This window comes from Phocoena phocoena, chromosome 5 (genome assembly GCF_963924675.1).
Source record: "Phocoena phocoena chromosome 5, mPhoPho1.1, whole genome shotgun sequence".
NCBI lineage: Eukaryota > Metazoa > Chordata > Mammalia > Artiodactyla > Phocoenidae > Phocoena > Phocoena phocoena.
Genome location: NC_089223.1, coordinates 21,289,878 through 21,351,283, shown reverse-complemented (window position 1 = coordinate 21,351,283; position 61,406 = coordinate 21,289,878). Strand labels below are relative to the sequence as shown.

The 61,406-nt window shown below is 39.1% G+C and overlaps 1 protein-coding gene across 5 annotated transcripts; it reads right to left on the bottom strand.

Moving 5' to 3' along the window:
- Positions 1-2,836: 2,836 nt before the first annotated feature.
- Positions 2,837-40,593, bottom strand: SCOC (short coiled-coil protein). 5 transcript variants are annotated; one of them, XM_065877856.1, is made up of 4 exons: positions 12,721-12,901; positions 6,327-6,398; positions 5,873-5,956; positions 2,837-4,429 (listed from the first exon to the last, which is right to left on the bottom strand). In XM_065877856.1, exons 1-4 carry the CDS (start codon positions 12,899-12,901, stop codon positions 4,287-4,289), a joined length of 480 nt encoding a protein of 159 aa, XP_065733928.1. In that variant the 3' UTR covers positions 2,837-4,286. The 5 variants fall into 5 exon arrangements, with proteins under 5 accessions (XP_065733928.1, XP_065733931.1, XP_065733932.1 ...); XM_065877859.1 differs by lacking the exon at positions 12,721-12,901 and adding an exon at positions 40,524-40,593 and having other exon boundaries at positions 4,287-4,429; XM_065877860.1 differs by lacking the exon at positions 12,721-12,901 and adding an exon at positions 40,524-40,593 and having other exon boundaries at positions 4,287-4,429; positions 5,873-5,953.
- Positions 40,594-61,406: the final 20,813 nt, after the last annotated feature.

Sequence of the window (61,406 nt, the reverse complement as noted above, 5' to 3'; positions counted from 1 at the left end):
TATTTGATTCCAAGTACTGCCCCAAGCTGTACTGGTGTATGAGTCATAATACTTTATGAAATGAAAAATTCCAAATTCTGAAATAACTGGTCCCAAGAGTTCCAGATAAGGGATAGTGAGCTATATTAACTTGCTATAAGTCAAGTCCAAAGTGAATACAAAAAGGACAAATTTTGGATGGAATACTAGTGTTAGTATTGAGGGAAGTTCTACTGGGAGACCCTGAGGAAAAGCGGTCCCTGCCAGTCATCATTCCACCAGCATTTAGAGCTAGGAAGTATCACTATTAAAAATGTCTTCTGACACTGGTTAAAACAATAGGGAAGACTTTGTTTAGGACTATCGCAATAGGGCCAAGACGATCACCATAGGGGAGAGAGAATGGGCTTAACTCCAGATACAGTGAAGACAGCTGGGGATTTATAGTCGTTGAGCAGAGTGGGTCGGGGGAGGGCTGGTGGATGGAAAATTCCTAAGAGGAGACATCGAGGGTAGAAGGCTGCTTGCCATGCCGATTTAACAGGATTCTTGCTGAAGGCAGGCAGGGTGATCAGATTCACTTAGCAGGATTTTTACTAAAACTGGACTAGGCAGGCTGAAGACAGGGCCTAAGATGAGGCCTAGACAAAGAGGGCTCAGAAGAACCTGGTTAAAGTTTGGTCAAGGAGAGAGTCTTGATCAGAAGCTAGGCACAGTCCCTGTGCACACTGTTTACCACCTGTATTTCTAATATAGAAATGACATCCTGAAGATATTGCCATAATGAAAACAGAATATATAGCACTGGTTTACCATTCATATGACGAGCAGGTGGGGCATGACTTTCAGGTAACATTTTGTCACTTGAGTTAACAGCTGTAGGACAGCGGTTGGATAAGCCAAAATGTGAAATGAATTGGCTGTTCCTTGATGCTTTTAGCAAGGTATCGCAGGAAGGAACTTACCAGTGTCCAAGCAGAGATGGAAGGGAATAGAGAAGGATCACACATATTAGGTACCTCACAAGATTAGAAAAACTAATTGCTTCTGTACCCTGAATAGCAGAAAAAGTTCAAAATGGTTTTATTTTTGAGGTGTGGGAGGTAGAAGGGGAAGGCCAGTTAAGACTTCTCTTCCAAGTGTTAAGGCAATCAAAGGGACCCAGCCCTGCAGTGACACCTGGGTGTTGCAGTCCCAGTGCAGTCTTATTTTCAGTTGGTTTCAAAGTAGCCTCCATTAAAGAGAGGCAGGGTCCTGTGAGGAAGGAAAGTAAGCAAACTTTTGAGAATTTGGTCTAGAAAAGAGCTTGATTGTGATTCCTAGCCTATGGAACTGAAGCATATCGACAACAAGGTTGTTTTTGAGGGAACTGTACAGCCCAAGAAATGTGAGCTTGGCCTACAAACGATGGGCAGCAGACTCACACCAGCGCGAATTGGACTGCTTTCACAACTCCCATGAGGGGAATGGACAAGGAGTAACTTTCCAGTTGGGGGAAGCCATGGAGAGCAATGGGTAAGGGAAGTCCCTTGCCAGAGATTACAGTCAGGGTCTAATCAAGGCGCTTCGTCCACTATCAGAGACAGGATCTTCACAGGGTCTCTCTCCCAGGAGTATTCCACAACTGCTTTGATGTGTTTCCCTTTATTCCGTTGTCCAAATTTTGAGTTCTTATTTAGGTATCCTATCCCCACTACACCATTATAAATGGGCAGAGCAAATGTCATCAGTTTAGAGGCGGTCAGACTATTAGGAGTCACATCTACAACTGACAGACCTTGACAGAGATCCTAGATTTTGAGCCAAGTCAGTAAGTGGATGAGGAGAGGTTGAGTACGTTGCGTGTATGGGAAGAAGGCTGGGCACAGATACTTAATAGTGAGAGAAGAGGGCTGTGGCTGAAGCTGCTGCCACCCTCATCCTCTGTCGGCTTCCATAATAAAGTCGCAGCTGGAATATGGCTTCCAGCCAGCAACTACATTTCTCAGCCACTCTTGCATCTAAATCCCCACGCCCTTGGGAGTGTGAGAAGACATGAGCCATTTCCAGGCAGGCCCAACCCAAAAACCGTGCATGTGTACCCCATGCATTTTTCTGCAAATCAGAATGGTGATAACTAGTGTGACTTGGAAGCCACGGTTGAAAATGGCAGCGAAATCCTCAGCTCACAAAGCCTGTTAGTTTACAATGCTCACCTGAGAACCGTTAGTTGGAAGAGAAACTTGGTTTTTTTACCACTGCATCTCGTTACAAGAGCTTAGCCTAACCTAAAAAATACAACCACTTTTCTTCCCCTGGCAATCTTGGATCCTTTTCTTTGAATTCTTTGCTTTTATTTTTTAAATTAAGGTATAATATCCTATATTTGTTTTAATAAGAATAGTATCCCCGGACTTCCCTGGTGGCGCACTGGTTGAGAATCCACCTGCCAATGCAGGGGACATGAGTTCGAGCCCTGGTCCTGGAAGATCCCACATGCCGCGGAGAAACTAAGCCCATGCGCCACAGCTACAGAGCCTGCGCTCTAGAGCCTCTGAGCCACCACTACTGAAGCCTGCGCGCCTAGAGCCCGTGCTCCGCGACAAGAGAAGCCACCGCAATAAGCCCGCGCACCGCAATGAAGAGTAGCCCCCGCTCGCTGCTACTAGAGAAGGCCCACATGCAGCAACAAAGACCCAATGCAGCCAAAAATAATACAAATAAATTAGTTAAAAAAAATAGTATTCCCTTAAACATCCAGTAACTGGTACTTAAATAAGATATGCTACTTATCCTGTGGCTTTGAACAACCCCGATACACCACTGCACCACTGTATATATCCCAGTTACTTACGCAACAATATCAAAACACATGCAATTTTTGAAACAGCTTTTTATTAAACAGCAAAGCATAATGGCAATACAGTTTTAAATGTTTAAAAATTAGGTCACAAAGGGATGCAAAATGTTTGCAGTATGACTATTATATATTCATATAGCTAAAGTCATCAAATCTTAACACCAATACAAACATTAAGATTATTCCATGATTAGCCTAAATTTAATAACCATAAACTATATTAGTGGATCTCTTTTCCTATTTAATATTGTAACATTACTTCTGATACTGATTTCTTTACCACCAAATGGAATGTACAAACTAAATTTTAAAAAAGTGTTAAATGACTAAAACTCTGCAAACCAGTAGTTGGGTTTACAGAAAATTCTGGGAGAAGTAGTGAGATAAAATACTGAGAAAGCATCAATTAGTATACATGTAAAACTCTCTCATTTTATTCATGATTCTGATACTAATACACTTTTTAAGGGACTTTGCAAAGTTGATCATCTGGGTACTGCGAATAAACCTGAGACCAAATTTTATTCTCTTCTAGGTATGGTTTATATAAGGTTAGCCAAACTTAATCCATTTTCTTATATATTCCCCCCGGCCCAAATCTAATCTGTGCCAGAGATAACACAAATCTGGAGTAAAACTGTTTGGAGTTGGTTACAAGTACTTACCAAGTATTGAATACTTCTCCTACTCTATTTCTATTTTTCCTCAAAATTTTCTATTTCAAACACACACACAACCAGAGCTCATCTTTTCAGGTATCAAGTGGATTATTTTGTGCAAAGGAAGTTTTTAAAACCAAATCTTCCCAATACGATAATTCAGTTTCAAAGAAAAATCTTCATCTTTATAGCCCCCGTTTTCAATTGATTAAACAGAAACCAACTATCCTATCTTATTACTAAATATAACAAATAAGCCCTAAACTGAGAAAATATCTTATTTTGGTTAAGTTTCAACAGAGTTCGGGCTACTCTCTTAGATGATTAACTACTGAAATTACTTTTTACAAATGTGAAACCAATTTTTTCCTTAGGGGAAGGAAAATGGGAAGAAAGCAAATGGAGAAGAGGCACACGATGGTGGACAGGGTATATAAAGCTGTGCATTCAGTACGTGATTTTGGTCACTTTTTCACAACACGGTGGTTATTTTCTTGTATCTCTATGCCTATAATAAAAGACAATGCTAAACCTATAAATGATTTAACATTCATTTTCAAGTTTCATAAATATATGCATTTCTAATTATAAAGTCTCTACAATACCTTTGCACATTTTCATAGACTAACATAATACACAGACTCATGAAAGTCTTCTGTTATGCTCTTAATTTTGCTTAGGTCTGACATTATCTTCATAAATACTCAGTGAAGCCACAAACAAAAGTACTATAACTTTTGGAATCTATCCAAGTTTTAAAGAAAAAAAGATCAGCAGCAATTCCATAAGACATAAGGGATATCAATCCCTTATTTTCTTTTGCTTTTTGTGTCAGTTGTTTGAAAAACACTAGAAGCTGACATGAGGTTTTCTATATATTGTCCAAGAACTTGGTTTTCTGATTTTAGCTTCAGATTTTCTTCCTTAACTGCATCTACTCTTGCAGAGAGATCTATATGAAAAATAAAAAAGCGCATTGTCAATCAAATGATGGCAATGACTCCGTGTTATAAAATGCTTATTAAGATTCATTCTTAAAAGAAATACAATCCTTACATTTTCTGTTTTTAAACTCAGACTACTTTAGAAGTTAAGGTAAAGAAAGTAAACTGAGTGCAAATCAATAGCCAAAATTCCTAAAAAGAGATTTCATATTAGACTAAATGTTATTCTTTGTTATTCTTTAAACAGCATTTTTGTTAAGTAGTTAACTCTTAAAATGGTTATTTAAAAAAACACTGTTTTTAAAATGTGAATTTTGGTTCATATCATCATAAAACCATAATGTCTTTACTAGTAATATTTAAGACAGTGTAGTAGGTGAACATAACTGAATTCACATACTGGATATAGGCAGTCAGTTTCCAAGCAATTGATCGTTTTGTATTTTTACATTAGCAAGAAATTCAAAAGAGCAGGTCTTGATGATTAAAAAAAGAAGATACCACACCTCAGTCATTCAGCAACTAAGTTACTGAGGTGCCTTCTAAGAGACAGGCACTGTTCTAGAGGCAACAGTAACAAAAAAGGTCCCTGCCCTTAACCAGCTGACATTCTAATGGGGCTTAGGGTGGGTGGGGGTCAGGAGAAAAAGCAAGAAGGGTAAGGGTCACAGGAAGCCAAGGGCGGTTGTCCTGTGATACAGTATTGTCAGGGATAGCTATTTTGATTAAGGAAATTTTGCTAGAGACCTAAAGGAAGTAAGGGAATGAGCCACATGGATATGCAAATGACTAAGGGAAAAGATTCAAGCACAGGGGAACAGCAACTGCTAAGACCCTGAGGAGAAGCTTGCTGAAAGAACAGCAAGGAGGCTGAAGTGTCCCAGTCAGGGAATGTGACAGGACTGAAAGGTAAAAGGGAAGTGAGAGACTTACAGAGAGGAACCTGGCTTCCATTAACTGTGAAATGGGAAGCCACTGGAATGACATGATCTGCTCAACCTGTTTTCAGAAAAAACCAGCACCACCTCTTAATTTCGTTAAAAACCAAAAGATGTTTCACTGGTGGAATTAATTTTATGCAAGACATTTAGAAAATGGAAAAACTCAGATCAGTTCCCTTATAATCCCTGAGGCTAATACACTGATTTTACACTCAAATAAGCTTTATTAAAGTGGACTTAGTAACACAATGCAGGGACTTAAACGGGGCTCATTATGTTAGATCTTAAAGAGGGAAGCATAAGAACACTATTTGACTTCCTTATTGAAACGTATCTGTTCTTTGAAATTACCAGCCAAAGCTACAGGCAGGAGAGGAAAAAAACAAAGTAGACTTTGAAATTTATACTTTTAAAAACTGAACAGTAACAAACAAAATTTAGCAATTTGCTTACAATTACAATTTCAATTACCTGGATGTTAGTCAAGAAAAATACAAAATGCAAGCTAACCTTCAAGGGTGTGTTGGAGTTCCAACACTTGATTAATAAGTCGTGTTTTCTCCTCCAGTTCCACCTGATTTTCAGCATCAACTGCTGTAATGAAAAGGTTCAGATTTACTATTAATATTAGCTACCATTTGTGTAGTATAGCACTTAAAAGATCTGCAAAATGGTTTATATTCATTCTTACTTGACTTATACAAGAGCCCTGTAAAATAAAAGGTTATATCCCACATGGCAGATGAGGACACCAAGGTGAAGGTAAAATGTTTTGCCAACATCTCATAGTTAAAGAATGGAAGTTGCCTTAAATCTTTTCTAGAACTAGATGGGATTATAAATAAGTACACTGGCCCAGATCAAAGCCTTCTAAGTATTGATTCTCTGATCTTTCTATTGCTTAATAAAGCAATGTATGTGCCACAAAACCAGGAACATACAAAAAGGAAAACGAAGAACATACCATCCATGTCAGCATTCATCATCTTCGGTAACAAACTTTTGGGCCTTGGATACAAAATTCTTGATGAATGGTCTGCAAAGAGAAAAAGTTAGAAACACAGACATATAGAGTAATGAAATATAAGCTTGTTTTTCAAAAGAAAATTAAGTGACCCAGTAGGACTCTTTTCACATGCTTTACTAAGAATACCCAGTGGGGAAATAAGCAAAGAATATTTACAGTTTACAAAGAGAAGTATTAAGTAAATAAGAGAAAATGTTGAGTTTCTTGGTACGCAAAGAAATGCATAATAAAATACCACTGTATATTTCGTAAAATATTTTTCTAAAACAAGATAATGATCAATGCTAGTGAAGTTATGGAAAAACTAACACAAAATATTGGACACAAATTTTAAACGTAATATTTTTGAAAAGCAGTACAGTAATAAACAAGATTCATAAAAACATTTAAATATTTTTTACAAAGTAATTTTACTCTTGGAAATTTAGCCTAAGGAAAATTAAGAAGGAAAAAAATTACATCTATAAAAATCTACTTCAACCTTATTTATAACCCAGTAAACTGGAAACAACATAAACTGTCCATTCAGAGCCTGGCTGTTTATAGTTGCCATTTCTAATGAAGTGGCTACTAAAAATAATTATGACTATAATAACATGAAAGAATGTTTATGCCATTGTATATTCACTGATGTAAATTATGTGAAAAATCTTCAGTATGGATAAAGAACGCACAGCAAATTGAAAAAGCTCTTACATTAAGGATAATGGCAGCAAGGAAGACAAATCTCTCTAAAAATATTCTTCATTATTAAAACATTGTTTCATATATACCAATTAACACTTTTTAAACATAAAATTCAAAAGAAAAATACTCGTTATCTGAAACACTAATATGGGTTAAATGAAAAATATGTACTTGTCACCTCCTGGTTATAGTTAAAATAGATTAATTAGGATGTAAATGAGTAAATAAATATTAACATTTTCTTGTGTCCATAAAAGGCTCCAAAATATTAGAGCACTAAATCCTTGTGAAACATGTTCTGCTCTATTGCTAACATTCATTTCACATGCAATGTACTCAAAATTTATTAAATAATGTACCAGATTATTACTGAAAACAGATTTGTTAACCAATCTAATTTACTCAGTGAAGCAACTTAGATCTTAGTCAATGTTGTTACTCTTTCTTCAAGTATTTATTGAGCACCTACTATACCCAAGGCGTTGTTATGCCTCCATATGCTGAACAGTAGAACCCAAACCTACTGAACAAGGATGTCTACATACCAGAACTAGAATCACAATCAAAACAGTGATCAGTGTATTGTATATTCCCTCATGACACTTCAGATGCTGGCATGAACATGGCAATAGAATGCTCACTGTACACATGTATAAACTACCTCTCAAGTAAGATATCACTCAGTCTAAAAAGAAAGATATTAAACCTCCTTTACACATAGCTTTATTAAAGAAGTAACACTAAAAATAATGCTTAATACATCTACCCCAAGTCTTCCCACTTATACAGAATTAGCGCTACTCTCCCTGTTTTTTTTTTTTTTTTTTTTCGGTACGCGGGCCTCTCACTGTCGTGGTCTCTCCCGGTTGCGGAGCACAGGCCCCGGACGCGCAGGCTCAGCGGCCATGGCTCATGGGCCCAGCCACTCCGCGATATCTGGGACCTTCCCGGATCAGGGCGCGAACCCATGTCCCCTGCATCGGCAGGCGGACCCTCAACCACTGCGCCACCAGGGAAGCCCCTCCCTCACTGGTTTTAATTATCAGGTTCTTTGTACTTCAGAAAAAGTTTTAAGATAGATAGGTAGATATAGTTGCGTACACACACACACACACACATAGATGACCCTTGAACAAGGGTTAGAACTATGCGGGTCCACTTACATTCAAATTTTTTTCAATAAATACTACTACAGAACTACACGACCTACAGTTGGTTCAATCTGGAGATGCGGAATTGCGTATATGGCAGGCTGGCTGTAAAGTTATATGTGGATTTTCAATCGTGCAGAGGGTCGGCACCCCTAACCATCGTTGTTCAAGGGTCAACTGTATAAATATGTGTGTATATGCGCATATATATGTCTATACACACACACACACATAAATCCAGATTATGAAATTTTTTTCAAAAAGTCTTTAAGTCATTAAATGCTTTGTATAATAGTATTCGAAGACCACACTTCAAAAATTATTCTTCTCCATTCAATCAATGTGTCTTCATAATTGAAGAGGAAGAGTGCTAGCAGTGAAAACTTTATTTGGCCCTTCCCCGAGAGAAGAGCACTTTCATACCACTTCAACTATTGATACTTGTCTGGGAGGGATGACAGAGGTAACAGCCAAAAGCAAAAGTAAGTGATCTTGGGAATACTCAGCAACAGCAGACTTCCACTTGGCTATCTTCCCTGCTACATGAGAGAAGTATTCCCCATTTTTTAAAAGTTTGCTTTATGCCACTTCACTTGTATAAAAGGCCTACATTAGTACCTGTTTTGCTGAACAAAAGAAATCTGATGAGGATTTTCACTTTTGTGAAAAAAGGCAAAAAACAAAAATAGCATTCAGCATGTTTTGCAGCAAGGTGTTACAGAGGCAGCACTCACTCTGAACAGTGACACCAAGCTCCTTCCCTGAGAACTACACTCAGCATCTCAGCCTCAAGCCACCACAGCTTTGACCTGTGTCTGTGAGCATCCGTGTTCTATTTATTTTGTGCATCTGTTAGCAAGATGTGTCCTAAGATAATTGCTTCATCACTTTACGCCATTTCAGCTTACAAAAGGTAGGAATGCTCTACTTTCAGATAGTAGGGGGAAACCTGTATATTAAATCCTCCATATTTCTAATATCCAGTCTTTTTAAGAATATACCTGAAACAGAATTCTCATGACAGCTGAGAAGAGTGATATGATACACAAGTCAAAGCAACAGATAATCACAAAATCAATGCACTCAACTTTGAAATCAGATCTAGTATAGGGATGGGTTATACTTCTTTTGCCCGTATTTTAGTCTAATACTAAAATTAAACCCAGAAGTCTTCCATAAATGCAAAGTGTTCCAGGCTGACCAATGTAGTAGGTAAGGAAAAAGAAGCCAGTTTCTGAAATTTTGGCCACATATAACCCAAACAATAGAAAATTACTCTTAGAAAAACACATCCAGATTGGGGTGGAAGCAAGAGCACAAAAGCAGGGCGCAAGGATGGTGCTATAGGATATACCACATAACCCAAGACAGCACTACTCACATCATAGCCCATGTAAGATTGCCCTGAGGGCTGAACAGTGCAAAACCTGCCCAACTGTATATGGCAGCCGTATGCAACACCAGAGTATCACCGGCTGCCTCTGCATGACAACAACAAAAAAACACAAGTAGCAATTTTTTCTTATTGTGATGTGATCAAATAGACCAGTCTCAAAACGCTACTCCTGTATATATTCTAAGTCTGTCAGGACATCCAGAGTTATAAACAGATTTATTTTATATATGGGATCAAAAGGTTTCTTGAGCTCTTTAAGTCAAAGTATTTTAGCCATGGATTTTACTTCAAAATAGGGTCAATCCTCAAACTTTGCAATGCCTACATTAGCACAGTACTACATCATAATATGTACTCAACACAAGATTGAATTTTTCAACTATAAAATTCTTCTTCTCAATCTATAGTTGCTATCATATCAATCCAATGCTGTGTCAGATGTGCTCTTAGGAGTTCATTTTCAACTCCTTCTGCTCCTACACATAAATCCAAACCTGACATTAAAAGAGAGAGAACCCAGGGGCTTCCTTGGTGGCGCAGTGGTTGAGAGTCCGCCTGCCGATGCAGGGGACACGGGTTCGTGCCCCGGTCCGGGAAGATCCCACGTGCCTTGGAGTGGCTGGGCCCGTGAGCTATGGCCGCTGAGCCTGTGCATCCGGAGCCTGTGCTCCGCAACGGGAGAGGCCACAACAGTGAGAGGCCCGCGTACCGCAAAAAAAAAAAAAAAAAAAAGAGAGAGAGAGAGAGAACCCAGACAAAAGTATCTCAAGTGTGGGAACACCGAAATAAATGTGGGGTGCTAAAGCTGATCTGTTTATCCAAAATCTGCCTTAGCTCTCCGCAATGGATATGACTGTCTGGGATTCCTCAACTCTGACCTAAGCCGAGGTCAGATCTCATAAAACTTTTCTCAAAAATCACAGTAAATTTTAGTGCCTATCTTCATCTAGCCTTGGTCAGTGGAAGAGAATCTAGAGTTATTCTGATAACTTAAGTCCAGGGAACAAAAGTATGGAAAGAACAAGGATACAGAAATGTGGCAAGCATTAGTAAAACTTTTCTCAAAAATCACAGTAAATTTTAGTGCCTATCTTTATCTAGCCTTGGTCAGTGGAAGAGAATCTAGAGTTATTCTGATAACTTAAGTCCAGGGAGCAAAAGTATGGAAAGACAAGGATACAGAAATGTGGCAAGCATTAGTATCGACCCATTTTCCATGCCCTCAGTCAACTGTGACCAAAGGCTATCATCTTACCAAGTACACCTCTACCTTCTTTTCTAGTATGCCCAACAGTACCATGACATGCTCTTCATAAAAGGCAGTTTAGCACAGTGATTAAGAACATGGATTTAGGTTACCTGGATTCAAATGCTAGCTCTCCTATTTATAAGCTCTGGAACCTTAGGTAAGATTAACATCTCAGCCTCAGTTTCCTCATCTGTAAAATGAGGTTAATAACAGTATGTACCTCATATTTTTGTTGTGAGAACATTATGAGTTGATATATATAATGTGATTGCAACAATACACAGTAGTTATTCAATAATGTTAGCTATTATCTTTTCTACCTTTTAGCTGTACTTCAGGCCACAAGAAGAATTTTAAAAAATTACCTGGTCCACTTGCCTCATTTTTACAACTAAGCCAAGGCCAAGATGGTAATGGCCTACCTAAGACCACAGTAATACTTACATAGACAGAGCCAAGACTACATACAGTCAATGTCCCAGTCTAGTGTTTTCCACCACTCCACCACAGTATGCTCACAACGGAGACCTGAGATTTTGAGACTTTTCTGATATCTACCCAACCTAAACCTCTCAACTTTTCTGCATCTAAAACTGATTTTCATCATCTGTCATCTACTTACTAAAGGAACTAGCAAGACTACTAAACGTCACTGTACATTAATATACTAAATTCTTTACATATATTAGCTCATCAAATCAACAGGACATGGCACTTTACAAACGTGGACCCTGTATCTCAGAAAGGCTACATATCCTGCCTTAGAGTTCACAGCCGAAGTCTGTACCAAGAATCTGAACTCAAATCTAACTATAAAGTCCCTGCTTTTTCCATTATGCAATGGAAGACACTTTAATATGACCCTAATCTAAATTTGCAAAACATTTTGCAACCCCTGATGTCAAATTTCTTTGCTATTTATACTATCTAAAAAACTGAAGGTAAATTTCATTCACTGCAAGCTGCAACGACTTTCAACATGGCTTGTTCAAGTCCCTTCAAATTCTGACTTGTTCTGGTTAAGTCCAATTTTAAATTCCACAAAATTAAGGGACTGTTTGGCCAAATATTTGATCAGAAATGAGATCCCCAGAGTGGCTAGCTATATTGAGTTTAATCAATGAATGAGTACAGGCACGGAATATATAGGCAGAGCTTTGGATTCTCAGGTACAGTGTTGGGAACAGAGCACACCATCAGTCCTTAATATTATTACGTCATAGTACTGGAATCGATACACAACGAAAATCCTGTCTTTCAGGAATGTCTGTTTCTCCTTTCCAACAATCCTAAGTCCCCAAACTTGTCCAGCAGGACCCCTGAAAGATGCCCATTGAGAAACTAACCCGGGAGCTACTTTCAGAGCCTGAAAAGATGTCGCGAGCCCTGGTTTCACCGCTCACTCGGCTCTCTCCCCGCCCCCGCGTCCTCTCCCCGCCCCCGTCTCCGAGTTCTCCGCCGAGAAGCCGCGGGCTAGTCCAGGCGTGCCAGGTCCCAACCCACCCGAACGCCCCTCCCGCAGTCCCACTTCAAGGCGGACAGAGGCCTTAGCCTCAGGATCCGCGGGGAGAACGCGGCAGGAAGTCCGCGCCACGGACCGCGGGCAGCCCTCCACAAAGGAACCTCTGCGCCCAACAACGAGAGGATGAGAAAAGAGGCTGCGCAGGGGTTCTGCGGGGAGCCAGGCCTCGGCCGCCCACCTAACGCCCAGGCCTTAGTACGCTCTTCCCGGGTCGCCGTACGCCGAGCCGCGTACATCCCGCCCCTCCCTCCAGGCTCTCGTCAGTACCGAGGCCGCAACTCCAGTCGCTCGGGGGCAGGCCCTCCGCGACCCACGACCGCCCTCACCTGCCGTTTGAGGCGCCGGCAGGAGGAGGGACCAGGAGGATACCTCAGGCCTGGACACTCGGACCAACTGCCACCGGCAACCCCGCCCTCTCCGCCCACAGAGCGTGCGCCGAGGCTGGAGTCCCGCCCCGGCCCGGCCCGTCGCCAGCCAATCCCCACTCAAGAAGGGACGCCTGCGCATTAGCTACACGACGCCCCAATCGTCCTACCCCAAACCCTCGGGATCCACCTTTTGCCATAACAAAAGGGCACTGGAATCCAATCAGGGTTGAGGTCGTTGTGGGCGGGTCCGGGAAGAGCAACAGCCAATGACAGTACAGAAGCTAAGCTGAGCGTGCGAAAGCCAGTCCGAGCGAGGCAGTTCCTCAGTCTCAGCCGGTCCGTGAAAATGGGGTCAAGAAATCCAGTGTGGAAAATTGTGGAAAATTCTGACAGCTGTCAGGAAGGAGGTTGGTAAAACCTGGAGGTTGGTAAAACCTAACACTGGGCGAGAGAGAAATCATTCAAATTCAAGAAAAGGACGTGTGTGGACATAACAGAGAAAGTACCCTGGTTCTTCAGTTCTAAAAGCAGACTTTTCCATATTTTTAATTTCCCAAATCGGAAATCTCTTAAGTGTACGTCTAACGGACTGTTCCTCTCCGCATCTTCCCCAAACTAAATTAAAATCCATAATGCGCCGGACCATTTAATAATATTTTAGAACTGAGAAAATACCTTAATACTACTTTAGTGTATAGCACTTTTGCTCACTTTATCCCATTTGATCCTCACAGCAACCCACAGAAAGAAGCTTAAGAGTAAATAAATTTCCTGCTCAAGGTCATAGACGCAGTGTGAAATGCTGTGTGCCAGGCTTTGGGATGTAATGTGATCAGGCTGGGTACCATTCACAGGTACCTAGCACTTGACACAAAGCAGCATGCTGGCTTTGAATATTTGTTATTGTTTCGGCTTTGGCACATTCTCCTGAGTTGTAGAAACGAGTCACATGTCCACCTGTCTCTTGACTTTTACTTCTAGCACAGTTTGCCAACATAGAGCCTTACTTTTTTTAAGGAATAGATAAGAATTTTTTCCGTTCAGTGTTTGAGATCTATACATTTGACTAGAACTAAGATACACACTATGAGGAAAATTTACTAGAATGCAATGCAGGAGCTAAATACATGAGAAATAAGAAAGATTGAACATAAATCTAACAGGAGTGTCAAAAAGAGAGACTAGAGAGAATGGGTGTGGTCGGTATTTAAAGAGTAATAACTAAGAATTTTTCAGGGTTGTGGAATATTTGAATTAGATTCAAGAAGCACTTGAGCAGGATTAAAATAAGGAATTCTATACCTGGACACATCGTGGTGAAACTGCAGAACACCAAAGACTAAGAGAACTATTACATGCAGATTTTTTTTTTCTAGAAGAACAGGTTTTTGGGGGGTTGTTTTTTCCTGTTAGTTTTAAATAGGGTAAAATATACATAAAAGACTTACCATTTAAATAACCATTTTAAAGTGTGTGGTTCAGTAGTGTTAGGTATATTCTCACTGTTGTGCAGCCAATCCCCAGAACTCTTTTCATCTTGCAGAACTGAAATTTTATACCCATTAAACAACTCCCCGTTCACCTCTACTGCCAGTCCCTGGCAACCACAACTCTTTCTGCTCTATCGATTTGACTATTTGAGGCACCTCATGTAAGTGGAATCGTACAGTATTTGTCTTTTGTGACTAACTTAGCATAACATCCTCAAGGTTCATCCGTGTTGTAGCATGTGTTAGAATTTCTTCTTATTTAAGGCTGAATATTATTCCATTGTAAGTATATACCACATTTGGTTTATCTATTCATCCTTCAGTGGACACTTGAGTTGTGTTTAGCTATTATGAATGCAGCTATGAACGTGCTATGTGCAAATATCTCTGTGAGACTGCTTTCAGTTCTTTTGGGTATATATCCAGAATTGGAATTGCTAGATCATATGGTAATTCTGTTTTAAAAGCAACTTTTAAAAATGCGATATTAACACAAGAATAGACAAAAAGAAAGTTAGAAAAGCAAGTTCCTGTACCTGGAAGTTGGTATAAAATAAAGACGTCTGGTAAGGAAGAAATGTTGGTAAGGCTGTGGGAAAAACTATTACTCATTATTCTTGGTAGTAAAATTGGCACAGTAACTTTGTTAATTGGCTATATAAAAGACAAATTATGGTGGTTTTAGTGAAATTGGCTATTCGTATAAAAATATGAAATTAGATCCAGATCTCACACCAAAAATAAATTCCAAATGAAGTAAATGTGAAATGTGAAAATACTCTAAACTTTTAGGAAAACACAGATGTCTTTATGACACCACCGTAGAGAAGGATTTGTTAAACCAGACAAAACAGTGTCATTCATTAGGAAAAGATTTTAAATTTTGATTGTTTTATACACAGATGAGAAGACATTTTAAGTCAAGTTAAAAGCAAGCCACAGACTGAAATAATATAATAAAGCTCTGAAAATGTAAAGAATTCTGACAAAGATAAAAAAAAATTCAAATAACATAAACAGGCAACTCACAAAAGAGGTCAGAAAGATTCTTTTTTAATGTTTACCTTCACTAGTAATCAGGGGGATTTATATTAAAACAAGATAAAGGGGTCAGTTCATTAAGAAGATGCAAAATTCAGTTCAGATAGAACTGAAATAAGAAACTAGCCTACAACAATAGTCGGAAAGTTCATCACTCCCCTCTCTGTAATTTGTAAAACAAATATACAGAAAATCTGTAAGGATAAAGAACCCAGGACCCAAGCTTGCCTTCCCATTCGAATCACCTAAGAATCTCCTAATAACTCCAAAGGACAGACTACATCCCAGATTTATTAAATTATGGTATCTAGGGTGGGATACTGACATGAATATTTTTGGAATTTACAAAGGTGATTTCAACAGAGTGCAGGCAAATTGGGGAACTGTTGATATAAAAGACCAGAAAAAAAACTTCTATCAACATATTTGACCCATTTGACATTTATAGAACATTCCACTCAATAACTAGAGAACTTGTCTTCTTTTCAAATGCACATGGAATATTCACCAAAATGGACCATATTCTATCATAAAACAACCTCAACAAATTTTAAATGATTGTAGTCATAACAAAATATTTTCTCTGCCCACAAAGGAATTAAACTAGAAGTCAGTAACAAAAAGATATTTGTAGAAAACCAAGTAGTTGGAAATTAAACTACATGCTTCTAAAGACACTATGGGTCACAAGAGAAGTCACAAGAGAAATTAGAAAATATTTTCAATAAATGTAAACATGTCAAAATTTGTGGGATGCAATGAAGCAGTGCTTAGAGAAATTTCTTTACCATTAAATGCTTATATGAGAAAACCACCTATGAAATAGTCTTGCAAAGAAAGTTTTTTTTTTTTTAATGCAGCCTGACCCAATCAAGTCCATAAACTAGAAATTTAACAGGAAATACAGAGGACAGAGAAATATGTTAAGTCTACCATCTGGATAAGCTTTAGCGAAATCTGACAATGGAACAAAACAATAGGACAAGAACAAATAACAAGAAACAAACCCTTTCTTTAACAAATAAATCTCACTGGAAGAAAAAAGAATGGAAAGAAGACTTGTAGATAAAAAGACACTTAAAATACATTTTAAAAAACAGACCCAAAAAACCTATGGTTTATTTTGAATGCACCCTTGGATGATAAAACTAATTTTAAAATGCAAGAAAATGATTACTATAAGTAGGATACGGTAATTCTAGAGCATTCAACTTTTTAAAATTTCAGAATCAAACATATATCTTGCTAGAGAATTTAAACTTAAAGGAAGTCTTTAGACAAGCTATCTGAAGAGGATAACACACAAAAAGGTAACCATAATATTAGAAGAAGCATATCATTCACAAAATGTTGCAAATTGGATAAAACAGTGTTGCTGATAGTTGTCCTTCAATGAATAGAAAAAAATTCTTGCAATGGCAAAAAGGTGAGAAAAAAGAACAGTACACCCAAGTGATTATAAAAAGGGAGTAGAAACCTTGGCAAACTAGTCATGAAGTGAACATTCATTAAATTATTTACTTACATGGTGTTTCATATTTGCGTTACATTTTTCAATAAAAAATCGTTTAAAAATAGCCACAAAATTCCCTTCTGAATAAGAAAAACATTCAAGTACAAATAGGAACCACTGAAATTGTATAGAAATATTTGATTATAAGATGGATATCCATGTGATCTGGAAGCTGCACATATTATAAACCATCTAAATAAAAGCACAAATTAAAATATTCTTCATAGAGAATGGGGAACTCCAAATGGAAAACTATTGTTACAAGACAAAATATTATGTGAGGAAGAAATAATAAAAAAATAGAGAACCTCCAAGGTTGTTTTGATGTTCTAGTCTGATATACTCTCATCAAGCACATAAAAACTTTGAACTTGTTTGCAGTAATTAGAGGGATCTAAACATACTGTGGATATTTTAAAGTGAAATATGCTAAATGGAGGCATTTTGATAACTTTCAAGTGTAACCAGGTGTGTTCCCTCCTACTTTACACTCATTAATTTGCAAAATGTGTTTCATCTCATTCCTAAAAAAAGAACTCACATTTTCCTTTTTACTTATTTTTTTTCCCTTGAAAGGTTATTGAATTCATTGGAGAATGAATGTTGTCCTGAATTTGGTGAGTAAAGAATATTTTCTGCTTGTGGAAACTTGATTTCAAGACTAGACTTAATAGTATGCTCTACTGCTATTTGGAAATTAAGTTGTTTTTGTATACTTTTCTGAAGATTATAATTTCCTGATAATAACCAATAGTTGGCTAATTTGAACAGAATCATTTTCATTCATCTGTTCAATAGAGAAAATGTAAGAAATTACCAGTGTATTTTTAGTGCTTCTCAGATGAAAATTCAGAAGGATTTCAGGGTCTCCATGGAATCAAGCTTTGAACTTCTTGACAAAAAAGAAAATAGTGAGGAATGATTCTGTGCAGTCTTGATGCTTATTTTTCTCTAGACAAAGTATTGTCTAATCAGTGTTTCCCAAGTATTGGTGCTTATAGCTCTGGTTGAACATGATGAATAGTTACGTATTTTATCATAATAGAAAAATATGAATAATACAACTAGCCCTCAGTTTGCAGATGTTGTTGTTTAGAACAAAACTAAGTTCAAAAGTGATGTTTAATTAAATGGTTAATTTAATATGGCAAAAATTGCAATGTTGGTATGCAGATGTCTGGTTTGGAAAACCCTGGTCTGTCAACAGTGCAGTAAACATTGGCTTGAAGAAGAGGAAACCTGGGTTCCAGTTCTGACTCACCCTATATGTGTTCATTCAATTCTTCATATATTTCCTAGTTTAAAAGTTACTTTAGTGTTCCTTAGAGCTAGATGCTGTAGCATATTCAGATATTTGAAATTGACTGTAAGGTTATGGGGGATGAATCACTTTACCATAGACCCCTGTTTCCTCAAATGAGGGACTGGGATAAAGTTAATTCTGCCTCTCTAATATTGTATAAAATAACTGAGGAATTTATCAAGTAACACTACCAGTGAGTTATAGCAGTTGGTTCCCCATATTTAAGAGTCAACCATTGATGCTTTGGTTGTGTCTGACAGTCCAGCCCTTAGCACCGTACCTGACATAACATCTGAGAGCTTTCCTGAGTTAGTTATCTTTGAGCCACTCCATTTTAGCTTTTGTGATTTGGGGTTTCTGTGGTTCTCTACACATGAATCTACCACTATCAATCATTTCAGCTGAGTGCCTGTTACACTAAATTTTTATAAAATAATCTGCTTTAAAATTAAGACTAATCATTGGGCTCTTGGAGCATTAAGGGGATTCTGTTTTAATAAAACAAAATGATTCTTTGAAGGGCCTAGGAGTCCGGGTTGCAAGAAAATAAGATTTCATAAAAAGAATGCACATGAGTTGCTAGCAAGTCTCTAAAATGCTGGGCTGCGGATGGATTTTCTTACTTTTGATACACAAATGTAATCCTCATAGTTTTCTGTTTCCCTGGTAACTGTTTACACTAAATAATCAACTTGGGAGAGTTCCTCTGTCAGGCTGTGTCAGGATTTGGGATTTTACACAGCTCGCAAGCTTACAAGTTAGCCTACTATGAGTTCGTGAATGCTGGGAGAAGACATGAGATGCCTGCGTCAGAGTCCAAGGACTCTGTTACTCACAGCGGCGTGAACTTCATGCTGGTTTGCTTCTGTTTCCCATTTCTCCCAAGCCCCCCATAGATGCCTGCACACGCAGAGGGTTATTGTACAGGGAGGAACGCTGAGCTCAGGGAAGCTATTGCTTTTACGGCAAGTGGAAGCAAGCTTGCTCTTCAACCAGGGGAAGGCATTACTTCATCCCTTAGAGTTGCTCTCTGCAAACACACTCTCCGAAACGGCCTGAATAAAGGTCGGGCAGGTCCTTGTGCTCTTGGCAAACCAGCAAGAACTTGCAGTGACACTCAGGGCCCATGGCAGACTGCCCCTCCCCCAAACCTCTAACCTCTTTAGTTTGTGACAAATTCCTATTTTCCTTCCTCCTTCCTTATACAATTATCTCGAGGGAAATAGGAAAAAATGTCTCATAGAGTGTTGGTGGGATGCCTATCAGTCAAAAAGGAAGAAAACTACACTAGCTGGCTTTGAAGAAACATTAGTATTGATAGAAGTCAATGGCATAATCATAGTAAATACATTTTAAAATAAATCAAGTCATATTTTGTAACATTCCCCCACCCTTTCTTTTTCGCTATTCCAGCAGACTTTGCAACAATCAGAAGGAAGGACAAGGCTGTCTGTAGTTTGTTTGAAAACAAATGGTTAAAATTAATAATTGACAGGATAATTAGTAACACCCATCACAGCAAAAGCAGATCAAGGCTTCCCCAACTTGAAGCAGAGATCCAGCCAGGCTCCCTTTCTTTTTCTTTGCTAATGAGGGCAGAAAACGAGAGAACACCTTGCTGCTAAGGAATAGGGGCTTTGCCCATCCTGCTCAGATATGGCCTCTGTGTCTTGTCTAAACGCTGATGACAACTGATTTAAACAGTTCAAGTCCCCTTAAAGCTGTAGAAGAAATAACTCCTCAAGTTATGGAAAGAGCCCAGGACTCCTTGCTACTCATCCTTGATGTGAGTTCTGGAGTTTGAAGTAGGTTTCCTTTATGTACAACATGAAGCAAGTTATAAGTAAATAGGATGTGATTTTCATTTGGGGAGAAAATTGATATGCCCTTCAGAGGCATCCTGGAGTCCATCCTTCTCACAGAAGTTTCTTCAGAGGTGATCTCTATAGATCTTTATGTTTCAGGGCATTAATTTCACTTAGAGCATTGTTTCTCCCCCTTAAAAAGTTTTATGTCAAAATACGTTTTAGTATATTTTCTAACAAGCATCATTGGCCACAACCCAACTCAGCATTTTAACATTTTCTGGTATGTACCTCTGTGGTTTAGTTTTGGATTTGATGTCAAAGGTGTATAGTCTACTCTTAATATCACCTCAGAAAAGTATCATCAGCTTAAAAAAGCCACTGGTTTTGCCATTCTGCAAGTGACCACCTGCAGACGTGGGAATTTAGAGTGCTTGGTGGTCTGTGAGTACTGAGAGTATCGGAATAGAAACCCTCCTATACCCGATTCCTTAGATCCCTTGAAGAAGAGCCAGCTGATCTTCATGAATGCAGCCCAATTGCCAGTACAGTGTCTACATGTGTGTCTGTAAATACTGGTTGAATGAGTGAGTGAATGAATTTTCTGCTTTGGGTCCTTCCTTTTCCTGTCTCATGAAAATCAGACATATCTATGCTGCATTAGAGGATGACACAGTATTTCCACAGTGTCTTTTCACTTCAGAGCTCACATGACTTTCTATCAAATTATCTCACTGCCCCTTAACACATCCCAGTGAGAGGGCAGCAAAGCCAAAGAAGTCATTTTCCTTATGGTCCAAGTGGTGGTTCTTCACACTTACAGAACATTAGGCACACATGAACCATCACCTAGAGTGACAACTGATGTCACCTCATCATAACTTATGTCTCTGGCAGCTGTCGGGAGATACTCAGAGTACACTAAAAGACACCGTGAACAACACTTAGGGGCCAGAGAGAGGGAACTGCTAGTGACTTGCTGGCATATGTTCTCTTTGAGATGGTACGCTAGTGACCTCTAGTGGCAAAATTGATTCAAGATCAGTTTCTATTGATAATTCACCACAAAAGATTTTTCTTATATCAATCCTGTGTTTTCCATTCATGTAGTAACATTTTCTACTTGTAGAATGACCTTAATTATGCACAATGACTTATTTGTAGCTGTTCATATCCAAACATTATTTTCTCATTTCATATAATCAACTTTTGAGCTGAAAGAGCTCTCGAAAGGATTTGTTGGTTTTATTTCATTATGTGTGGAAAATGAGACCCAGAGAAACAAAACGACTTGCCTGAAGTCTCACCTCAGGGGTGGGACTAAAAGTCTAGTAAGTCTAAGGCTCTTTTCAAACTTCAGATGACTGCAGCCCAGCTGACATCTGACTGCAACGGCATCAGGGATTCCCAAGGGAAAACTGCCCAGCTAAACCCCCTGAATCACTGAGCCACAGAACAGTGAGCAAACAAAACGGTTGTTGCCTTACAACACTAAGTTTTGGGGTATGTTATACAGCAAGAATAATCAAAACAAAGAATTTATTTAGGAAATTTCTCTGATTCTATACAAAATAATGAAAAATACAAAATAATATACACCTCTCAGGTACTAGTTAATCTTCTATTAATAGTCAAAAACATCAGCTATAATAAATCAAAGAGCTCTCAGTCCAAGTGAATACATATTCTAACTGATAGAAATATAAGTTCTCCTTCCTCCGCTAAACTACCCATTTTAAAGATATTTACATTTTGAGACTATGGACCCAGTAGAGGATATATGTGTTCTGCACCCTATAAAAATCAATGAGTCCGTCTCAGTCAAAAAGTATCATTGGAACTCCTAATGTGTTGCTCACTTAAGAGAGTACAGACATCTCTCAAAGAATTTATAATCTAGTTGGTAAGACATATCGAACCCACATTAGCTAGAACAACTGTAAAGCAGGGTGGTGCTAAAGTATGACAGAACTTCGGAGAGAAGAGAGAGAGTGGGGCTGGATTAGGAGCACATCTGGGGTAGGGACATGATGGAGAGACCTTCTGACTAGTAGACTTGATATTCTCCCAACTGCAACTATTACAAGAGTTGGCAGTGCTTCTCCCTTCATTTCTTTCTGTATCTCCAATACCTGGCCCATAACAGGGATGCAATATAAACATAGTGAATGAATGGCTGAATGATACGTGTTTGGAGGTAGTAGGAAGTAAGTTGGAAAAAATTAATAAATGAAAGAGTGAATGAATGAATCAGCTGAGGAAAACATGGAAAGCCAAGCAGGAATTTGATCCAGTGGATTCCTAAGGTGGTGAGAGACGTGTTTTCTAGAAAGATATATGGAGAACTAAGTATCCAGAGTGAATCGGTAGGAAGACACTACAGGAGGAGGCGTATATAATAACAACAGTAATAGCTAACATTTACTGAGTTCCAACTATCTGTAAGGTGCTGTACTGAGCACTGAACATAAAATAATTCATTCAATCCTTACCATAATCCTATGAGGTAGTTACTATGATTATCTTTACTTTGCACATGAGAAAACTGATATTCCTAGAGGCTAGGTCATATGACTCTATGACTGTTATAAAATTCAGTCGTGAGTGGTAGAGGCAGTGGAAAAGGAGACGAAGGGATATTACCATAAACATTTTTTAAAAAGTAGAAGCAGGATGTGTTAACAGATTAATCAACCATGGAAGATAAAAGTGAAGGAAGGGTCCAAGATGACCATGATTTTTAGTCTCGAGTTCTAGGAAAATGATAGTACCATGTTGCAACTCTGCCACCTGGGTGGGTTACCCTATCAGACACCAGCCCTTTTTCACCCAAGGTTCTGAGAGAGAACTAAGCCCACCTAAGGTATTCATTGCATGAAATAAAATCAATTCTCCCCTTGCATCTAGAAAGGTACTTCTTATGTGGCATCCCTGAGAGAATTGAGAAAGTAGTCACTCAGATCCTTTTCCATGTTCCAAGGTTCTTTTGAGGAAGCCTGGTTGAGAAAGGCTATCATTGTTTAGCAGAAGACTTACTTTTGAAAACTGTATTATTTAGCCTGTTTACCCTTGTCCTTCCCTCAGAAAACAACCTCAAACTGTATAACTTTGACTAAGAAAGTCCTGGTTCCAAAGTTCTAACTTACAGCAAATTCCTAGCTCTGAGCTGCAGCCTATTTGATGGCCAAATCCACTGAATATTTGATGGCCAAATCCACTGAATATTTGATGGCCAAATCCACTGAATTCTTCTTGAACTCAATAGCTTGAACTGTTAGTTGTTTTGTTTGTTTTGCTTTGGTTTTTCTGTATGTTTTCCTTACAAAGAATTTTCCTGGAAAGATTTTCCCCTTCCACAGTAACTTTGCCTGCTTAAAATGGTGATTCCAGGACCTAGACTTTGTAGGTTGGTGACACTATACCACTGTGTAGAGAGCCCAGAATCTCCCAGACTCTATAGGTCTTTCCTGAAGCACTGAGTGCTTCTCTCACCACTTGGGTTTGATGTGGTTTCCCTGCCTTGTAATCCACTGAGGTTGGGAAGGGCTTACCTCATGGTGACATTTCACTGGAAGAGTCCTATGTGTTGACCAGAACATCTGTAAACCCCTTTAGGTCAGTCACCAAGCGGATGGAAAAAGGTTTCTAAAGCCTCCTAACCATAAGTCGTTCACCTTTTATATCTTTAAATACATAAAGCTTATGGAATTTTCGGGAAGGGATTATTAGGACTGAGGTGGTGACAGAAAAAGAAAATGAATTGCTGTTTCCGGTGGAACAGTAAAGAACTGTGGTGGATTTTAGCCAAGTACAGCCCAAAGTTCATATTTTGAGCTTAGTTTTTGCATATTAGCAGTGACAATTTTACAAACTTCAAAAATCATTTGTTTAGTCAAGGGTATTAGTTGTAGAGAATTTTCCCTTGTACATCACAAGTATTTTTACTATATTGATAATATATGTAACATTTATTCCCCCCTTACCAGGTGCCCCACAGTTTTACAAGAACTATTTTATTTAATTCTTACAAAATGTTTAGAAGGTAGGTACTTGGTATCCCCATGCTATGGAAGAGGAAACTAAAGCTTAGAGAGGTTAAATAACTTGCCCAGTGTTACCACAGTTTGCTGAGCCAGGACTTGATTTCAGGGACTTCAACTACAGAGCTTGGAAACTTAATTATTACTCACTGTTGCCTAAGGAAAAGGCATCCTCCATAAATGAATAATAAGGGAAATAACTAGCCTGTGAAGCAATATTTATTTGTGAATGGTTAATAGACTTAGCAGCAATAATTGTAATGTGCAAATTATATGTGCTTAAACCTAAATTTATCTGAGCTGAAGGCTTCCTCTCCATGTACTAAAATTATAAAACTAAAACTTTTCCCCAAAATCATTCAACTCAGACTAGTGAAGTATTGTTTCATCTCCTGGACCAGAGGAGCAAAAAGTGCAAAGGTCAGGCCATGAGATTAGGAAGAAGGAAATAGGAAGAGGACCTTGGACAAGCATAGATATGAGGACAGCATAGATGGGAAGGAGGGAAGGTAGAAAAGAGGGAGGTAGAACAAGGCAGGGAGGGGAGAAACAAGACCAGAGATGTCAGTTGAGAGGGAGAAAAGTCAAGGTAAATACTAAGAACAGAGTGGATTTTAAAATTTGTGGAGGGAATAAGGAAGATGTGAGAAAAAAGAGAAGGCATGAGGTGCAACAAATTAAAGATGCTACGATGAATCAGCCTCTATTAGAATGTTGAAAATGAGACCGAATATGATGGTGTTTTCCTTAAAACAAACGTAGGAGGAAGAGTTACAATAAGTAGTCTAGTGAAATGACAGAGACAGTTCTGCTCTGTATCTTGACCATTTTGTCAACATGGCCCATCTGGTATGTGGAAGTTAAGATCATAACCCTAACATGAATCCTGAATTTGAGGTCCATGTGGAAATAGCAGTGTTTGGCTTATAAACATCCCATCTTCTGAGAGGAATTAAGGTTAACAACTTTGGGGAGCCCAGACACATGGTAATAGGAACACGTGCTGTCTACACCCACCATCCATGTGGTGGCCATTCATTGCAGGGGAAGCACCGCTTGAGGCTCAAACCAGACACACTGAAGTGACAGCCTGAACTGAGAACCTGGTACATTGTAGTCTCTCATTAAATATTTGTTGAGTGGATGAATGGACAAAAGAATGTGCAACTTTTCCTTGTTGGTCATTCTTTCCTATCTCTCTTTTGGAGACTAATTTTTTAGAGAAGAAGAAATCAAGTGAGTGTAAGTGAGAATTTTAATAACTCAAGGCAGTAGGAAGAGAATCCATATAGGCTTGATTAAAATACTACATATAAAAGATTTCAAGATAGTAGGTAGCTCTTCCTCTTCTCCTTCTTTAAGGGCACGCTGAGGATTTTTAACCCACTCAATAAATTAGGAAACCATGAGTCTATTCTGATTTACATACATACATACATAATAGTCTGATGTGAAATGGAATATTTACATAGTTTCACAATATCTCCCACCCCCCAAATACTTGCTTATTATTAAAAGAAAAAGGAGTAAGTTACCACCATAACCAAGGGGGCAAAGTGAACCTCACTAGTAAAGGGATAAATAGAAATTATGTACCACCTGATAGGGTGCAATGAGAAGAACACAGCATCACTTCTGATATTCTTGCCAAGTGTATCAATATTGAGGACCCTTTTATAAACTAACTGCTCTATAATCTTTAAAAGTATCAAGGTTACAAAAGTAAAGATTGAGGAATTGTTCCAGATTGAAGGAGGCTAAATCGACATGACAACTAAATGCAATGTATGATTCTAGCTGGGTGCCTTTTCTGTCACGGATATTATCAAGACAACTGGTGAGCCTTAAATGCACTTTGAAGATGAGGTGACAGTAATGTATGAATGTATGACTTTGTTGGTTGTATCATGATTATGAAGGAGATTGTCCTTGTTCGTAGGAAGTGCGCACTAAAGTGTCCGGGGGTGATGGGGCATTGAGTTGGCAACTTACTCTCAAATAATTCAGGAAGAAAGGATCCTTCTTCACATGCTTGCAAGTTTTTGGCACTTGATATTGTTTCAAAATAAAACTTAAACATATAAGATATGACTATGCTGAAGGGTGGCATTTACAATTTAATGTCTTATCTCCCCTTCTCCCCACCCTCTGTGCCTGGTGTGTCCTATAGCCAAATCTACCACTTTCTACATTTTATTTTCCTAATACAAATTTTTGCATGCATCACTAAAAATGCAAAAGACAGTAGTGATGTTTTGATAGGTGTCCTTAATCCTAGCACTGGTATTTTCACATGCTTCTCAAAATCAGCACTCATGTTAGGATTAATATCTTTCTTCTGTATATCAGAAAAACTTCTGTTAATCTTATCTTTAAGAAAAAAATTATTGTATAAATAGAACATGAAAATGTAATAACATAATCCCTACACATTAGTAAATACATTTTCCGAAGTTCTCGTCCCATCCTAGTCCATATACATAAATTACTTTTACATGGTTGTAATCACAACATAGGTACAATTTTATATTCTACCTTTCTTGTCTGAGCGTACTCCAATATTGTTAGAGAGCCTCTGGGGCTCTTCTTGCCCTCTGAATCTATGATTACATTTTTGAAACAGTGACCTCATAACATAACTAAGGGACCATATTACATTGTTCAATGTCTGCAAAGCACCTTATTGCTTCCACCTTGTCAGTATAATGCAGTTATGCAATCTGGTAATTGCTGTCCTGATGCACTGTCATTTGATGAAGGCTTTGAAGTCACTCAGACCTGGGCTGCTATCCCAGCTCTGCTTCATACAAGTTCTTAAACCTTTCTGAGCCCCAGTCTTCAATCTCAAAAACAGGGATAATAATGTCTGTCACATGCTATTTGTGAGGATTAAATGAGATAATGAATGTGAAGTTCTGAGCACAGCACCTGGGACGTATTAAGTTCTCAATAAATGTTATTAACATTTATCTAAGAGACACATGACTAGTTAATAGAATGTGGGCTCACTCCAAATACTTAATTTTGTGACTCTCTTAGTTTTATTTGTGATGAATGTGGGTTATTTTTTAGATGGTATCAAATATCCAAAGAGTTCACCAGGATTTCTAAAGAAACCAACTGGTTTTCCTAATTGTCTCCAGAATTGAGAACCTATAGGAAAATTAGAGTGACAGGTGACTAATCATCTTTCTTCAATGTCTGCTTTAGATTACCTGTCTCCCACACCCCAAAACAAAAGGTTGGCAAAAAAGAATCCCTTAAAAATGTAATCATTGGAACATGACAGAAATATTAAACATACAGTTTGCTTTTCAAAAATGACCAGTTAGCTGTGAATTTGCCTAATTCCTTTTACAGTCAAATGATTACATACTATGGAAAATGGATAATGTCCCAACTTACAAAATGGACCAACAAAGGAGATACTGTTTGTGTTAGCAGGAAATATTCTACAAGTACTATTCTTTGAGAAATTCCTTGAAACATAGGCTCTCCCTGGGCAATTGTGTGTTTGACGATCACTAAGTATTTCACAGAGAGGCACTGGCTGAAAATGTTAGTGTCTAGGGGCCAACCATCATTGCTAACTGTGACTGGCTCAAATTATATATCAACTGTGTTTTCTGGGGTTTTTTAAACATCTTTATTGGAGTATAACCGCTTTACAATTGTGTGTTAGTTTCTGCTTTATAACAAAGTGAATCAGCTATACATATACATGTATCCCCATATCTCCTCCCTCTTCATCTCCCTCTCACCCTCCCTATCCCACCCCTCTAGCTGGTCACAAAGCACCTAGCTGATCTCCCTGTGCTATGCGGTTGCTTCCCACTAGCTATCTATTTTACATTTAGTAGTGTATATATGTCCATGCCACTCTCTCACTTCGTCCCAGCTTATCCTTCCCCCTTCCCGTGTCCTCAAGTCCATTCTCAACTACGTTGTATTTACAGAAATTCTGTTTTTACACTATTTTAAAGCAGAAGGGACAGGAATCCCCTGTACATTGAGGAACACTGTCATAGCACAAAGAAGCTCAAGCCATTTAAAATTCTAAAATTAAAAAGGATAAGAAACAGTGTTGAAAAAACATCTTCTAGATACTTTTATAAACAAAGCTTTCTAAATAGTTATCATGACCTTAGAGAAACCCACTAACCTTTTCACCAAGAATGCAAATGAAAGCAAAATATTCACATAGGTGAAGGAATAATAGTTGTCTTTTGTCTGCTTGGAAAAGGTAGTGAAGATTCTCAGGAGGGATAAGAAAGGACGAATGTGTTTTAAAATGCAAGCTTTTTCCACTTTTACTCGTGTCATGCTACCAGCGAGGAGAGAACCAAGGCATGTGCACAGCCAAGTAGTCTGAGCCAAAGTCATTAAGCTGACAATGAAACGTGTGTGTGGAGAAACAAGGGAGCAATGATTAAATGGGGAAGAAAGCCAGTAAGGGCTGAAAAGGGGTGACTGTTGGCTGTGTGCATCCCAGGGAGGCTGGTGGAGGGAAGATTCAGGTCGCTCTAACAAAAAGTTGGCAAGGAACAAACACATGAAAAGATGCTCAACATCACTAATCATTAGAGAAATGCAAATCAAAACTACAATGAGGTATCACCTCACACTGGTCAGAATGGCCATCATCAAAAAATCTACAAACGATAAATGTGGGAGAGTGTGGAGAAAAGGGAACCCTCTTGCACTGTTGGTGGGAATGTAAATTTATACAACCACTATGGAGAACAATATGGAGGTTCCTTAAAAAACTAAAAAGAGAACTACCATATGACCCAGCAATCCCAGTACTGGGCATATAACCCTGAGAAAACCATAATTCAATAAGAGTCATGTACCACAATGTTCACTGCAGCTCTATTTACAATAGCCAGGCCATGGAAGCAACCTAAGTGTCCATCAACAGATGAATGGATAAAGATGTGGCACATATATACAATGGAATATTACTCAGCCATAAAAAGAAATGAAATTGAGTTATTTGTAGTTTGGTGGATGGACCTAGAGTCTGTCATACAGAGTGAAGTAAGTCAGAAAGAGAAAAACAAATACTGTATGCTAACACATATATATGAATCTAAAAAAATGGTATTGATGAACCTAGTGGCAGGGCAGGAATAAAGATGCAGACATAGAGAACAGACTTGAGGACACAGTGGGGGAAGAGGAAGCTGGGACGAAGTGAGAGAGTAGTATTGACATGTATACACTACCAAATGTAAAACAGACAGCTAGTGGGAAGATGCTGCATAGCACAGGGAGATCAGCTCGGTGCTTTGTGACCACCTAGAGGGGTGGGAGGGAGGCTCAAGAGGGAGGGGATACGGGGACATATGTGTACATAGAGCTGATTCACTTGGTTGTGTAGCAGAAACTAACACAACATTGTAAAGCAATTTTACTCCAATAAAGATGTAAAAAAAAGCTGGCAAGGGAGGCTCACTATTCTCCTGGCCATTCATGGGGGCTGCCACTGAGTCCCTTCCCTTTCCAATGTCAAATTCAAGGATTGAAAATGAAGGTTAAAGCCTATCCGTGAAAGCAAAACATGTCTTTCTGAAACAGCTTTTACAACAACTCTGATTCTGTGATTGGAGTACATATTGCTTCCTGTAGGGTCACTGAGAGCTTTTGAATCACTTAAACATCATTCCTAGGGTTGAGGAGCACAGCTGAAGCTGGTTCCTCCAGTCTGCCCTGCTCTTTAAGCATCACCCTCCTTCTCTCTACACTCCAGATTCTGTCTGAAGGCTCAAAGAGAACCTTCAAAGGATCTCTCAGGGGAACCCCAAGCGTCTAAGGAAACCAGGCTCTGACCCTCAAATTCGGAACAAGTCAGGCAGGCTGGAGGCCTGTGAGGGGAAATGTGTCCAAAGTGGATCCAATCCAATTGGAGCCTTTTTGAAATGAAGGTCCCCATGATGGAAAATAGCCCCCTGGCTCCCTTCTTGACAGGAAAAAGACGTGGGGAAGGTCAGCATCTCATTAGCTCATGAGCTCAGGTAAATCAAATTCACCCTTGATCTTTTGAATCTCCTCTGGATTTTTCTCTAGGAAAAAAAATTAGCACAATTATGAAGGCTTTCATATAAATTTAACGTAAAACATTCTTACTCCCTTTTTTGTTGTTGTTAATCTAATAAAGAAAAAACACATTACTGACACAAGGCGATTGATGGATGGTTTTGTCTTTTAAGGGAAGAGTCAAAATATTAATACTTACGTTTTGATGAGAAAATTAGAGAACAATCTAGATTACTGAGAATATTTAGATGCTGCCGTAACATTCTGTTTCTTAAGTTTGTTTATTAAAACTAGTTTTTGCATTATGCTAGATTGTTTTATTTCAGTTAAGTGGATTTCTTCTGATGGAAGATTTTTTTTCGCAGAAAGCACTTACAATTTCTAGTGATACATTAGTGACCCCAGAGTCATAGCACTCTCAGAAGCTACTGAGAAGCAGAGTTAATCTCCTTTTTCTTATTGAATCTCTTCTGCTAAGTCTCAAAGGCATTTTGCTGGGCCAGGGGAGGTATTCCCAATGCCACTGTCCATATTATCTTCAGCTTACAGGAAGAGATATTTCACTTGGCCAATGACATTATGTATACTTATATGGATCCCAAATGCCAATTAAGATTTGCTGAAACTTTCTGCCATTGCTGGTGCAATGAACACCCTTGTTCAAGCCACTAAAAACAAAAACACTTGTACCATTCTAGAGGTGATCTCTTTTGGCATCTCTAAGTATGTCTGAATAATCTTTTAAATTAATATTCATGGCCAAATTCATTGGAGGGTATAAACTGAGGTGAAGCAGGGAGCGCTTCACTGTTCCTGACCAGCACATGCGACCAACCCTCACCTCATCCTTGTGTACTTATTGAAGGATGCCTCCACTCCAGGAGTCATCAGCACCATATCCTCCCATGAGGTCCAGGGTAACGCAGTCAAGCCCTTACCAGCAGTGCAGGGGACGCTGGAGCGTGGTGCTGGCTGCAAACACTGGCTCCATTCACCATCAGAAAAGAAAAGCCTGCTCCCTTTTTTCGGACAAGACTCCTGCTATGACTCACTGTGTCTTCCAGCTGGGTAGCCACGAGTATGTTTCCTTCTTTAGCCCATATTATAATGGAGGGTGAGATGAAAAGGAATACAGGCCCTTGATACCTTGGAGTGCTAACTAATGCAGGGCGTCGTGTCTGATCTGCTGCTTGGCTGAGGGGATGGCAGATGGCCTTCTGAAAGCTTTTCAAACCCAGACCGCTTTCAGCGGGGCACGAGGGGGGTATTGTTACATTTTCCAAACAGTGGTAGGAAGAGGTACCAAATAAAAGCACACGACAATTGTGCCACTTCTCCAGGAAGCTTATTACCACCTTACAATGAGGGCTAATTGGGATGCCAAAAACAGATGCAGAAGCAGCTTTGACTATTATCCAGGAGAGATTTTAGAGAGCAGAGTCAGGAAGGAGGCTGAGGCATAAAGGAGGACAGTGGTGGGAAGAATGTTGGCAGGGAAGAGGTGAGGGCCAGGATGAAGAGGAAAAAGAGGAGCTATCTTATTTGTATCAGAAGAGAATCATGCTCTTGTTTAAAGGGTTTGTTCGTATCCACCCCCCGCCCCCTTCTACCACAAGCCTCTTTATCAGGAAGACATCAGCAGTCCCACTTACAGAGCAGCATCCACAGGGCGGTGCCGTTACCATGACAGCCAATGTTGACAAATCTTGGAGCCTTTTAAGAAACTTGTGTGTGATCTCTTTGAAGTGGGCAAAGGAGGAACTAAAATGTACTGAATACTTACTGTAGGCCAGGCTGGTTCAGGAAGCCTCCTTTATTATTTCATTTAATCTTCAAAACAATTCAGAGACATACTCTTATGATCATTTCATGATCTAGGAAACTGAGGCTCAGGGATGTTACATAACTCGCTAAAAGTCCAACAGACTCAAGTCCAGGAATTTCTGACTCCAAAGTTCAAGCCCTTTCTTCCACACTACTCTGAGCCAATTCTCCAAATAGCCAGGTCCTGTCTACTACCTGGCAAGTGATAGTAGGTGCTCAATAAATGTTTTCTGAAAGCAAAACTAAATGACCCAGAAGTGGAGATAGGAAAGAAACTCTTAAAACTAGAAATGATTTAGGAAAGCTGACCTTAGGAGTCTATTCTCAGCTAGGGGCCCTCATCCCAGTGTACACACAAACTCAATCAGAATTATTTGGCCAAAATGTTTTGAGTGTCTATTAGGTGCCAGACATTGGATTAGGTGCCAGAAGTACAGACATTTTAAAACCCAGGTTCCATCTTCCAGCAGCTCACAGTCTGTTGGTGGAAGGAACCCATATACATACAAGTATAATATGCTGTGAAAAAATATAGGTAGAGATAAGCTTGGCATTCTGAGAAAGGAGAAAGGAAACCTTACTCAGCCTGGGAAGGTCAAGGAAGGCTTCCTGGAGGAGGTGATGCCTGGATGGGTTCTTAAAGGATGAATAGGAATTAGCCAGGCAAGAAAGGGTGAGTTTTGTTATTCCAGGCAAAGAGAGCAGTATGAGCAAAGTCCAGAGGCATGAAATAGACAGCATGTGCATAGAACATTAAGTGTTTCCTACTGAGCCCAAACTTTGTGGCAGGAAATGACACTGAAGAGATAGGTAGAGCCAGGAAGAGGGAGACTTTAAATGCCACGTTAAGTGTCTTGGACTTCAGCCAGCAGGAGATGCAAGGCATCGATCGGTCTCTGCAGGGAGAGGGAGTGATATAGGCAGTGTGGAGGAGAGATGTGAAGGGATAGAAATTGAAATAGGAAGAACAGTTGGGCAGTTGATGCTGTGGTTTATGTGGGAGATGATGAGGGCCTGATCAGGGAAGTGGTGATAAGATTGGAGAAGGCCAGATTAATTTGAGAAACATTTTCAAGGTCAAGTCAACAGGAATCAGTGCTTTGATTGGGTTGTGAGAAATGATAATGGGACGACATGTGAATTTCTCGCTTTAGGAACTGGGTAGATGATGCGGCCATTCATTAAAATTATGAATCATACGTGGGAGCAGATTATGGGGTTCCCAAGGGGTAAGATGAGTTCATTTGACACCTGGGACATATCTAGGTTCTAGCAAGCAGTTGGATTATGAATCAGAAACTAAGAAGAGAGATAAAGACAAACGATAAAGATTTGAGAACAGAAGTCTGAAAATACCTTCTTCTGCAGTCATATCTGACCTGCAGATGTGTTTTGTTTGGACTTCCATGATATTGTTTTTAAAATTAGGATTAGGTGGAAAACAGGGAAGAATCAGGAAGTTGCACCAAAAAAACCCCTGTATTTTTGGTGTCTCTTGAAAACTGTGCTTTTTTGCATTTCCATTCTTTCATGACAGCAGTCAGCTAGAAGTGGGAAGCAGCTTGGCTCTCTGAGCAGGGCACATGCTCTTCAGGAGCCTCAGTCCTCACCTGGCTGGGCCCCTGGCCCAGAGGCTCAGCGTTGGTTGCTATCTCATCATCACAATTGCTGTTGCCTTGCTTACAGTAGAGTTAAAAGAAAAGTAAACTTTTCTTGTTCTCTTAATCAAAAGTAGCAAAAGAAATCTAGTCCAAGAGGACTGTGTGTTTCAAAGAAAATGATGTTGTGAAATTAATAATGTTCCCATATATTTGATGTGCAAACCAACCATGTCCTTGTTGAAAGAATTAAACTTGAAACATCACTGTGAAATAAACCATATTAAGAGTAATATCTGCTACATGTAAAAGATACATGATGACTTTCCATTTGTTTGTATCTTCTTTAGTTTCTTTCATCATTGTTTTGTAATTTTCATACCACCCAAAGTCTTTACTATTGTTAAATTGTCCATACCACCCAAAGCAGTCTACACACTCAGGGCAGTTCCTATCAAAATCCCAATGGCATTTTTTACAGAAATAGAAAAAACAATTCTAAAGGTAATATGAAACCACAAAAGCCCCCAAATAACCAAAAAAAACCTGAGAGAAAAAAAGAACAAAGGTAGAGGCATCACACTTCGTGATTTCAGAGTAATAAAAATATATTACAGAGGTGGACCTTCAAGATGGCAGAGGAGTAAGACGTGGAGATCACCTTCCTCCCCACAAATACATCAGAAATACATCTACATGTGGAACAACTCCTACAGAACACCTACTGAACGCTGGCAGAAGAACTCAGACTTCCCAAAAGGCAAGAAACTCCCCACGTACCTGAGTAGGGCAAAAGAAAAAAGAAAAAACAGAGACAAAAGAATGGGCACGGAACCTGCACCTCAGGGAGGGAGCTGTGAAGGAGGAAAAGTTTCCACACACTAGGAAGCCCCTTAGCGGGCAGAGACTGCGGGTGGCAGAGTGGGGATGCTTCGGAGCCACGGAGGAGAGCACAGCAACAGGGGTGCGGAGGGCAAAGCAGAGAGATTCCCACACAGAGGATCAGTGCTGACCAGCACTCACCAGCCTGAGAGGCTTGTCTGCTCACCCACCGGGGCGGGCCAGGGCTGGGAGCTGAGGCTTGGGCTTCGGAGGTCGGACCCCAGGGAGAGGACTGGGGTTGGCTGCGTGAACACAGCCTGAACGGGTTAGTGCACCACAGCTAGTGGAAGGGAGTCCAGAAAAAAGTCTGGACCTGCCTAAGAGACAAGAGTCCATTATTTTGGGGTGCACGAGGAGAGGAGATTCAGAGCACCTCCTAAACGAGCTCCAGAGATGGGCATGAGCTGCGGCTATCAGTGAGGACACCAGAAATGGGTATGAGACACTAAGGCTGCTGCTGCCGCCACCAAGAAGCCTGTGTGTAAACACAGGTCACTGTCCACACCTCCCCTTCTGGGAGCCTGTGCAGCCCACCACTGCCAGGGTCCCATGATCCAGGGACAACTTCCCCAGGAGAATGCACGGCACGCCTCAGGCTACTGCAATGTCACACCGGCCTCTGTCAGCACAGGCTCGCCCCACATTCATATTATAACTACTGTACCCCTCCCTGCCCCCGGCATGAGTGAGCCAGAGCCCCCTAATCAGCCACTGCTTTAAACCTGTCCTGTCTGGGTAGGAACAGAAGCATGAGGGTGACCTACACGCAGAGGTGGGGCCAACTCCAAAGCTGAACCCCAGGAGCTGTGGGAACAAAGAAGAGAAAGGGAAATTCCTCCCAGCAGCCTCAGAAGCAGTGGAGTAAATCCCCACAATCAACTTGAGGTACCCTGCATCTGTGGAATACCTGAATAGACAATGAATCAACCCAAAATTGAGGCAGTGGATTTGGGGAGCAACTGTAGACTTGGGGTTTGCTGTCTGCGACTGACTTGTTTCTGACTTTTATGTTTATCTTAGTATAGTTTTAGTGCTTGTTATCATTGGTGGATTTGTTTATTGGTTTGGTTGCAATCTTCTTTTTCTTTATTACTTTTTAATTTTAATTTAAAATTTTAATTATTTTATTTTATATTATTTATTTATTAAAATTCTCTCTTTCTTTCTTTCTTTCTTTTCTCCCTTTTCTTCTAAGCCATGTGGCTGACAGGGTTTGGTGCTCTGGCCTGGTGTCAGGCCTGAGCCTCTGAGGTGGGAGAGCCGAGTTCAGGACATTGGTCTACCAGAGACCTCCCAGCCCCACGTCATATCAATTGGCAAGACCTCTCCCAGAGATCTCAGTCTAAACGCTAAGACCCAGCTCTACCCAATGGCCAGCAAGCTCCAGTGCTGGACACCCCATGCCAAACAACTAGCAAGACAGGATCACAACTCCACCTATTAGCAGACAGGCTGCCTAAAATCATACTAAGTTCAAAGACACCCCAAAACACACCACCAGACGTGGTCCTGCCCACCAGAAAGACAAGATCCAGTCTCATCCACCAGAACACAGGCACTAGTGCCCTCCACCAGGAAGCCTACACAAGCTACTGAACCAACCTTACACGCTGGGGCTGGGGACACACACCAAAAACAATGGGAACTATAAAACTGCAGCCTGTGGAAAGGAGACCCCAAACACAGCAAGTTAAGCAAAATGAGAAGACAGAGAAATACACAGAGATGAAGGAGCAAGGTAAAAACCAACCAATGCTATGAGACTAGATATCAATTAAAGGAAAAAATCTGTAAAAAATACAAACACATGGAGGCTAAACAATACACTACTAAATAACCAAGAGATCACTGAAGAAATCAAAGAGGAAATCAAAAAATACCTAGAAACAAATGACAATGAAAACACGACAACCCAAAGCCTATGGGATGCAGACAAAGCAGTTCTAAGAGGGAAGTTTATAGCAATACAATCCTACCTTAAGAAACAAGAAACATCTCAAATAAACAACCTAACCTTACATCTAAAGCAATTAGAGAAAGAAGAACAAAAAACCCCCAAAGTTAGCAGAAGGAGAGAAGTCATAAAGATTAGATCAGAAATAAATGAAAAAGAAATGAATGAAATGATAGCAAAGATCAATAAAACAAAGCTCGTTCTTTGAGAAGATAAACAAAGTTGATAAACCATTAGCCAGACTCATCAAGAAAAAAAAGGAGGAAGACTCAAATCAATAGAATTAGAAATGAAAAAGGAGAAGTAACAACTGACACTACAGAAATACAAAGGATCATGAGCGACTACTACAAGCAACTATATGCCAATAAAATGGACAACCGGGAAGAAATGGACAAATTCTTAGAAATGCACAACCTTCAGAGACTGAACCAGGAAGAAATAGAAAATATGAACAGACCAATCACAAGCCCTGAAATTGAAACTGTGATTAAAAATCTTCCAACAAACAAAAGCCCAGGACCAGATGGCTTCACAGGTGAATTCTATCAAACATTTAGAGGAGAGAAAACACCGATCCTTCTCAAACTCTTCCAAAATATAGCAGAGGGAGGACCACTCCCAAACTGATTCTATGAGGCCACCATCACCCTGATACCAAAACCAGACAAAGATGTCACAAAGAAAGAAAACTACAGGCCAATATCACTGATGAACGTAGATGCAAAAATCCTCAACAAAATACTAGCAAACAGAATTCAACAGCACATTAAAAGGATCATACACCACGATGAAGTGGGGTTTATGCCAGGAGTGCAAAGATTCTTCAATATATGCAAATCAATCAGTGTGATACACCATATTAACAAACTGAAGGAGAAAAACCATATGATCATCTCAATAGATGCAGACGAACCTTTCAACAAAATTCAACACCCATTTATGATAAAAACCCTCCAGAAAGTAGGCATAGAGGGAACTTACCTCAACATAATAAAGGCCATAAATGACAAACCCACAGCCAACATCATCCTCAATGGTGAAAAACTGAAACCATTTCCACTAAGATCAGGAGCAAGACAAGATTGCCCACTCTCACCACTATTATTCAACATAGTTTTGGAAGTTTTAGCCACAACAATCAGAGAAGAAAAAGGAATCCAAATCAGAAAAGAAGAAGTAAAACTGTCACTGTTTGCAGATGACATGATACTCTACATAGAGAATCCTAAAGAGGCTACCAGAAAACTACTAGAGTTAATCAATGAATTTGGTAAAGTAGCAGCATACAAAATTAATGCACAGGGCTTCCCTGGTGGCACAGTGGTTGAGAGTCCGCCTGCCGATGCAGGGGACATGGGTTCATGCCCTGGTCCAGAAAGATCCCACATGCCATGGAGCAGCTGGGCCCGTGAGCCATGGCCACTGAGCCTGCGTGTCCAGAGCCTGTGCTCCGCAATGGGAGAGGCCACAGCAGGGAGAGGTGCGCATACTGCAAAAAAAAAAAAAAAAAAGATACATGATGGAGAAACCTAATAAACTGAAATGAGCATAGAAATTTCAATGGTTTGTTTTGGAAACTGAATGAAATAAACAATGATATACCATTGTCTCTTTCCCACAAATACACTGCTTGGCCCTAAATGTGTTTGAATTTACAAGCTGTTTTAGAGTCACTGGTATATAGTGTGGAACCAGAGAGAGAAGGAAAGCAGGCCAAGGGCAGAATCTTGGGGAAAGACTTGTAGGAAAGAGTTCCCAAAGGAGCCTGAGAATGATGAGGAGAGGTTAAAGGAGAACCTGAGAACTGTGGTAGCATCAAAGCCAGGGGATCAGAAAGACAGGAAGGAAGGACAGAGCAATACTATCAAATGTCTTTGTCCTGAACTGTGTGTCTGTCACCCAGAAGGGAGGCCAGTGCAACAACCGTACAGCTTAGACCGGAGATTCCCAAACTACCTTGGTTCACGGTGCCCTTCATTTTAAGTTATTTTTTTACAGTTCTCCAAGGCCAAGAGAAATACCAAACAGTTCCACAAATTAAGTATTCAGGTCCAAACATCTTAATAAGTATTTGTGGCCTTAAAACTTAGTAATCATTTGAAAAAAAAAACACTACACCTAAGCTTAAAGAAATTTCAATTTCTTTAAAACTTCACTCTTAAGTTTTCCTTCTTAACAGCAGGAAACTCAGCATGGAAATAGATGTTATTGAAAGAAATGTAGGTCAATCTAATGTGAAATTGTGAACAAGCTGCATTTGTTTCATCATAATTTGTCTTCCCATTTTTATTTATCAAAGACCAAGAACCTCTTATTAACAAGAGCATACCAGTACTGCCACATCAAATTGATACACTTATCTCCAAAAGCCAAAGAACATGGGGTTTCAGTTCTTTCCTGCTACAAGTACCTGAGCAATTTCTATGTGCCGTCTTGGAAAGCTGAAGCAGCACGAATCAGAGCTAGTGCCTCAGCCCACTGCTGGTTACCACGCTGGACCATCACTGAAGGCCCCTGGTGCCCCAAGATTCTGTGACTCGTCTGCAGGGATGAGGAGGTCTTGAGGGCGAGCAAGGAGCCTTCAAAGCCCTCCCTCGGCTGCGACAGCTCACCACCAACCCAGGCATCCTGCTTACCCCGTCCCAGTTTATCACTTTATTCCGCGCCTACGCCTACTGCCGGCCTCACATTCGGTTAGCTAACAACTTCGACGGTGTCCCTCTCCAAACTGTTGACAACCTTGGATTAGACGCCTGACTTCAAATCCCCGCCCTCCTCTGCTTTTGTGGGCCCTGGAAGCGCGAGGGCGGCAGAGGATGAGACGCGGAGGGTTAGGGATGAGGCGGTGCCGAGGACTGGATGAAAGTCATCTGTTTCACAAAGGCTTCTTCTCAGCCTCAGCGAGCATCAGCTTTCAGACCCAGCCCACGTCACAAGGGAGAAAGAATCCTGGGCGGGGGCGTCTTCGGAGCAAGCCAGCGCCCCGTAGGAACCGCACGCGCCCACGGCATATAGGACTCCCCACGCGCACGCTCAGAGCTCATCGTGTCTTCCACGAGCTAAGGAGCAGGTTTTCCCAGGTCTTTGTTTCCTTCGCTGCCATCTGCAGCTCTGTCGTTTTTCTAAAACGCCCTGATGGGAGCATGTGAAGGCCAGCGGTATCCCACTTCTTCAACAGCCCGGGGACCTTGTACTTTTCCTCGCGTCGTAAAGGCTGAAAATGCGCCTGTTTGATTTTCAAAGCCCCCAGCATGTTTATGCGGTGCCAGGAGGCCAAGTTTAGCTCTGGCTGGCTGGCAGTTCGGCTAATTGGCCACACTTTAGAAAGAGGCTTTTTGAATCTGAGCATTTAGGGAGAAAGTGGAGAAGCGTGGCTGTATGAAAGCAATTGATGTTAAATATTCATGTTCTGCTCTGTTAATCAGAATCAGTAACCCCCATTGCTTAGCTGCAGTCTTGCTGGCTTCTATGACTGTGCTAAGGGAACTTGGATACAAAACAACGTCACCAACCCCCCCCCCCCCCCCACACACACACACGACGTAGTTGCTTATAGGTTTGAAGTGTTTCTAGTTAACATTGTGCCACTCAGCAGTGTCTGTTTTCTCTCGGATGTTGAATGAGCCATAGTTACCCCTTCCATCAGCGTTTTAGAACCACTGCTCCCCTCTTTTTCCTTCTCTTGTGTGGAATTCAGCAAACTTTGTCCTTGCTTAAAAACCGGACATTTTCTGCAGTAATTTTTAAAGCGAATTGCAGTGTATTCTAGTTCATTTTTCAGAAATGGTAAAATTATTTCACGAAATAGAGAAGTAGTGGACTATAATTGAACAAATTGGAGTAATAATATCCTAGGTTGTTTTAGGTCTTCTCTCATCACTGACTTCATATTGGCAAACTGGTGCTAAGTAATATAAATGGGGCGTCTGTACTTTATATATATAACATACACTTTACATATGTTGAGGTCATGTTTCCTGAGCTCTTAGGAAATAAACATTTTATATTTTTATTTGTCAACTGATTTTTTAAAGTACGTGTAATTCAACCACAAGAACCTTTAAAATAATCACTTAATTTTAAAGGAAAAAGAAAAATAGCTCTTAATTAAACATTTTTTTGGTTTTATTTTTGTAGCTATATTTTTTCAAGTTTTCTACAATGACTATGTTTTACCATTATAATAAAAACAATAAAAACTATAGTTTTAAAAAACAGCTGAGCAGTTGCTGAATTTTATGTTTCAGAATTCATCAGGTTCTTCCTTACCTGTGTCGTCTGCAAGAGAAATGTTGGTGAAAGTACGATCCTCCTCTTCCTCTTGGCTGGACCCGTCCATCTTGTTCACTTTTCAGGCCTGTTAGTGAGAAAAATGGGGGCAGGGGGAACGGCAGTTCTCTCATGTGATCGCCCTTGTTAAATAATTAATAAATGAGCGCCCACGTAGGTGCTATCTGATCCTTGCACAAGCCACCCTCTTCCTGCTTTCCACCTGAGGAGTTCTTAGTGCGTGTTGTGGACCTAACCGGAAATGATTAGAGACCCAAGTTAAAGAGTTACAAACCTTTACCTGAAGCAGTTGAGTTGGCACTCCTGCTGTACTCTGGCTAGATGTCAAACCTCGCCTTCAATCCAGTATCAGTTTCCTTAGACTGAATTGTCCAAGAACATTGTCCCAAAAGCCCTGGAATGAGGTTGGGGGGAGAAATTGAGTTTTATGTGATTAACAAATCTTTTGGACACCTACAATAAAATTCTAAGGGATTTGGGTCAGTGACCTAGCACATGACTTGGTCACAGAGCCTCAGTTTCCTATCCTGTATCACAATGTCTTCTGTAAGGATTATTAATGACTCCAAACAATCAGGCATATGTGAGGGAATAAGATTCTCTATGTATTAAGCTCATCAGTGCTCTCTCATATTATTGTATATTACTCCATGAAATCTCATTAAAATGACAAGATCTCCCTTCTCTATTTCTGGAGGAGCCAAAGGGGAGAGATGTTGGGCTTGCCAGCCCTTAGGCCAAAGGCCCTTTGCTAGAGGAGGAAATTTTCTTGTACAGCTGTTTTTCTTTGCCCCTAGTCCCCCTCGATATACATAAACAAACCCAAAACTTTAAAAAAATTTTACATCATCACTCTTTGGGGGAAAAAATCAGCCAAATTTGATGAAGAATTTTAAGCAGGTATTAAAATTGAGCTACTACATGCTATATTTTGCCCTAAGTGCTTTGATACATAGGATTTTTTTTATTCATCTGAGTTTATTATTGCTATATCAAGCAAAATGGATGTAAGCTGTTGGAAATCCTAATGTTAAAAATTAAATTTCACTAGAATTCCCCCTAATTTTCCAATTCCATCCTACACATATTATGTGCCTATTTGATACAAGCTGGGGACTCTGGAGGGCTCAAAGTAAGAAATAGCTATTGCTGTTAATAAGCTTATTAAAAAGCTCAAAGGCAAGATTCATTGAGGTTTAAGAAGGTAAAGAGTATACCTGGTTGGCAGATCTTGAAAGACTTAGAGAAAGTGACATCTGAGTTGCTTGATCAGTGACAAGTGGTATCCAATAGGCAAAAATGGCCGGGTGGTGAGTGCTTTCTCAGTGAAGGGACATGGACAAAGGCTCAAAGATGAGGAAGCATTAGGCACATTTGGGAACCAAGAGTGGAAGGTACATGCAGCTAAGAGATAGTAGATAAGGTGGCATATAGGTAAAGTTCATAGCTAAGAGAGTTTTGAATGCCAGACTATGTTAGTCCTCTAAGAATCGGACACTAAAGTAGGATTAAAAGGGTGAGAGAATACAGGGATGGAACCAGGAAAGGCTGGGAGAGCCATCAGAACATGATGCAGAGCTGACAAAGCAGGATGGAAAGTCTAGCTTGTCCTTCAGACTAGGGAAATTTCAACAAGGTTGTCAAAGAGTACTCAAGCCAAAGTTGACCATAAGAGGCGTCCTGTTCCTCCCAGGAATGGTCTCCCTTAGCACTCCTGCAGTGCTTAGTTACTGGATGGGAGCAGCTGGTGGGAAGTGAGACCTTTGAGCAAATATGGTGATTTCAGAGCACAGCAGCTGGGGCTCTTGGTCAGTTACACCAAAGTTGGAGGTCTACAAGGCATATGCTCATGGCTACCATATGAGCTGCATTTTCTAGCAACTCTATATATAATCATGGAAGCGTAGAAATACCTCTCTTTCTGATCCATCCTCTGTCAGTCCTAGAAATAATAGCACTCACCTAAGTAGTTACTAGTGCTAAGCAACAACCCCATGAAGTAGGCACTAATATTATTTCCATTTTAAAGATGAGGGAGCTGAGGAATGGAGAGAGATTAAATAAAAGACAAGCAGCTAAGTAAGGCTGGGATTGGAATCCAGGCCCTCTGGATCCAGGGTCTGTGCTCTTAATCACTATATTTATACCATTTTTCCTGGCAAAGAATTTAGAAACCAAAGTGTGCTTTGGCTTAACCTATGTATTTGGGTTTTATTTTTATTACTTATGGCCAATCGTACTTTTTGTTACTATTAGCCTAGGCACTTGTTTTTTGCCTTCTTTCTGATTACCTTCAAGGACATTTCTCATGAAGTATCTATGTTAATGGACAGGGGAGTGAAAAGAGATAAAACTCAAGTCAGTCAGCTTTGCCACTATTCCCATAGTCTTTGGGCAAAGTTATAATGGAGATGTTCACTTTTAACTGTAGTGGAGAATTATCTGTGGATTTAAATTATCTATGTCAAATATTTACTCCTATGTTTTCTTCTACTAGTTTTATTGTTTTACTTCTTAAATTAAGGTTGATCCATTCTGAGTTAATTTTTGTATATGCAGTGAGGTAGGGGTGCAGCTTCGTTCTTTTGCATTTAGATATCCAGTTGTCCCAACACTATTTGTTGAAGAGACTATTCTTTCCCCTATTGAATGGTCTTGGCATCCTTGTCAAAATCAATTGACCATAGATTTTTTGGGGGGGTTTATTTCTGAAATCTCAGTTCTATTCTATCGGTACTTATGTCAGTACCACACTGTTTTGATTACGGTAGCTTTGTGGTTAGTTTTGTAGTCAGAAAGTGTGAGTACTCGAACATTTTCTTCTTTAAATAAAGTTTTGACTATTTGGGGTCCCTTGCAGTTCCATATGAATTTGAAGATTGCATGAATTTGGTAATGAATTCTTAGATTTGACACCAAAAACACAAGCAACAAAAGAATTAATAGATAAATTGGATTTCATAAAAATTAAAAACATTTGTGCATTTTGATAATGTCAAAGGACATTATCAAAAATGTGAAAAGGCAACCTAAAGAATGTAAGAAAATATTTGCAAACCACATAGCTGATAAGGATTTAATGTCCAGAATATATAAAGAACTCTTAACAACTCAACACAAAGAGACAGACAACCCACTTTTGAAAAAGGACAGACAAGTGCCTGCATGTGGTCACGTCTGCCAGAGACAAGCGCTGCCTGTCTGAGCCCCAACGTCTGAGGAGGGGCTCTGAGGCGCTTGTCCAGGATGGTTTTTTCCTAAACAGCACAGAGCCTTGCTTTTCTGGATGCTCCCCCAGTGGTTTACTCCTTACTTTTCAGGCATCAGGGCTGTGCCTCTGAGGTGGGAGAGCCCAGTTCAGGACATTGGTGCACCAGAGACCTCCCAGCTCCACATAATTTCAAAGGGCGAAAACCTCCCAGAGATCTTCATCTCAATGCCAAGACCCAGCTCCACTCAACAACCAGCAAGCTATAGTGCTGGACACCCTATGCCAAACAACTAGCAAGACAGGAACACAACACCATCCATTAGCAGACAGGCTGCCTCAAATCATAATAAGGTCACAGACACTGCAAAACACACCACCAGACGTGGACCTGCCACCAGAAAGACAAGATCCAGCCTCATCCACCAGAACACAGGCACTAGTCCCCTTCACCAGGAAGCCTACACAACCCACCGAACGAACCTTAGCCACTTGGGGCAGACACCAAAAACAACGGGAACTATGAACATGCAACCTGCAAAAAGGAGACCCCAAACACAGTAAGTTAAGCAAAGTGAGAAGACAGAGAAACACACAGCAGACGAGGAGCAAGGTAAAAATCCACCAGACCTAACAAATGAAGAGGAAATAGGCAGTCTACCTGAAAAAGAATTCAGAATGATGATAGTAAAGATGATCCAAAGTCTTGGAAATAGAATGGAGAAAATACAAGAAAGATGATCCAAAGTCTTGGAAATAGAATGGAGAAAATACAAGAAAGGTTTAATAAGGACCTAGAAGAACTAAAGAGCAAACAAACAATCATGAACAACCCAGTAAATGAAATAAAAAATTCTCTAGAAGGGATCAATAGCAGAATAACTGAGGCAGGAGAACGGATAAGTGACCTGGAAGATAAAATAGTGGAAATGACTACTGCAGAGCAGAATAAAGAAAAAAGAATGAAAAGAATTGAGGACAGTCTCAGAGACCTCTGGGACAACATCAAACACACCAACATTTGAATTATAGGGGTTCCAGAAGAAGAAGAGAAAAAGAAAGGGACTGAGAAAATATTTGAAGAGATTATAGTTGAAAACTTCCCTAATATGGGAAAGGAAATAGTCAAGTCCAGGAAACACAGAGAGTCCCATACAGGATAAATCCAAGGAGAAACACGCCAAGACACATATTAATCAAACTCTCAAAAATTAAATACAAAGAAAAAATATTAAAAGCAGCAAGGGAAAAACAACAAATAATATACAAGGGAATCCCCATAAGGTTAACAGCTGATCTTTCAGTAGAAACTCTGCAAGCCAGAAGGGAGTGGAAGGACATATTTAAAGTGATGAAAGGGAAAAACCTATAACCAAGATTACTCTACCCATCAAGGATCTCATTCAGATTTGACGGAGAAGTTAAAACCTTTACAGACAAGCAAAAGCTAAGAGAATTCAGCACCACCAAACCAGCTTTACAAGAAATGCTACAGGAACTTCTCTAGGCAGGAAACACAAGGGAAAGAAAAGACCTACAATAACAAACCCAAAACAATTAAGAAAATGGTAATAGGAACATACATATTGATAATTACCTTAAATGTAAATGGATTAAATGCTCCAACCAAAAGACATAGACTGGCTGACTGGATACAAAAACAAGACCCGTATATATGCTGTCTACAAGCGACACACTTTAAGCCTAGGGACACATACAAACTGAAAGTGAAGGGATGGAAAAAGATATTCCATGCAAATGGAAATCAAAAGAAAGCTGGAGTATCAATTCTCATATCAGACAAAATAGACTTTAAAACAAAGACTATTACAAGAGCCAAAGAAGGACACTACGTAATGATCAAGGGATCAATCCCTTTACAATAACAATTGTAAATATTTATGCACCCAACATAGGAGCACCTTAATACATAAGGCAAATACTAACAGCCATAAAAGGGGAAATCGACAGTAACACAATCATAGTAGGGGACTTTAACACCACACTTTCACCAATGGACAGATCATCCAAAATTAAAATAAATAAGGAACCACAAGCTTTAAATGATACATTAAACAAGATGGACTTAATTGATATTTATAGGACATTCCATCCAAAAACAACAGAATACACTTTCTTCTCAAGTGCTCATGGAATGTTCTCCAGGATAGATCATATCTTGGGTCACAAATCAAGCCTCAGTAAATTTAAGAAAATTGAAAACATATCAACTATCTTTTCAGACCACAACGCTATGAGACTAGATATCAATTAAAGGAAAAAATCTGTAAAAAAATACAAACACATGGAGGCTAAACAATACACTACTAACTAACCAAGAGATGACTGGAGATTCAAAGAGGAAATCAAAAAATACCTAGAGACAAATGAGAATGAAAACACGATGACCCAAAACCTATGGGATGCAGCCAAAACAGTTCTAAGAGGGAAGTTTATAGCAATACAATCCTACCTCAAGAAACAAGAAACGTCTCAGATAAACAACCTAAACTTACATCTAAAGTAATTAGAGAAAGAAGAACAAAGAACCCCCAAAGTTAGCAGAAGGAAAGAAATCATAAAGATCATATCAGAAATAAATGAAAAAGAAATGAAGGAAACGATAGCAAAGATCAATAAAACTAACTGGCTCTTTGAGAAGATAAACAAAATTGATAAACCATTAGCCAGAGTCATCAAGAGAAAAAGAGAGAAGACTCAAATCAATAGAATTAGGAATGAAAAAGAAGAAGTAACAACTGACACTGCAGAAATACAAAGGATCATGAGAGATTACTACAAGCAACTATATGCCAATAAAATGGACAACCTGGAAGAAATGGACAAATTCTTAGAAAAGCACAAGCTTCCAAGACTGAACCAGGAAGAAACAAAAAATATAAACAGACCAATCACAAGCACTGAAATTGAAACTGTGACTAAAAAACTTCCAACAAACAAAAGCCCAGGACCAGATGGCTTCACAGGCGAATTCTATCAAACATTTAGAGAAGAGAAAACACCAATCCTTCTCAAACTCTTCCAAAATATAGCAGAAGGAGGACCACTCCCAAACTGATTCTATGAGGCCACCATCACCCTGATACCAAAACCAGACAAAGATGTCACAAAGAAAGAAAACTACAGGCCAATATCACTGATGCATATAGGTGCAAAACTCCTCAACAAAATACTAGCAAACAGAATCCTACAGCACATTAAAAGGATCATACACCGTGATCAAGTGGGGTTTATCCCAGGAATGCAAGGATTCTTCAGTATACACAAATCAATCAATGTGATACACCATCTTAACAAATTGAAGGAGAAAAACCATATGATCATCTCAATAGATGCAGAGAAAGCTTTCAACAAAATTCAACACCCATTTATGATAAAAACCCTCCAGAAAGTAGGCATAGAGGGAACTTACCTCAACATAATAAAGGCCTTATATGACAAACCCACAGCCAACATCGTCCTCAATGGTGAAAAACTGAAACCATTTCCACTAAGATCAGGAGCAAGACAAGATTGCCCACTCTCACCACTATTATTCAACATAGTTTTGGAAGTTTTAGCCCACAGCAATCAGAGAAGAAAAAGAAATAAAAGGAATCCAAATTGGAAAAGTAAAGCTGTCAAGGAGTAAAGCTGTCACTGTTTGCAGATGACATGATACTATACATAGAGAATCCTAAAGATGCCACCAGAAAATTCCTGGAGCTAATCAATGAATTTGGTAAAGTAGCAGGATACAAAATTAATGCACAGAAATCTCTTGCATTCCTATACACGAATGATGAAAAATCTGAAAGTGAAATTAAGAAAACACTCCCATTTACCACTACAACAAAAAGAATAAAATACCTAGGAATAAATCTACTTAAGGAGACAAAAGACCTGTATGCAGAAAATTATAAGACACTGATGGAAGAAATTAAGGATGATACAAATAGTTGGAGAGATATACCGTGTTCTTGGATTGGAAGAATCAACATTGTGAAAATGACTCTACTACCCAAAGCAATCCACAGATTCAATGCAATCCCTATCAAACTACCACTGGCATTTTTCACAGAACTAGAACAAAAAATTTCACAATTTGTATGGAAACACTAAAGACCCCGAATAGCCAAAGCAATCTCGAGAAAGAAAAACGGAGCTGGAGGAATCAGGCTCCCTGACTTCAGACTACACTACAAAGCTACAGTAATCAAGACAGCATGGTACTGGCACAAAAACAGAAATATAGATCAATGGAACAGGATAGAAGGCCCAGAGATAAACCCATGCACATATGGTCAACTTATCTTTAATAAAGAACGCAAGAACATACAATGGAGAAAAGACATCCTCTTCAATAAGTGGTGCTGGGAAAACTGGACAGCTACACATAAACGAATAAAATTAGAACACTCCTTAACACCATACACAAAAATAAACTCAAAATGGATAAAAGACCTAAATGTAAGGCCAGACACTATCAAACTCTTAGAGGAAAACATAGGCAGAACACTCTATGACATAAGTCACAACAAGATCCTTTTTGACACACCTGCTACAGAAATGGAAACAAAACCAAAAATAAACAAATGGGACCTAATGAAACTTGAAAACTTTTGCACAGCAAAGGAAACGATAAACAAGATGAAAAGATAACCCTCAGAATGGGAGAAAATATTTGCAAATGAATCAACTGACAAAGGATTAATCTCCAAAATTTATAAGCAGCTCATGCAGCTCAATATCAAAAAAACAAACAACTCAATCCAAAAATGGGCAGAAGACCTAAATAGACATTTCTCCAAAGAAGATAGATATACAGATTGCCAGGAAACACATGAAAGAATGCTCAACATCATTAATCATTAGAGAAATGCAAATCAAAACTACCATGAGATATCATCTCACACTGGTCAGAATGACCATCATCAAAAAACCTTCAAACAATAAATGCTGGAGAGGGTGTGGAGAAAAGGGAACCCTCATACACTGTTGGTGGGAATGTAAATTGATACAACCACTATGGAGAACAGTACAGAGGTTCCTTAAAAAATGAAAAATAGAACTACCATATGACCCAACAATCCCACTACTGGGCATATACCCTGAGAAAACCATAATTCAAAAAGAGTCTCATACCAAAATGTTCATTGCAGCTCTATTTACAGTAGCCAGGACATGGAAGCAACCTAAGTGTCCATCAGCAGATGAATGGATAAAGAAGATGTGGCACATATATACAATGGAATATTACTCAGCCATAAAAAGAAATGAAATTGAGTTATTTGTAGTGAGGTGGATGGACCTAGAATCTGTCATACAGAGTGAAGTAAGTCAGAAAAAGAAAAACAAATACCGTATGGTAACACACATATATGGAATAAGAAAAAAAAAATGTTCTGACGAACCTAGGGTCAAGATGGGAATAAAGACACAGACCTACTAGAGGATGGACTTGAGGACATGGGGAGGGGGAAGGGTAAGCTGGGACAAAGTGAGAGAGTGGCATGGACATATATACAGTACCAAACATAAAATAGGTAACCAATGGGAAGCAGCCACATAGCACAGGGAGATCAGCTCTGTGCTTTGTGAACACCTAGAAGGGTGGGGTAGGGAGGGTGGGAGGGAGGGAGACATAAGAGGGAAGAGATATGGGGACATATGTATATGTATAACTGATTCAGTTTGTTATAATGCAGAAACTAACACACCGTTGTAAAGCAATTATAATCCAATAAAGATGTTAAAAAATGTATATGACTATGCCTTCTAACAGACAGAACAGTTCTCAGAGCTTTCTGAGAGTCTGCTGCCTGTGTTATAATCCTCAGTTTGGCTCAAATAAAATTCTCTTTTTTCTTCTTAAAAAAATAAATAAAAAATAAAACTAAAAATGGCCACGAACAGATGTTTCTCCAAAGAAGATATACAAATGGTCAATAAGCACATGAAAAGATGTTCAATATCATTGGTCATTAGAAAATGCAAATCAAAACCACAATGAGATATTACTTCATACCCAGTAGTGTGGCTTTAATAAAAACAACAACAACAAAAATGGAAAATAAGTATTGGCAAGGATATGACAAAATATGTACCTTTGTGTGTTGCCGGTGGGAATGTACAATGATGCAGCCACTGTGGAAAACATTTTGGCAGTTCCTCAAAAAGTCAAACATAGTGTTGCCATATGACCCAGCAATTCCACTCCACCCAAGAGAAATGAAAGCATATATCCACACAGAAGCTTGTATATGAATGTTTATAGCAGCATTATTCATAGAAGCCAAAAGGTGGAAACACCCAAATGCCTGTCAATGGATGAATGGAAAAATAGATTGTGATATATAAATACAGTGGGATTTTGTTCAACAATAAACAGGAGCAAAGTACTGACACATGGTACAGTTAGATGAACCTTAAAAACATTATGTTAAGGAAAAGAAGCCAGACACAAAAACTCACATATTGTATGATCCCTTTTATATGATATAACTAGAATAGGCAAGACCATAGAGTCATAAAACAGGGGATGAGGGAAGGACGGAATGTGGTGTGATTACTTAATGGGTATGGGGTATTATTCTGGGGTGTTAAGAAAGTTTGAAACTAGAGAGAGGTGGTGGTTGACCAGATTGGGAATACACTAAATGCCCCTGAATAGTATACTTTATAATGGTTAATTGTTCGTTATGTCAATTTCACCTCAGTTTTTTAAAACTGATTAAGAAAATCCAATCAGGAAAAAAATTATCCATGTTTTACCTGTCTATCCATAATATGAATGAATGAATGAAGTATATTAAATCATAACATACCCAACAATTTCAAATTCAGCATAAGACTAGTCTACCATGTCTCATAGAATTAATAAGGCTAGGAAGGAGGTTAAGGTAAGGATACAAATCTTTACTAAAATACAATCTTCCCTAAAACAGGATTCAAAAGCATATACATTAAGGCCAATATACTTATATAACAAATCATTTTCGCTCATTTTTAAGTGTGGTGTGTGAGATATAAGAGTGTGTGTGTGTGTGTGTGTGCATGGTAATGGGTGTTGGGGGTAAGAGAGCTGAAGAAAGTCTAAAATGAAGAGAATTAGTAAACTAATCAGGATTATCACATTCTGTCATGATCTCAAAATTAAGTTTCAATAATGAAGCACTTTGGGGATTTCCTGGCGGTCCAGTGATTAGGACTCTGCACTTCCACTGCCTGGGGCCAGGGTTCGATCCCTGGTCGGGGAACTAGGATCCCGCAAGCCACTCAGCTCAGCCAAAAAAAAATGAAGCACATTGGAAGCTAGTGTTTACTATGGCTTTTCTCAGAGGTTTTTCTAAGCAATAACCCAGGAAACATCTCTAAGGGCTCTGAGTACCAATTATGACATCTGAAGTGCATGTGATCAGGAGATTCCTGGAGAGAACCTGGCATATCTAAAGAAGGTGCTAAACATTCCTCTGCTGTATAAAAGATTCTTTCTTTAGGAGTAATTTCACGTGAGACTATTTGGATATTTTCAACAAATTAGTGCAAATTGGATTAATTCAGCCCATTAGCTACAAAGGGGGAATGTGATGGCAGAACTTTATTTACATTATATGTAGCTAATAATAATAGCTAGTATTTGTTGAGTGATTACTCTGTGCTTAACACTATTCTAAGTGTTGTACCTGTAACCATCTTATTATTCCTCACAACAACCTTAAAAGGAAACAGACACACTTTGCCCAAGTGTTTGCCCAAGACTCACAGCCAGGAGGTGGTGGAGCCAGATTCATATCCAGGCAATAAAAGTCCAAAGCCCACACACCAACCACCCTGGTGCATGGCTTCTATAATCACAGGCATCAAAATATACAATCTGATTAATATTGTATTTTTACTACTCTAGGTTGATTTTAAAGATAAAGATCAAGCACTAAAATATGTAAGAAAGGAAATAGGAAATTTTAGATTTGCACTGTTCTCTGGTCTACAAGGAACTAGGTTAGCTATTAGTGTGGTATTTTAAGTAAAAATTTTTCCTTAGTTTTGCCCTGTTTTAAATAAATTTATCGTGTGGTTTTCATAAGTATATTTAAATTATATGTCATTTGAATCAGGTATTGAATTTCAGTAAATATACTTTAATATGCTAACAGCTCACATCAAGAAATCTTTAACATACACAATTAGCTTTGGCAATAGGATGATAAATAGAACACAATTCCTGACTTCAATGATGGATATTCCTTCATAAAGCATCATTCTGGATTCTTCAGCATTTGCAATAGTGAACCACAGCATTCATAATATACTCATTTAGTATATTATTAATATTAGTAATAAAATTTATATTAGTATATAAATATAGTATATTTATATTAGTAATAAAATTTAATAGCAATTGGTAAAAATGAAAAACATATAGTAAATTTAACGTTTTGTGATTCAGCACAAGGCCAACAAACGGTTAAGTAATGTTAGTTAGTAGCTCTGTTCTGCCCAATGACCTTTAGGCAGTCTACTCACGGAGCACAAAGATGGTGGATTTCAGTCCACTATTCATCAGACATTATATGGCTTCAATGTGCTTCAAGGGTAAATACCGTATTTCTTTCAATGCCTTTCAAGATGTCCAATTCTGGAAAATTTTAGGTAAATTTTAATACCTTTTATTTTATATATTGCATGTAAGTTTTAGCCAGTGTATAAACTGACTAGATTGATTCAACATTCATTCAACAAATATGTATTGAACACCTGCTACATGCTAGGTACTGGAGCTGTAACAATGAATGAAACAAAATGCTTTCTATCATAGAGCTTACCTCATTCTTGGTGGTGAAGACAGACAAAGATCAAACACACACACATATACATACACAAATATAGAGAGAAATATAAATATACTATATGTACAATATATACAAATGTATATATCCAGACACACGCACATACAATGGAGAGAAGTACTGTGAAGTTCTATGAAGGAAAATAACGCAGGGTATAGGGGACAGAGAGGGTTATAGGAGTGTATAGGAGTGTGTGAGGGAAGGCCTATCTGATAAGATGACACATGAGCCGAGACTCAAGGAGTTGAGAAAGCACATGTGAGGACATCTGAAGGATGAAAGAACAGCAGGTACAAAGACCTGGAGGTGGAAGCAAGTCTGGCATGTTCAAAGAAGGTCCCAAAGGACAGTGAGGCTTGAGAGATACCCAGAAATACAGCCTACCCATATAGAGCCTTCCAGGCCCTTTCAAGCTCTTCGGGTTTCACTCTGGGAGGTGGGACACATCATGCAGAGGAGAGACACGATCTCACGTAGGTTCACTTAGGATCATTCTGACTGTACTGAAGAAAATTGACTCTGGTTGGAGAGTGGGGAGGAGAGGAAGGGCAGAGGCAGGGAAGTGAATTAGAAGACTTGCAATAATCCGGGCCAAGAGGTGATGCTGACTTCCACCTGAGTGGTATCTGATGGTGCGAAGTAGTCCAATTCCAGACATATTCAAATCTGGAGCCAGCTGATATTGCTGATGTGGGGAGTGAGAGGAAAAGATGAGCCAAGGATGAGTCCAAGGTGTTCCGTAAGAGCAACTAAAGGAGGTACCATTTGCCCCGGTGAAAAAGACTGTGGGAAGTGCCCCTGGGGGTGAGGGAGAAAATAGTTTGCTTTGGGGTATGTCAAGTTTGAGATGCCTTTAAACATCCAGATGGACATGTTGAGGAAGCAGTTAAATGTGAGTCTAGAGTTCAGGGCAGAGGTCGAGGAAAATATAAACTTAGGACTTGGCCGGGATAGATGGCATGTAAAGCCACAGGCCAGGTGAGATCTCTGAGACAATGGTGTAGACGGAACAGAGGAGACGATGGTTTATGGATGTCAGTCAACATGTGGAAATCAGGAATATGAAGAGGAATCAGTGCAGGAGACGGAGAAGGAGCAGCCAGCATGGGAGGAGAATCCAAAGAGCTGTGTCCTAGAAGCCAAATGAAGAAACTGTTTCCAAAGGACAGAGTGATCAGCGGGGTTAAGAGCCGTTGTCAGGTCAGTTAAGGTACGAACTGAGATGTGATCGACTGTAAGATATTTAAATGCATGCCTGGTTTCAGTTTCCCCCTACAAAAAATTTTAAGCCATGAGAAAAATCCACGGTTACGAAAATAAGGGGCTAGGGCGTGATCAGGAAATGGAAAGTATAAAGAAAAAGGCAACTTGGAAAATATCAACAAGACCTTTCCAGCAGGGTAGATTGAAATCAGAGGAGAACAGGATGGAAAATGTATCATTTCCACAGTTTAGTAGTGGGTCCAGAATTTCTCTTTAGGAAGAACTTAAGGTCAGTGTTCTGATTGGAAGGGGGCAGGTGGGCAACTTGGAGCCACATTTTACATGAGATAAAAAGATTATTGTTCTGTGGAGAGAGAGAGGATTAAAAACCACCCTCAAGCATTCCCTTGGAGCCACCACTGCCCAGACTCGGGCTGCCGAAAATGTCGTGCAATTATTCCCGTGCAGAGCTGCCTGGTAGAGGAAGGTAGGGCTTGAAATCCATCCCTTATTCCTGTTCACCAAGCTGTGCCCCAGACTTCACATGTGTGCCTTTTTCTAATTTGCATATATGCTAGCAGTGGTCCTACATGGATGCAATGGAAACTGTTCTTTCATCTCTAAGAGGTGCAAACTTTGTTTATAAATTAAATTCACGTATTAAGGAGAAAAATTGCCAGAACTCACTTCTCCACATGAAAACTCTTCCTAATCTATGTTTTTCAAAGGTGAACTATCCTTATTTTCGTGTCCAAATCCTGCTTAGGCATTTATTAGTATTAATGCCGTCAAGATCAGTTGCCTCTTATTATTAAAACATGTTTACTGTTGAGGAGAAAAAATAAACCCATGAATTAAATCTGACTTTAATAAAATTTCACATGCCCTCCTAGGAACCAAGAAATTGATACTTGCTTGTGTGTGGAAACTGCAATCCTTGTCTGAAAATCTTAATCGGTTGGCTTGCTAGCGTCAGTATGTTCCTAGTATGTGGGCTGTGTTGGCTTCAGTGTTTTGAATCCTTGAGGACTATGCCTATTCATAGTGAGTGACAGGAGATTTCCCATAATTGTATATGCCTTTGGGAGGTATCAAGGAAAGGACTGTCAGGGTAGCAACGGTGATCTTGTAAACATGTGTCAGATGGAATTGCTATTGATAGGCAAAGGGCCTTTCAAGATTTTGTTTGGAGATATAACATATGTAGTAAAGTGTGCAAATTGTAAGATTGTAGATATGTAATATATAACCAACACTCAAATCGAAATCATTTCCAGCACCTTAGGATAAGACTTTTTGAAAACTGGTTTACTTATTAGCATTCAGGTCTATTTTGCAGCAGAGAAAACAAAACAACCTTTAGTTACAGAACCACTTCCAGTAGTCTACCGAAAGGCACTGTGAGAAAAATTGTGTTAAATGCATTGAGATGAAGTTATGTTGGTACAGCGGTTGACTCTAAGGTAGCACACAGCCATTACTATCCTCCATTCTAAAGTGAAAATTACTCATTTCTGTCCCTTGCTTGGTTGCAATCTCTTTGCTTTCTCAAACAATTTTCCAGTTCTGTTCCTTCTCTTCAGTTCAAAACACCTTGATTGAGTGCTGTGTGCGTGGGGCCGTAGGTACAAAGGGGAAGGGGTTATGGTCCCTGCCCTCCCAGAACTCATAGACCAGTTAAGTTTAAAGCAAAGGGTGGAAATGGGTGATTCCAACCCAAAGTGTTAACTGTGACAATAATAACAGCTAATGTTTATAGAGTATGTCCTAGTATCAAGCTTTTCTCTCAGGATGTTACATGCGTCTCCTCACTTGAACCTCATCATTATTACCATTACTTTCCTGATGAGAGGATGAAAGCCCAGAGCTGCTGGTGATTTTCCCAAGGGCAATATGGCTGGTGAGCATGGCTGCCAGCCTCTGGCTCCATCACCCACACACGTATCCACTTTCCTGCAGCTGTTTCTCAGGCATGGTGTTGAGAGCACATGCAGGGCAGGAAGGGAGAAGGGAGGTCGCTGACTCTTGTCTGTTGAGCTGCCCAACCAGGAGCCACATTCAGCACTACAGAAAAATATGCCCGTCAGCGTCTTTCTCTGACGCAGCCCTAGTCCAGCCCCTAACTTGCTATCTGACAGACTCAAATAAAAGCTAGCCACACCACTGCAAATTTAAAAGACATGTTTTATTTTCGTATGACATATAGCAAAAATTACTCTGGAATTAACACTTGACTATTCGTTGTTGTGGCATGAATTTCTCCAAATCACAGGTAATCAATAGAATCAGGTGTCAATTTTTTAAAATTTTCTGTTCAAATTGTTGAGTTATGAGTGCTGCCCACTTATGAGTGAATTTTTTCGATCTTGAAAGCACAATAGAAAACATTACTGTAATCTTAGGGAGTTGCAAATCGTTCAAAGCAGATCAGTGTAGTGGTACCAGATTTTGAAATCCCACCTAAGGGTGGTGTTTGCACCTTCCTCTCGTCAGGACCTTCTAGAGCAGGCAGAGACTCGGGGCAAAGAGAGCAGAGCCTTCCCTCATGATCGCCAATAGTCTTTTCTCCTCAAACACAGACAAATCATGTCCATCTGCAACCTCGTGATGTCTTTGCACTTAAGCTCCTCAGAGGACGAGGACCAAGTTTAAATTTTGAATTAAATTTCGTTTAACACAGGTTAGGGGCAGATGGAAATAGAATAATTACACAGAGTCCAGTACTAGTTATGACGGTGTTCTTGTGGGAAGTGATTCCAGCCTCTTCAAGCCATCTTACATGATGTCAGGTAGGCTGTAAAAAAAGGAGGTTTGTGTAATCATTTGCAGAGAAAGTAATGGCAGGAACACTGAGTAGTCCTAACAGTAGTCAGGGATGCTTACCTAAAAAGACCCAACCACATTGTGAGCAGTGACTTGGTTTCACCAATTTAATATTATTAGATTGAGATTTATTGGGGCTACAGTTTTCTTTGTGTTTGATTTATAATTTTGTTATGGTTTCATAGCTGTATATGAATTGTAAACAAAAATATTTGTATGTTGATACATATTCTTAAAACAAGATGGTACGACAGATGAATGGATAAAGAAGATGTGGCATATATATATACAATGGAATATTACTCAGCCATAAAAAGAAACGAAATTGAGTTATTTGTAGTGAGGTGGATAGACCTAGAGTCTGTCACACAGAGTGAAGTAAGTCAGAAAGAGAAAAACAAATACCGTATGCTAACACACATATATATGGAACCAAAAAAAAAAAAGTCATGAAGAACCTAGGGGCAAGACGGGAATAAAGATGCAGACCTACTAGAGAATGGACTTGAGGACACGGGGAGGGGGATGGGTAAGCTGGGACAAAGTGAGCGAGTGGTAGTGTATATGTGGACCTCCAAACACTACCAAATGTGAAATAGATAGCTAGTGGGAAGCAGTCGCATAGCACAGGGAGATCAGCTCGTTGCTTTGTGACCAGCTAGAAGAGTGGGATAGGGAGGGTGGGAGGGAGTAAGACGCAAGAGGAAAGAGATATGGGGATATATGTATATGTATAACTGATTCACTTTGTTATAAAGCAGAAACTAACACACCATTGTAAAGCAATCATACTCCAATAAAAACGTTAAAAAAAAAAAGACAAGATGGTAAAAGACATCAACATTATGAGTTGACAACCCATAAGAAGTTTTACTCTTAAAAGGGGTATGTGTAGATTACTCGTGTTGGAGGACTGTACTGCAACCCACCCACCTGTAGAGTGAGGCAAACAAACACAGGCCTTGCTCCTAGGAGCTTCCATTAACACAGCATTCATGCATTGCTGGCAATAGACAAAAGTGAAGAGATTGTGCACCCACATTTTTGAAGTCATGACACTATATTTCTTGCTGGTTTTTTTTTTTCTACTCTTTGACATACTTTAATAGTTGTTACTCGGCAAATAGTATTTTTCTGCATTCCTTATCCCTATAAGGATCTCCTGGACATCCTGTTTTTCAATGTGCATGTAGTAAAGTTCACACTTTGTAGTGCACAGTTATATGGAGTTTGACAAATGCATAGAGTCATGTTTCTACCACCCCAGTACCATGTAGAGCATCCCATCACCCTAAAAATTACCCAGTACAGCCCCTTTGTAGAAAACCTCTCCCTTTTCCCCCAACCCCTTGCAACCACTGACCTGTTTTCTATCCCTATAGATGTGCCTTTTCAATAATTTCATAAAGATGTAATCACACAATATGTAGCCTTTTGAGTCTGACTTCTTTCACTTACAGAATGCATTTAAGATTCATCATTATTGTGTGAGTTAAAAGCACATTCATTCCTATGGCTGAATAATAGTCCATTGTGTGGATATATCAAATTCATTTATCCATTACTCGTTTGAAGAACATCTTGGTTGTTTTCAGTATGGGTGACTTTGAATAAAGTTATTACAGACATTCTTATATAGTTTTTTTGTGTGAACATAAGTTTTTAAACTCATTTGGAGTTGAAATACTTAGGAATGAGATTTCTGGATCATGTTGCAAGTGTATGTTTAACTTTATAAGAAATGACCAAACTGTCTTCCAGCATAGCTGTGCTATTTTGCATGTTCAACCGCAAGGAATGGAAGTTCCTGTTGATCTGCATCTTCACCAGTATTTGGTACTGTCAGGTTTTTTGATTTTAGCAATTCTAATAAGTATGCGGTACTATCACATCATGGTTATCATTTGCATTTTCCTGGTAACAAATGATGTTGAACATCTTTCATATGCTTATTTGCCATTGATATTTTCTTTGGTGAAATGTCTGCTCAGGTCTTTTGCCCATTTTACAAATTGGGTTATTTCTTTTCTTATTGTTGAGTTTTAACCAATTCTGGATACAAGTTTTTGTGAAATATGTGATTTGTAAAAATTTTTTCCCAGACTACCTTGTCTTTTCATTTTCTTAACTGTATCTTTGGCAGAGCAAAGATTTAAGCTTTAATAAAGTCCAATTCATTAATTTTTTTCTTTTATGGATTGTGCTTTTGGTGTCAAATCTAAAAACTCATTGCCAAACCCAAGGTCCTACAAACTTTCTGCTACGTTTTGTGTTAGGTGTTTTATCATTTTACACTTAAGTTTTTCACTTTAGGTTTATGATCCATCTTGAGTTAACTTTTTTGTTCAGTATATGTAGAGGTTTATTTTTTTGCCAATGGGTGTCCAATTGTTCCAGCATCGTTTTTTGAAAAGACTCTCCTATATCCATTGCATTGCCTTGGCACCTTTGTCAAAACTCAGTAGACTATATTTCTATGGGTCTATTTATGAATTACCTTTCACTTCCATTCTTCTCTGCGTCGATCCTTTAGCCAATACAACACAGTCTTGATTACTGTAGCTTTATAGTATGTCTTGAAATCCTACAGTGTGAGTCCTCCAACTTCTTTCTCTTTTCTCTTTCACAATTGTTTTGGCTATTCTAGGTCCTTTACGTTTCCATATCAATTTTAGAATTGGCTTATCATCTGTAAAATGCTTACTGGGATTTTGCTTGCGATTGCACTGAATCTGTATTTTAATTTGGGGAGAAATGACACCTTAATAATCGTGAAGCTTCTAAACCATGAACATAGTGTATCTCAATATATTTAGATTTTCTTTACTATCTTTTATCAGTACGGTTTTCAGCTTACAGATCTTGCACATATTTTGTTAGATTTATACCTAACTTCTTAACTTTTTTGGTGTAATTGTAAGTGGTATTGTTTCTTAATATCAAATTCCAATTATTCATTGCCAGAATATAGGAATATGATTGGCTTTTGTATATTGACCTTTTAAAATTTACTTATTTGTTCCAGGAGTGTCTTTGTAGATCTTTGGAATTCTCTACATTAACAATCATGTTGTCTTCAAATAATGACAGTCTTATCTCTTTCCTTTCAAGTCTGTATGCCTTTTATTTATTTTTCTTATCTTATTTCATGGGCTGTCACTTCCAGCATGATGTTGAATAGGTATAGTGAGATTGAATATTCTTGCCTTATTCCTAAACTAGGGGGTAAGCATTCAGTATCTTACTCTTAAATATGACGTTAGCTGTAGATTTTTCATAAATTCCCTATATAAGATTAAGTTCTCTTCTATTCCTAGTTTTTCTGGAGTTTTATAATGAATGGATGTAGAATTTTGTTTTTAGTCCTATTGAGATAAGTGTGTGTGTGTGTGTGTGTGTGTGTGTGTGTGTGTGTATTTTTTAGGCTGTTAATACAGTAGATTATGCTGATTGAATTTTGAATTTGAGCTAGCCTTGGGATCTGGGATAAATCCCAATTGTTAATGTATTATCGTTTTAATGTATTGCTAGATTCAATTTACTAATATTTCATTGAGAAGCTTCCCTTTACATTTATGAAGTATCTTGGTCTGTAGTTTTATTTTCTTTCAATATACAGTTTGGTTCAGGCCTTAGGATAATGCTGATCTCATAAAATGAGTTGGGAAATATTACCTCCTCTTCTATATTCTGGAATATACTGTGTATAATTGACATTATTTCTTCCTTAAATGTTTTGTGGAATTCACTAGTGAAACCACCTGGGTTTTCTTTTTGGAATTTTTGAAGCTACAAATTCAATTTCTTTAATAGATATAGGACTATTCAATTTAAGTACTTCTTCTTCAGTGAGTTTTAGTGGTTTTGGTTTTTCAAGAAATTGGTCCATTTTATCTAAGTTGACTTTATGAACATAAAGCTGTTTATAGTATTCCCTTATTATGCTTTTAGTGCCTGTGAGGTCAGTAGTGATGTCCTTTGTCATTCCTGATATAGGTAGGTTATGTCTTTCTCTTTTTCTTGGTCAGCCTGATGAGGGGCTTATGAATTTCATGACTTTATCAAAGAATCAGCTTTTGGTTTTGTTGATTTAATGTATTGGGTTTTGGGGTTTTTATTCAATTTCATTGATTTCTGTTTTCTATTTTTTCCTTTCATCTGCTTGCTTTAAACTTAATTTGTTCCTCTCTAATTTCTTAAATTGGAAGCTTAGGTTACTAAATTCAGATCATTCTGTAGCTCTTTTCTGATATCAGTATTTAATGCTATAAATTTCTGTCTAAAGACACGTTAGCTGCATCCTACAAAATTTGCTATGTTTTATTTTTATTTTCATTTAGTTCAGAATATTTTAAAATTTCCTTGGAGGCTTACTCTTTGACCCATGGATTACTTAGAAATGTGTTACCTAATTTCCAAATATTTGGGTATTTACCAGATACCTTTCTATTATTGATTTCTAGTTTAATTCCTTTATAGTTTGAGAATATACTTTATATATTTCCTAGTCTTTTTAAGTGTTAAAAGGATATGTTTGAGAATACTCTCTGTGCACTTGAGAAGAAGGCACTAGATTCAGTGCTCTATAACTGTCAAATGGGACAAGTTGGCTGATGATGTTATTTAGGTCATCTGTATCCTCACTGACTTTCTGCCTATTTGTTCTAACAGTTTCTGAGAGAGGACTGTTGAAGTCTCCACCTAAAATTGTAGGTTTGCCTATTTCTCCTTTAAAATAAGCTACCGATTTTTGCCTCATGTATTTTAAAGCTCTATTGT

Bases quoted from the DNA above. Each gene is read 5' to 3' on its own strand.
- SCOC (XM_065877856.1), bottom strand. From the start codon at position 12,901: ATGCGCAGGCGTCCCTTCTTGAGTGGGGATTGGCTGGCGACGGGCCGG. The intron at 6,399-12,720 runs GTGAGGGCGGTC...TTCTCTTTGCAG, and splicing joins GCCGGCGCCTCAAACGGCAG to ACCATTCATCAAGAATTTTG. The intron at 4,430-5,872 runs GTTAGCTTGCAT...TTTTTCATATAG, and splicing joins ACTCCAACACACCCTTGAAG to ATCTCTCTGCAAGAGTAGAT.